The 72,089-nt window shown below is 41.0% G+C and overlaps 1 protein-coding gene across 1 annotated transcript; it reads left to right on the top strand.

Annotated features, from left to right (window-relative positions):
- The first annotated feature begins 48,541 nt into the window (after window positions 1–48,541).
- Window positions 48,542–51,526, top strand: LOC147885437 (L-ascorbate oxidase homolog). The gene is made up of 8 exons (XM_087396396.1): window positions 48,542–48,746; window positions 49,054–49,163; window positions 49,300–49,570; window positions 49,661–49,763; window positions 49,869–50,214; window positions 50,316–50,681; window positions 50,777–50,855; window positions 51,138–51,526. Exons 1-8 carry the CDS (start codon window positions 48,594–48,596, stop codon window positions 51,336–51,338), a joined length of 1,629 nt encoding a protein of 542 aa, XP_087252522.1. The 5' UTR covers window positions 48,542–48,593; the 3' UTR covers window positions 51,339–51,526.
- The last annotated feature ends 20,563 nt before the right edge of the window (window positions 51,527–72,089 follow it).

Here is a 72,089-nt window from a genome sequence, read left to right as displayed (position 1 = left end):
TATTTTTCAGTAATCTATTTTATTGTTATGTATATGTTTTATGTCAATAGTACTATTTTAATGATTTTCTAATAGAGATGGATGAGTGTTGGTAGGGAATACAACATTATGCACTCTTATGCTAATGATTTCATTCTCTTTTAGCATGAGCATGAGGATTCAATTAGCTATCTAGATAGTGGAGCTCTTTGTTATAGATATGACTTGCAATGGAAGAGCATCCCAGTAATAGTCTTCAAATGCTTTCCCACCATTGAGAGGACATAAAATACGTTGAAGTGTAAGTCCATAGTAGAATTAATGGCATGGCATGCTATAAATCATTCTACTATAGGGGTTCTCTCTATCTTCATGCATTGTATGTTGATTCCTTTTCATGGTACAATAATGTGTCAAAACATTATTGACTAGGTGATCAATTGTGTTGTTTCCATTCCAATCATTTTGCTATTGGTGCTAAGTTTTCTTACGTATTCAATATAGTTTTATACAAATTCATGACAAGCATTACAAAATTGTTTCATTTGCACATTATATGTACTCATGTTTCGTAGAAACATTCATTTTACTAAGAATAATAAAGTGAAATTACAAATGACTTATAGTTTTATACAAATTCATGACAAGCATTACAAATTGTTTCATTTGCACAGCATATGTGCTCGTGTTTCATAGAAACATTCATTTAAGTGAAATTACAAATGAATTATCTCCATTTGCCTTTGTGGTATGTTGTATGTGAATTGTTCTTTCAAGTTTTCATAGTGTGACAAAGAACCTGTATTATCTTTGTTAGGTGATTGATTGTGTATCTTGGTGCTAAGGTGGTACTTGACTCTTCAAATTTGGAAGTGTTTTCTCTTGTATTTAAGAACAATTCATCTTCTCTAACTTTGGATTGGTCCTAGACACGAGTGGCACTTCATAGCTATTAGCTTGCTTGTTCAGGGGTGGGGGTGCCTAGGCTCTTACACACAAAAAGACTCTACGCTTCTAGCTTGTCATAGTCAATCTTGTTTGGTGATCTGTCACTCATGGAGGCATCAAGATCCAAGATCCACGATCCATGCTACTGCCATGCAAGATCCAAATTGAACGTTACTCATTGCTCCATTCGCTACCAGCTTGTAGATCTAGGCTATCGTTGGCGCATTTCAGTACGCTTCGTGTGTCACTCCTTCTCAAAGCTGATGGACCTGACAGCCTCCCCTGGATCGTATCAAGGCCATCGCCAACAGCTTGCCACTAACGAGCCAGTTGTCTAGCAAGCACAAAAGTCAAGATGGCGAAGCATGCATCTTGCACGCCCTTTATCCATGATCATTGCAGCTAGTAAGCCTCTGGAGACTTTTTTCCTTTGGTTCAGAGTTCGCCCACTCACGGGCGTACAAGCATGCTCTTTCTATTTGGTGAGCACGGAACCTCATACACCAGCCAGGCACTTTTCGTTGCCTTTTCGTATTTCTGGACAGGCATACACTCCGTGATATGCTAGTTATCATGCTAGTGATGGGCCTTGATGGCCGCAAAATCTACAGTGGACTGGCGACGCCCTCGTACTCAAAGCAGAAATCCATAAATTGCACTCAGATTCCAGCGTCCAAACATTTTCCTGAGTTACCTATTCACCTACCAATCAATTTCGCATCAATGCACTTTAAACTGCTAAGACATCCATGATGCTTTGTGCCTGGAAACCGCTTTCGTTACTTTTTCTTGTCTTGTCGCTCTGGAAAGCTTGTCGGTCTGGAAAAGCCAGACTACATTCAGGATTCATGGAATTTGAAGGCCAGCTCATTTTGGACAAGTTCTCTTTCCTTTTGCCCCAGGGTGAATGCCGTGCCTTGGTAACTGTCTACAAAGTTGAACGAGGAGTCTAAAGCAATCAGCTTACTGAAATATGTACTCCTTAAGAATAATGTTTGCCAGACAGATTACTTAACATCTCCTGCTTGAGATTTGAAAATTTGGAGCCTTTGAATCCCCAATTCCAGTCCTTAAATTCAACACGGAAAGAATGTAAACTATCCCTATTGTGCCATCCACGTTGATGTGCTTTCTTAATATCAACTTGCAATCTACATTGATTTTCTTCTTGGTTTTTGGATCCCACATTTGATACACCATTGCAAGCTATGTTTTTCTTGATAACTCTCAACTTGCAATCTACATTGATTTTCTTCTTGGTTTTTGGATCCCACATTTGATACACCATTGCAAGCTATGTTTTTCTTGATAGCTCTCCCTAGAGAGTCACTACCATTCCCCTATTTTGTGTTTCTCCATGATTATCCTCAACATGATCAAATGTAAATCATCATTCACTTTGATGCTCTTTTTTAATATTGATTCAAACTTGTCCAATGTCATCCCTTTTCTATGTTTGCCTCACAACTACCCTCAAGATCATTGAAAATAGATCCCCATCCACTTTGGTGTGCTCTGTCATCTTCAATGTAAGATCTTTCAAAAATTGTAACCCATCAATGATTTACAGAATTGAAGTAATACAAGTATTGAGACAAATACAAAAATGAAAAGTCAACACTAGTTTTAAAAAGTATCAGCTTTATCTTTGAGCATCTTCTGAAAAAGTAGTAGCATTTATTGATAGAAAACTTGATGTACCACACAACCATCCATACCTAACTGTAGCTAACCCAAACCACAATGCCACTAGGGCATAGACAAGCACAAAATAGAGAGACATTTCTCTTGTCAAAGTTTAAACATAAAGAAGAAACTTGTGACATGATGATCGAACCTGTTGCTTAAGAATGGGATGGTGGAAAGTTGGATGATCTCTTGTCTCTTTGTTTGTAGTTGCTTTGCCTTATTTTCTTTTATATTATTCCACAACCCTTTTAATACTTGGCTATTCTTCACGTACATGAGTTCATCTTGCAACTCTTTTGGGAGCACAAGCATGCCAGTTCCAAACATTGCAAAAGCGTACAAATTTAGCATATGAAAGCCAGAATGTCCATAAACAACACGGGATGAGCAAGGGATACTTTTAAAACAACATGATGGTCCAATGTATAGAAGGACAAACAATGTACATAAATAGAAATAAATTTGTTAATAGGAAATCAAGCTAATTAGTCAACGTGAGGAGAGTTGTTTCCACAATATTAAAGTAGATTGAACTTGATCAAACATGTTAGAAGCATGTGTTATTTTACAAAGTAGGCATACAAAGCATGTGTTAATCAGGCAAATTAACTATGATTAGAAATAAGTGAACTGATTAAGGATTTACCTAATTCCCTACAAACTTACATTGACATCCTATCAAATTAATGATTTTTGCTATTGCTTTTTAATTTAAGGCCCTATTAGATTGCTACATTGAAAAGGTCCCATATGCGTGTATTAGCACGTTTCTTGATTTCTAATTTCTCTCAAGCTTTCTATATAATATATCTAGAAATTATCGACTGTCAAACTTTTTATTTCTTGTTAGAAATGTCACTTACAAAACCAAGTAAATGTCTTTGTTAAATATAAGCATGGACTACTTGAGGACTATGTTACAGAAGTAGTTCCCCTACCTCCTCCCGTTGCAAGGTGACAATAGCATCCTTTACCCTCTACATTTGAACTCTCATACCTCCTCTGTCACAAGAAATAACACTCAACTCCTCCCTCTCCGGTTGAGGGTTCTTACCTCCCCCTTCATTGTAAGAATCTCTATCTCTCTCTCTCTCTCTCTCTCTCTCTCTCTCTCTCTCTCTCTCTCTCTCTCTCTCTCATTCCTCTCCCTCCCTACTCCCCCCCCATCTCTCTCTCTCCCTCCTTCCCTCCCTCCCTCCCTCCCTCACTCCCGCCCGCCCCCCCCCCTCTCTCTCTCTCTCTCTCTTTCGCTCTCTCTCTCTCATTGTCATAGATACAATGGATGGAGTTTACAATCTGGGCATGCAAATAGATAGGACTACTAAGCAAGGCGGAGGATTGTGAGGCAAGATGAGGGAAGTCTGGAATGCAGAATGTGAGATGGACACATGCGAAAATGGAGCGATATTACTAGCTCACTCTTTCCTTCTAAATCATTTTCTTAGGGGGGGTCACTCATAACTATGTAGGCATAGCACGTGGGTTCCACAGAAGTGATTTAAAATCTTTTTTGCACATTTTTTACATACACAAGGGTACACCATTTAAAAGGGGTATACACGGATTAAATCTTAAAATTGTGCATTTTATTCCTTAAAATTCACAAATGAAGGACTTTTAAATTAGTCCTTGAATTCACATGGTATAGAGGATTTACGTAGTATTGAACCTTGTGAAATTATTTGAAAAGCAAGTTATAAGCTAGTGGGAAAGAAAGAGAGAACAAAAACAAAGGGAAAAGTTAAAAAAGAAGTTGAATATGGAGGAAGCAAAATCATAGGACATTAGGGAAAAGGGGAGCTCATTTTGGGGCCCTATAAGGCATTCACAATTTGTTCTTTTTTCTTTCCTCCAAAATGCACATAAATAATAGAATATTCAATAAAATATTTAAATATGTCAGAAGGTAAAGGAATAAAAATATTCTTCAACATTCAACATTCATATCTAATGAGTTTTGGCATTGAATTCTCCTATATGCCACTACTCTTTGTGAAAGAGTTCGCACCTACTTGGATGATGTGCTTAGCTCCTTTGTTAAGACCACATAACTAATCTCACCATATCTTTGTTTTCCATATTGATTTAGAAGAACAATCTGTGACTATGCAAAAATGACAAAATAATCCACATGTAGGTGCCATGCAAAGAGAGAATATGAGGAGAGAAGGATTATATATTGCAATTCTATCTTCACCAACAGTTCAGATTGCATTTGATACAAGCAATCTTTTGTAGTTGATTCAGACAATGATTTCACACACTTTGAGTACATTTCTTGCACCATGTCTATGACTAGCAACCTAATTTTGGAGGCATCTCCTAAGTTAGACAACTCCAATTTTGGCAAATGGAAATACCCGATGGAGACCATTCTTGTACTTCAAGACAAATGGGAGTATTTCAATGGGTCTACACCTAGACAATTGGATGATCCAGCCAAAAGTATCTCTACTCCACCTATTGCCGTAGCACCAACAATAGGATCTACAGTGGGATAGATAGTTGCACCAAGAGTGACCACACTTGTAGCAGATCCTGCTCAAGCATAGGCAGAATGGGACAAGAAAGACAAATATGCTTATCATCTGATCAAGCATAATTTTCTAGATGTCATGCTAGGATAGCCCAACATAGTGAGGACATCAAAAGAAGCATGGGATATTTTTGTAGGTCTTTACGAGTCCAAGAACACATCCAATATTCTCACACCAAGAATCCAAATCAACCAAATTTTCTGCAACAGCAGTGAAACCCATCATGTTTACGTACTCAGGATCGAGGATTACAACTATTAACTTGTAGTAGTAGGAGAGATCATGAATCTAGTAGAAATGATTCAAGTCATCTTGAATGGACTAGGAGAGGGATACGAGAATCTAGTTTAGAGTATTGCCATTCAATGGCAAATTCTGACACTTGAAGAGCTTTAGTCAATGCTACTTTGGTGAAGAATTCAAGATTCAAGCCATTCACACAGGATGCAAAGGCCATTCCGATGATCAAGCATTTACAACTTTAAATATAAATAGAGGTAGAGATAATCATTCTAGCAAAGTGGTCATCATCAACAACAAAGTCAGCATCAAAGTCAAAATCAACATCAACATTATCCTCAGCAACATCAGCATTAGTAAAGAGGATATCATTCCAATCAAGGAAGATTTCAAGGATGAGGGAATGCATCCACCAATGTGTCAAACATTCAGTGCAACTACTATCATAAGTTTGGACACTATGAAAGAGATTGCCATAAAAAGCAATACAACCAAGGCGGTCAATCCAGTAGTAATTGAGGGAATTTTCAAGGAAGAGTAAATCATCGCAGCGATGGACATTCAAGTCATAGTCATTATGCCAATGAACCTGAGAATATGTTCCTTGCAAGCAAGGATATGCAAAAGACTGAAATAGTCTATCTTGACATTGATTGAAATTCAAAAGGGGAATGCAATTATCAAGTTGATCAACCAAATCAGGATCATTGGTACATCAGTAGCAGTGCATCATCTCATATGACAAAGCATCAGGAATGTTTCACAGAGATGAAACCATTAGAAGGACAAAAGAATGTCATCTACATAGTAGATAATGCACGAAATCTAGCTCAAGGGAAAGGCATTGTCCCTATGAACAATTTCATTAGTATAAAAGGATTGGTGAAAGATCTCTGAAAGATGTACTCTACGGTCTGAAGCTCAGTAAGAACCTCTTGTCATTTGGGACATGGCAGAATATAGCTATCGAGTCATCTTTGATGGAGATGAATGCATGATCAGAGATAAATGTTAAGGATATCGGCTACTAGTAGGAAAGTAATCAAGGAAGGACGATTGTTCAGAATGAGCCTAGCTTCAGTACCAATTTTCATCCCATGCCATCTCAACCGCAACAGATGCCACTTTCTATAAAATGCACAATAGATATGGACATGTCAATTTCAAAGATTTATTGAGCTCAAAAATTAGAATATGGCAATGGGAATTCCAAAACATCAACAGTTTGTGAAGCATGCTACTTTGGTAAACAAAAGTGAACCAATTTCGGTAGAAGTACCTCTCGAGCATGAGGTATTCTTGATTTGATACACACTGATGGATGGGGTTATGCCTAGACCTACATCATCACTAGTTCACTTTACTACTTGACTTTCATTGATGACTATAGCAGATATTGCTGTGTCTACTTTCTAAAAGAGAAATCTGAAGTCTTTTCCAGATTTCAAGAATTCAAATCCATGGTAGAAGACCAGATACACAAAAATATCAAAGTCATGAGATCAGACAGAGGAGGTGAATACATGTCTTTAGCATTAATCATGAACTTTTACACAAGTAGCGACATTTGAAGACAATTCACTTGACATAGATACCGCTCAACAAAATGCAAGAGCTGAAAGGAAGAATGATACTTTCGTAGATAGTGCTGGAGAAATGCTTAGTGAGCATCTTTCAAAAGAGTATTGGGTAGAAGCAATTGACACTGTAAGCTACTTACTTAATTGGCTTATGACCAAACCGATTCAAGGTATGACACATTGTGAAGCATTCACTGGACACAAGCCATGCACTGGGCATCTCTGCATATTTGGTTGCATAGCTTATGCCCACATACATGATAATCATCACAAAAAATTGGATGCAAAGTTATGCAAATGCATCATGGTTGACTACATTAAACAAAGTAAAGCATACAAGCTATATGATCCCATCATCCAAAATGTCATTATGTCCATAGGTGTAATCTTTGATGAGGAATTGAAATGGAAAACCTCAAATACACAAGAGATAGACAAATTGATTACTCAGTCACCTACAAAAAAGGTTGATGAAGAAGAGCAAGAATTGCCAGAAGCACCCCAAGAAGAGCAGCGGCAACTTTGGTGGTCTACCAAGGAAAGATAACTACCAGTAGCTAGATTGACATATGCTTAGAAAGCCTAAGCAATTTAGGTTGAAACCACCAACTATGCTCTTATGACTACCATCATCGCTATAGGAGAGCCAGTGTAATTCGAAGATGCAGTTGACAAGCTAGAATGGCAAACTGCTATGAGTGAAGAAATGGAAGCTTTGTACAATTATGTTGAACGAGCATCTCAAGAAAAGTTTCTATGACTTAAAGCATGCACCCAGAAGTCGGTATAGTAGAATCAATAAGTATTTTGCTAATCTGGGATACATGAAATCCAATGCAGATCATATACTCTACTACAAAGTTCAAGGGGAAGACATCACTATTGCACTTTTGTACGTAGATGATCTGATTGTGATCAGAGGCAATGATAGCTTCATCAAAAGGTTGAAACAAGACTTATTTGTAGAGTTTGACATGAAAGATCTTGAAATTATCCACTATTGAGGCACTATTGTCTTGGTATTGAGTTCTGGAGAGATTAAGATGACACCTTTTTGAGCCAACTCAAATATGATGACAATCTCCTAAAGAATTTTCATATGGTAGATTGCAAGATTGTAGCCACTCCCATGGAACATAGTTTGAAACTTACAAAAGATTCAAAAAAGCCTACAATACATGATAGATACTATCATCGGATCTCTCATTTATTTGACTATCATAGGGCCATATATTTGTTATGCAGTAAGTTCACTAGCATAGTTTATGGCAAATCCAAAAAAGTCAATGTAGCCAAAAGAGCCTTGAGATATAGCAGAGTTACAAGATGATTTGGAATAGAATATAGAGGAAGTCGTCCAAGGTTCCATAGATATTGTGACAGCAACTATGCCGAAGATCATGAGACCAGGAGCTCGACTTAGGGATATGTATTTTTCCTTGGTCAAGGTGCTATATCATGGTTGTCAATCAAATAGCCAGTTGTTTCTTTGTCTTCAACTGAAGCAGAATACAGGGCACTCACAACAAGTGCATGTGAGGCTATATGGCTCAGAAGACTATTGTTAGAAACAGATAACTTTGATGAATCAAAGCCAACAACAATATACTGTGATAATCAAACAATCGGCTCAAGCATTGACCAAGAATCTAGTATATCACTCTAGGACCAAGCACATTGATGTCAGAGAGCACTTCATCAGAGAAAGAGTGTTACTTGGTGACATCATATTGTAGCATTGTGATAGCAAAGAAAATGTTGCAGACGTCTTTACCAAACCACTTGGCAAAGAGATTTTCAAGAAGCACCAACAAGCTCTTGGTGTGACTCAGAGAAGGACATTACCATTAAAGGGGTGTGATGGAATGTAATGCTCAATCCTTCTTCGATTCCCCAAAATCATCATCTTGAGGGAAAGCCTATTTCATGATGTTGATCTTGAGGGAAGGTGTTGAGAAACTGCCTATTGGTATTGCTGAGGCTAGTGTTGTGCAACCCTCATATTATAGAAGTAGGTGTTTACATCATGGCCTACAACATTGCAAATGGCACACCATAATATTGAGTATTTTGCCACTTCTAGTGGATTGGTTCAATTCCTTAAGTTTGGGCCCTCATCAGCCTCTTCTTGGGTACTGTGGTGGATAAGAGACTGAAATGTTTTTCTCAATGGCATGCATCATTTCCTCAACCCTTAAGGCCACTAGATCCTCAGTGGTGCAATCCTTTTTTGAATTTATTGTCTTCTTGGAAGATCCCTTGTCCGTGATGATGACTTGGTTTATAGTCATCACTATCGCTACTAAAATCAGTCATGTCATCCTTGATGTCAATTACAATTTCATGAGCATCATTGAAATGCACATAGTTGCTACGATTGCGGAGTTTTTTCATATCTTTGTGAATGTAATTCTTAAGTATAGAAATGAACCATGCAATGACGTACTTGTTGTTAGGATGGGAACACACTCAGCTATCAATCTCTTCATTCTTCCCAAGTACCTTTTGAATTTATTTTTTTTGCACATTTCCATATTTCCCAATTGGAGGGTGAGAACATCTTGTAGCCTCTTGGTTTGAAACCTTCTTCTAAATTTTTGGATAGTAGTTTCCATGTTTCTCTTGCCTCTACCAAAAGCTCTAGATACCACTCCGAGGCCTCATCAATTAAGGCCATGGGAAACCATACTATTTTACTTTCATTTTATCGGTCATTACTAGGACAATTTCTTGCATTGAAGTTGAAGGAATCTTACAAGATCCCCTTGTCCATTGTCCTTGGACATTTCCAATTTACCAAAATGACTTCTCACATTGTTGTTGTTCTTGTTGTAGTTGTTGTGTTGTTGATTGAAGAAATCTTCAAGACCCGCTATGTCATCTAGTACTTCTTCATCACACCGTTAGTCCTCCATGTTGCTTGTCGATAGGGAGAGGTCCAATTCTTAGAGAGCACCAAAGGTAGAAGAAAGTTCTCAGAAGTAGGTAGGTGCTAGATCTTGTTTCTTGATCATCACAGGTGTATACCCCGTGTATACACAATGCTTGATTGACACCTTCAAGTGGTTGCATATGATTGGAAAGTCTGCAATTGATTTTGACCTTCATAGCCCAAAAATGACAAAAAATATGTGATCAATGGGTCAAAGTCAGTGCCTATCTGGTGGTGAGCAACTATTGGTGCCCAAAAAATGGTAAAAAGATCCAAAAAAGTATTTTTAATGTAGATTAATGTAAATCTAGGCTTGCTCAAGGTGCGATTTGGCCTATAAGCGACCAAGATACGGGCCCTCCAAGAAGGGGAAAAAATGGGCAATTTTTTACTAAGGCCCTTCTTCACCTTCTTTTTTTGGGAGGAAGACCTAACCTAATGTAGTATAGTTATTTTCTATTAACCTAATGGTTAGTTTGTAAATTTTACCAAACTAAGACTAGTTAGTGCTATCCTAACTCTAAACTATGATTAACTCTCTCTCTCTCTCTCTCTCTCTCTCTCTCTCTCTATGTCCTATGTGGCAGTGCTCTAGGCCGTTTTATGGTAGGTGGCTTTCAGTGAGTGGCCCTCAAGTATTTATGTATGCTTGTGGGATTTCTTCATTTAGATTGCTACGTGTCAATGCACGAGGCTATTTTCCTTGATTTCTCTTGTGGGGATTTTCTTTGCTATTCCTTTTATTAGGGATCCTTGCAGATTAACCATGTTTTGTCTCTCGATCTTTTGCCTACAAGAGCAAAGCTACCAATTTCTTGAAGGTAAAGATCTACAAACATGGTCATTGCAAACACTTTATCACTTTGATGAAGCATGTCTAACATTAATCCAGAAATTTAGATTAGATTTAAATTTTCACCAGCTACTATTAGAAGTTGATATTTGACTACTTTCACCCATTGTGATATAGCCCTACATCAAATCTCCCTTGTTTCTCTTCGTATTATAGATTGTTCTGATCATTTTAGAGCTTAACACATATCACTACATGGGCAATTCTACCCTCCTTTGTGTAGTCTTTATGTTGCAACTTTGTGCATCAGACTATTCACAATCTACCCTATCATCTACCTGTAGCTCACTACTTGTCACTTGGGGGATGCACTATTGAGAAATCCTATGTATCACACACATTCAAGGCATATTTTAAAAACCACTCAACTAAAAAATTTTCCCCAATAAAAAAACTCCTCTTTACTTATCCAGTCTAAGTGATTTTTTTCTAGGATTGAATTAAAGAACTCCTCTTGTTATTGTAATCCTGTTAAATTTTCTCAAAAAGTTGAATTAAAATACCCCTCCTTTTGAATGCAAGTGGTACACTAATTTTCTTTTAGGTGAACCCCCCAAGACCTAGACGTGCACCCATGATTTGCCTTGTACTTGGACTATGTCTCACCTTGTACATATTTCACTACTACATGCCACCATTGTATATTTTGTTTTCCCTAGACATTTATATAGTGGCTTAAATTTTTCCCTTGAACTCCCTAAGGGTTTTTTCTTCATAGCTAGAGGTCTTGGTTTGATGATGGCTGTTAGAGCTATATATAGCTTGCCCACACTCAACCTTTGTCCCCAACTATATATATGCCTCTAGAACATGAGTAAAGTCACTTTATATTGTCTTGTCTCTTCTGGTTGAATAGTCCTTATGTGTAACACATGATTAGAGACCAAGTGATTAATGTATTGCCTTCCATGGAAAGATGTTCTATGAGCTACATAATAAGTAGCCGTGATTAGCACTCATCATTTGCAACATTGCTTTAATATTCTAGATTCCATTTCTCCTAGATTTCATGCTTCAATGAGCTTTATTTACCTCAATTTCTCACCTCCTCCCAAAGTCTCATTCTACTTTCACCCCTTAGCTCTTAATCAGTGGACCAATTCCATATATGGGACATTTCACACCCTTGGATAGGGCCACAAAGGAAAGGTCATATTTTAATTCAAGACACTATGTTTAGCTCCTATTCTTCTTTCATTGAGCATTTGACAAACTATTCTTTTTTTTTTGTTGTGAGAATCAGTATGCTAAAGGCTAGCCTTTAGCATTTGACAATCTCTTCTTTTTGTTGTTGTAAGAATTGGTATGCTAAAGGCTAGCCTTTAGCATTTGATAAACTCTTCTTTTTTGTTGTTGTGAGAATCAATACACTAAAGGCTAGCCTTTATTCTTGTAGCTGTAAACATCACTCTTAAACGAAGTGTTGTGCCACTCATTATGTATATTGGACATCTTGAGATCCTAGGAAACATTGTTTAAGACTAGTAAAGGTAGCCTGTATTCGGTAAGCTAAATCTCTAAACCTAGATTGTGAAACACCATCTACCATGCATCATAGAGAAATGATCATTGCTAAGTGGATGGAGTGATAAATAATGGAGAGACAAACGATGAGATTGACCATAGTTTGAGGAGTATTTTGATGACCTCATTTATTGTCTAAAGAGGGGAAGAACTTTGCATTTGTCTCACTAATTCTAGGGAGAATGAGGAAGGTGACCCATAATTTGTGTTGCATTATGCCAAACCCAAGAGAAAGGTTGAGGAAGAGTTTAAGCATCATTGGGAAACAACCTTTGAGAAGTGGGATGTACTAGTTAGAGCTATTTGGTACAAAAAAACATCCAAGAGAGGCCACAATTACATTCAATTACACAAGAGTCCCAAATATTTGTGTACTCTTTCCCTTGAAGGCCTTTTCTTTTTGCATATCTAGGCCAAATGGTGAATGCTCTTGCAACATCTAGTATCTCGCTATGGATAGCTACAACAACTAGGCACAATTGACGTTTCCATGATTTGGGCAGTGGAAGAATACAATATTTGCATCTTGAGCTTGCATCCACAAATGCCCCAAATCAAAACACATGCAGAGGGTGGATGTACTAGGGCCACCTATGTGGGGGTTAAAGGCCACTATAGCTTAACCCTAGTTATGTACAATACTCAAACACATATATGTATGGAAGCCATAGAAGATTAGGGTGTTTTGCATCCAGAAAAACTTATGTGGCTCTCTCTTTGGGCTCTCCCTCTCTCACCTTCTTCCATTCCTCTTTCGTTGTTGAGATGTCTCAACTGGTATCAGAGCGTGGGTGTTCTAGCTGAGCCCGAGTGTGTGCCTAGAGCCCAAAGTCTGTTGCTATGTTGTAGCTCTGTGGGAGGAAGGAGAAGCTCTATTAGGTGACTTTACCTGCATCCTGGTATGAAAAGACCTTGTAGAAACCTTTGGAAAGTTCTCTAAGTGGTTTTTTGCAAGCCAACAAGTGGTTTTGGAGGCAAAAGACAATCTACTTTAGACCCAATGGTCTTGTGATGAAGATATATTTCTCTAGAGCCTGATCTCACCCTGAGATCAAAGGCAAAGTTGTAGAAGAATTTGAGTACTTCATTTCTCGTTTTTACATCTATAGAGACCAAGTTTTCAGTGGAAAGTTATAGCTCCTACAAGAAGTGAAAAAGTTCAAGTTCCTCCATGGATTTTGTGTGTTGGATCTTACTCCATGCTTGGATGATATTTGGAGTTGTGGGAGAAGAGATATTTGTAGATTTTCTTGTTGAGCCTGATTATGCAGTGATGCCCATATTTTAAGGCATCCCAAGTTCTACTTTCACTAGAAATCATTGTTGTGGGGCTGTGATTTTTTTGATATACCTTATGCAAATCACTTTGGTTGCTATCTAAGCTTTGTGCTCTCATTCATGGTTTGCATAGCATAGGGTTGCAGTGGATACTTTATAGGCCATTTGCATGCATTGTGATCCTTGTTGGATGTGCTAATAGGCCCAGATTGCCTTATGGGATACTTTATTGATGGACATTTAGCACACAGATGTTATTTTAAGCTGAGGGATAGCTTCTACACATTGCAATTGATGCACTAATAGTGCTATGCTCTCTTGGATGAGACATTATTGACTCTTATGCCCATGGATTATATTTATGCTTGAGGCATTTTGGCATTTATTGGCATTGGGATTGCCATTGTTTTGCCATTGCAGTTGGCATTTTCTTTTTGGCGAGATTTGCCCATATGCATGTATAGTATATGCACATGAGTCAGATGCATTTTGATGCTTTGAACCTTTGAGGTTTGGTGACCCAAAACATAAAAAGAACCAAAGAAAAGAAATTATTTGTTGTTTTTTCATTGGTCGATGGCTGTTATAGATCTAGATCAGAGTAGACTAGATTGCCATAAAAGAGGTGCTTTGAATTTCTCCAAGTTAGCAATCTAATCCATGCCCGAAATTCCCAACTAGTTCCTACTTGGAATCAGTCCATATGCTCACATACGGTTTCACATCATCACATTACTTGAAACCTGACGTTCATCAATTCAGTGAGCAGACTTCAGAGTATTCAAAGGAATTGCCGATTGATCAGTGGGGGCAGATAGCACATGATTTGATTTCACACACACATGCCATCATTGTAAAGCCTATTTGGTTATTTCATGGCATTATGCACATCATTTTAGCCTTGTAAATCCTCTTGGCTATTCCCAGCATCATTTTCCATAGCCTTGTAATTCAGATCAAATTATATATTTCAGTTCTACCTTCACTGACAGTTCAGATTTCACTTTGCACAGTCAGTTTTTTGCAATTGATTCAAACTGTGGTTTTCATGACACTTTGAGTACATTTCGTGCACCATGTCTACATTTAGCAACCTCAATCTGAAGGCATCTGCTAAGCTAGACAACTCCAATTATGGCACATGCAAATACCAAATGGAGACCATTCTTGTACTTTAGGACAAATGGGAGTATGTCAATGGATCTACACCTACGCCATTGGACAATCCAGTCAATAGTAGCTCTACTCCACCTGTTGTTAGAGCACCAACAACAGGATCTACAGCGATATCCCAAGCTAAACAAATAGTTCTGCACTTGTAGTAGATCTTGCCATTGCCTGAGCACAAGCAGAATGGGATAAGAAAGATAAGTATGCATATCATCTGATCAATCTAAATGTACAAGATGTCATGCTAGGACAACCCAACACCGTCAAGACATCCAAAGAAGCATGCGATATGTTTGTGGCTCTCTATGATTCCAAGAACACTTCCAAGATTCTCACGTTGAGAAACCAAATCAACCAGAGTTTCCACAATAGCAGTAATGAAACTAGTTATGCTTACGTACTCATAATCAAAGACTACAACAATCAACTTGTAGCAGTAGGAGAGACCATGAATCTAGAGCAGAAATGGTTCAAGTCATCCTGAATGGACTAGGAGAGGGATACGACAATCTAGTCCAGAGTATTGCCATTCAATGGCAAATTCCAACATTGGAAGAGCTCTAGTCAATCTTACTTGGTGAATTCTCTTCGTGCTCTTTCGAAGTTCCAAATGAGGAAATAATTCAACGTATCTAAGTTCCTGTAATCTAATAGGTGGATTCCTAGGATAAGTCTCTATCTGTTACACTGGCAATCCTAGGTTCATACCTTCAGAACTCCGAAGAGAGACTGGTTGGCCTTTCAATTGTGTCGGCTTCTGAATCAAGATCCAAGGTTACCCTTGCATATATTTGTCGAATCTAGAAATTGAATGAAGCTGAGGCTATTTCATAGATCCCATATCTTAGGGATAATGCAAATATGTTTTGATGTTGATGAGTCCAATTGCAAGCCGCATTGGCTGCTTTGAAAATGGAATACCATGGTGCCTCCATATTCGACAAGACATGCGATGTATCAAAGGCTCAAGAGGTCATAGATGATTTGGCAACCTTCTTGGTAGACACACTCGAGATTATCAAAGTATGTCTCAACAATGTTGGTGAAATCACCTCGAAACGGCTCTTGATAGATATTGATGTAGAGGAGATCGTACGAGTTAGTAATACAAATGTACTTGGTTCACTCCTCTGCTACTAAGAAGCTATTAGGATCATGAGTCAACAACAACCTAGTGATGAGGAGCATCTGTGTGGGTGAGAAGTTGGGAAAGGAAAGGACCAGAGGAGGAATTGAGATGAAAACAATAATTTGTATGTTTCTACGTCCAAGCCATTTAAAGACTTGTGACTTTCGGGTTTGAATACAAGGTAGATAGAACACACATCTATATATGATTGGTAATGAAGGGCTTGCAAGGTGGAAAGAAACTTGTAATTACTCTTGTACACTGTGAACTTTCACTCATCAGGATGCAAGCCATTCATGCACGCAAAGGTCATTCTAATGATCAGGCATTCATAGCTTCATATAGAAGTAGAGGCAGAGGCAGAGGCAAAGATTGAGGTAGATCATTCCAAAGAAGTGGTCATCATCAGTAACAATAGAGTCATTAGCAAAGTCAGCATCAGCATCAACATCATCCTCAGCAACATCAGCATTAGCAAAGAGGAAATCATTCCAAACGAGGAAGATTCCAAGGATGAGGGAATGCATCCACCAACGTGTCAAACATCCAGTGCAACTACTGTCATAAGTTTGGACATTATGAAAGAGATTGCTACAAGAAGCAATACGACGAATGCGGTCAATCCAACACTAATCAAGGGAATTTCCACAGAAGAGGAAATCAACGTGGTGGACATTCTAGTCACAGTCATTTTGCAAATGAGCATGGGAATATGTTTCTTGCAAACGAGCAAATGTAGAAGATTGATACAGTGTACCTAGATACTGATTGCAATTCAAAAGAGGATTTCAACTATCAAGTCGACCAAGCAAAACAAGATCCGACGGTACATTGAGAAAGCGGTGCATCATCTCACATGACAAATCATCAAGAATGGTTCACAGAGATGAAATCATTAGAAGGTAAAAAAATGTCATCTACATAGCAGATAATACACTGAATCCAGTTCAAGGGACAGGCATTAATTTAACTGGTATGAAAGGATTAGTGAAAGATGTACTTTACATTTTAAATCTCAACAAGAACCTCTTGTCAGTAGGTCAAATGACAAAACACAACTATCAAGTCATCTTCAATGGAGATGAATGTACTATCAGAGACAAATCCAAAAGATTTTAGCCTAGTAAGAAAAGGAGTTAAGGAAGGACGATTATATAGAATGCTAGCTATAGTACCAGATATGCATGCCATGTCAGCTCAACCACATTAGATGCCACTATCCATAAGATGGCATAAGAGATATGGTCATGTTAACTTCAAGAGCTGCTAGATCTTAGGAATTAGAATATGGCAATCAGGATTCCAAAGCTACAATTTCTTGGAAAAGTTTGTGAAGCATGCTACTTTGGCAAACAAAAGTGAGCCAACTTTGGTAGAAGCACCTCTCAAGCATGAGGTATTCTTAATTTGATTCACATAGATGTATGGGGTTATGCCCAGACCCACAGCATCAATGGTTCACTTTACTACTTGACTTTCATCGATGATTATAGCAGTTATTGTTGGGTCTACTTTCTGAAAGAGAAATCTAAAGTGTTTCCAGATTTCAAACATTCAAAGCCATGGTAGAAAACTAGACAGGCAGAAAGATCAAAGTCATGAGATCAGACAGAGGAGGTATATACATGTCTTCAACATTCATGAAATTTTGCAGAAGTCATGGCATTCTAAGACAATTCACTTGTGTAGATACTCCTCAACAGAATTCAAGATCTGAAAGGAAGAATGGTGCTTTAGTAATTAGTGCTAGAGCAATTCTTAGTGAGAAGCATCTTCCGAATCAGTATTGGACAGAAACAATAGCCACTACAAAATACTTGCTTAATCGGCTTCCTACTGAACCGATTCAGGGTATGACACCTTATGAAGCATTCGCTGGACATAAGCCACACATTAGGCATCTCCGCATATTTGGTTGCATAGCATATGCCCACATACATGATGATCATCATAGGAATTTGGATGTGAAGTCACTCAAATGCATCATGGTTGGTTATAGTGAAGAAAGCAAAGCATACAAGTTGTATAATCCCATCAACCGTGAGGTCATTATCTCCAGAGATGTAATATTTGATGAGGAATTAGAATGGAAAACCTCAAACACATAGGAGATAGATGCACTGATTTCACAGTCATCTACAGAAATGGTTGATGAAGAAGAGCAAGAATTGCCAGAAACACCCCAAGCAGAGCCACAGTAGCTCAGAAGTCTACAAAGGAAAGTAGACCTCCAGCCAGATTGACATATTCTCACAAAGGCAAATCCATTCAAGTTGAAACCACTAACTATGCTCTTATGACTACCATCATGGCTACAAATGAGCCAATGTACTTCAAAGATACAATAGACAAGCCAAAATGGCAAACTACTATGAATGAAGAAATGGATGGAATTATGTGACCTTGCACCAAGAAAGAAGGCCATAGCAAACAAATGCGTATACAAAGTGAAGTACAATCCAAATGGTAGTATTCAAAGATACAAAGCCAGACTAGTTGCAAAAGGATTTGCATAGCAATATGGTCAGGACTATGATGAGACTTATGCTCTAGTAGCAAAGATGGATTCCATATGGTTCTTGATATCACTAGTGACACTTAACAGATGGAATGTGTACCAGTTAGATGTCAAGAATGCATTTCTCAATGGTTTTCTAGACAAGGAAATCGACATGCAACACAACCATTAGGGAAAAAGGAAACTCATTTTGGGGCCCTGTAGGAAATTCACTATTTTTTGATTTATTTCTCTCCTAAAAGACCTCAAAAATAGTAAAATACGAAAAGGTGGCTCAGAACTATCAATTCAGAAAGGAATAAGATAATCTTTTGTCTGACTAACACGATTTTGCATTAAATATCTCCTTAGATTTTTTTTTGTTTACTAAAGATTCCGCATCTCTTTTGCCGACGTGTGCAGGCCTTTCATAAAGAATCCATCACAGAACTTGGTGATTGCAAGTTTTCAAAATATTCACATGGATACTGCCACACTTCCACAATTCATGTTACAAAACGACTATGAGATTGACAAGCAAACTTCACAACCTCAAAAGCACAAAAAATGGCCAATACTAGCGAGTCACTATCTTAGAAGAAGCGATTACACCATCTTCACATCGACTTAGAAGAACAATATGCTCCAGCACAAAAAAGACGAAAGGATACGGTGTTGAATGCTCAACAGCGGGAAAATATGAGAAGAGAAGGGCTTCAACATATTGACTTATGATGCAATGGAAGCATATATCCAAAATTTCAAGTAAAAAACTCTACACCTCCATTTGTCAATCCCACCACATTACTGAGGTTTGCCGGCGATGGACAAAATGGACTTCTTGATTATATTTCAGTGCAGTCTGCATTTGCGGAAATGTATAAAATGATGTACCTATAAGAAAAGGGGGCCAAGATGTAGGAGATAGCCATTCGTGCAAAATTGGAGCAGCAGTTGTAGAATGAAATTTAGGAGCATTCAAAGAGTAAAAAAGAGTTGACAAGAGCAAGAAAGAAGAGAACCATGCTTGGAGATAGACTACATAGCAGGAAGATTAAAAACATTGCAAATTTGAAGGCTGGGACTGGTGGATGCAAGCGACAAATTCACGAAGCAAGGTTAGATTGAAATTTATCATTTTGTATACTCAAAAAAGCTCTCAAATGACTATATCTATTTCGTCCCTTACCGCAAAACAAGAATGGAGGTGCTAAATGATATAGGCATATTGTGTTGTTACTATAGGAAATTATTGGAGCCTGCAAAAGAAAATATGGATCCGAACCTTCTTCCTATTAAACAATGAAAGGATTGCTTTCTTGTGGTGTAGCAAAAGGTTTGATTGAGGAAAAAAAATACAAAACAATCAAACGCAATGTTGTAGAGGACTTTGTATCCAATAATCAAGTTGATGGCACTACAATCCAAGAGGCTCTTGATGTTAGTGGAGTTAGCAGGAAGAGATATAGTTCGATTTTCCATGCGATATCCTCAACTTTGAAAGATCAAAGGATTAAACGAGTTTTACTGCCAAATCCAGCAATCGTGTAGAGGATAAGAGATCATTTGAATGAAAGTATAGATGAATTTATTGGGAAATATATCCATATTGAAGAAATATTTCATGGTGGTAAAGGAGCCACTGTGTATGATCCTTGGAACAATATATTTGTAGATCTACAACAACTTCAAAGAAGAATGGTCGAGTTTTATGGAATAACATTTGAGGAGTGCAAGGCATTTTGAAATTTGTTATCAAACTGGATGAGTGTGAGGTTGTAAAGGAAAAGAAAATGGAAAGAGTTACTATTACATTGATGAATGGAGCAATTGATACATCATTGACTGAAGGGAGTTCGAAGTATTTTAGTGTGCAGTCGGCGGAGAAACACATATGGTGGTTAGGCTCATTCCAGGTATGATCATTTTTTGTTTTGTACTTGATTTTGGTCATTGTATTCAAATCTATTATAGTAAGACTTTTGTTTTCTATAATCTGGCAGGTGAAGACAGAAGACCATGAAATGTTCACATCTGCATATTGCATGGTCTATGTCGAATTATTGAGAAATTGGTATTTTTATATATTGGATTTTCTTGGAAACTCCATCCCAAAAAAAATAGAAAGGATGCTCTTCAAGCATTGGAAAAAGTGTTATCCGATATAGGTCTGTATGGAGGAGATGTTCAAATCACAAAGGATTTTAAAAAGTCTACCAATGGCAAGGAGGTACCAATCAAGCCCTCTATTGGTGGTGTTAAGGCAAGAAGATTCTTGTCTCAACCCAAACACAGTAAGCAAGTAAGGCAAGGTAGAACAGTTTCAAAGATTAATTATGGATTGTGGAAGCAAGTCCATAATGCTATGAAAGATCATGAGGTAGATGGGGAAGCACGAAATAGGAAGGCAGAGGTGTGGAGGTCTCTTGATCAACTCTTCATGTTCTGTGACAAAGTAACATGGACAAAGAGTGATTACAAGAACTTTGAGGAGGCAATTAAACATTTTGGGAAGTCAATGAAAGATGCATGGATAGCCTGCAATATAACTCACTACATGGTAAGGTTTTGTCTTCTTCTTTTACTTATGTGTGATCCTCTTTTTTTTATTACTTACTATGCATTCTTATGTCTTACAGCATATCATCTATAACCACCTTCCCTATTTTGTCAAAAAGTATGGATGCCCAGCAATTTGGTCTACCCAAGGCATGGAGAAGTCTCACTACAGGGCACGTAATGCATTTTTTAGACACATGCAACACTATGGAGGGAGTCAGAAGGCAAATAGTCTGAAGGAAGTCTTCCAATGGTTTTATCGAGGCATACTACAAAGGCTGCATGCTAAAAGAAAAGTTGCTAGCTCCAAAATCAAGCTTGCTTTTCTTCTAGCCCAAAAGCAAAGACGAAGACAAACTCTAGACAATTCAATGGCAGCAGAGAGACATAGACAATGGAGGGAATCGAAGATATTTAGAAACCATAAATGGACAAGTAGACATGAATAGGACTCATTCGTAACTTATTGGTGTTATGTCCACATGTTTTCAAACTCAATCAATAGAATTTTTTTTTGTGGAACAAGTGACTCTTGGTGTTATGCATCAACAGTATTTCTTTTGTGAAACATATGATCTAAACGTAATACAATTTGTTCACAATTTCAATATATTGTTTGTTTAATATTCAATGACACCACTCTATCTAAATGTACAAATCATTTCATCTTCAACTTATTGTTCATTTATACAAGATCATACCAGACATCAAAGACTTTGTACAAATCAGTTCAACTTCAATATAATGTTTGTGCTATATCTGATGACTAATTTATCCTATTTCTCCCAGGGCCTGCCGATTGAAACTCTCTTTTTGATCTTGATTGGAGTCTTTTTCTTTTCTATTGGCTTGATGTCGACTCTCTGTTTATCAATGCTTGCCTCTGTTGCTTGTCTGGGAGGGGTATCCTTTTCTTCAGCTGTCTCCACATGTTCTTCTTCTTGGATTGTGTGGCCTGATGCAATCATGGGTGGCTCTCGAAACCTTATGATCTTGTGTTTTCCATAGCCCTCCAGACATTTGGGCTCCTTAACACCACATGGTAATGCATAAGAAGTGTAAGAAAAAAAGTAAGTGGTCCTAGAGGCCTACTTATTCACATAATCTCCAAATATATCTATGGCAGACAACCTCTCTATCAAAATGATCTTTTCCTTTTGCCATGAAAGATCATGTCCATCCAAGACCCTGGACAAACATTTTAAGAAGTAAACAATGGCTTCTCCATTGTTGCTCAACTGCCTATGGTAAATCAAGATCTTAGCACTGCCTAGATCATGAATATAATGAGATAGGCCTGACAGTTTGTGAAACCCAACCGGCCTGCTTCCACTTGATCTCTGGAGGAATGTGTCATCCTCAATTTGTAGCTGCCACATATCAAAAGATTGGAGTGAGACAATACACAACCTATAAAACATTTAAGCAGAAGACAAAGTATTTGATTTGAAGTACCTTCTCATTTTCATCAGCAACAAGCAGTTCATCTTTCCAAAGATTTATTCCTCTCCCCTCCAGTCCAGCCTCTTCTTTAGGCTTTTCCGTGTATAGTGCTGAGAGATTCATAGCTTCCTGTGTGAGCTGGAAGGCAGCTTCATCTGGCTCTTGGAACTTTTCTACCTCTTTGAAACGAAAAGTAAGGGCCTCTGCAGGATCAAAAATTGTTTCCAAAGCCAGTAGTGAATGGTCATCCTCTATGCCAACCTCCTTGTTAAGCCTTGAAGCCTAGGCAATAAGGGAAATGGCATAGGGCCTCCCTTAAATTGAACATACACTCTATATCATGGAGGAAAACATAATCTTTTCCACCAATCAAGACACCTGGAACCATGGGCACTGCATAGTTGCTGCTCTGAACATCAAAATCTTCAACTGGCTCTACTCCCCTAAGAGTTTTTGTCCTCAGTTGAACAAGGTCAAGAGCAGCCACTTGCAGCCCCTCATCTTGAAGGTTGATATCTTCTTCTTGCTCTGCCATTTCTGTTACCAAAGAAACATCCTCTTTTTCCTCTGCTTCAGATGTGTCTTCTTCTTCAGTCTCCTACCCTTGTTCATCCAAAGACTCCTGACTGAAGACAATGTACATAAGGAATGCCATGGTTTCCTCAAGCACTCTGCACTTTCTGGTGTGCAAGTTACAGTTGAATTTATATTGATTAGGCAGGCTGTCAAATCTTCTATTCACATGGTACCTCAGCCTGTCAATGAAGACAATATGATTTATATGCACAAAAACCTTTTCACCTTCCACAATTCTTCCTGCCTCTATCAGATCTTTGAAGGTATCCCAATGGTCCGAAAGAAAATATTTGTGATGCTCCAGTACAGAGCTCATTGTGAACTCCATGTTGAAAATACTGTGGTATATGTGGAAGTTACTCTGAGCCTTGCATTTGTGAAGAAACTCAAATAGGAGCAAATCTGGAGACTTGTCCTCTTTTGGTTCCTTTTGTTTTGTGATGGAAGAATCAGCATTCTGCTCCAGTCTCTTCCTTTTGCCTGTTCCAAAATTTATATACATTGAATTCTATATGCTGACATATGCAATTAGTGAATGCATAGGATATCACTAGATAATTCCTTCATGAGCTCTCATGACTCACCTGGTGATTGCTGTGGTCTAATAATAGCAGCAGAAAAGTCCAGCTTCCTCTTAAAAGGTGGGGCCTGGGAGTCAACTGTTCCAAAGCAAAAACATTTCTCATCATCAAGGAAGAATTCCACAGAGCCAAAGATAGCAAAACAATGAGGTAGAAGTGAGAACCAAAAGAGACACACGAATTTGTAGGAAAACGCGATGGGGGACCATTTGGAAAATATAAAACACTCTCCTCACATTTTGTTGCAAATTCTCCAGTTCTGTTGATATCCATGTCAAATCAAACACTAGTTTCATCTCATTGATTCCTGGACAATATGATTTGATATGCAAGAGAAAGGCTGGAGCTGAGTGAAGCTTTTCATGAGGAATGTGTCAACAATAGGAATTTGCAGCAAAATGCGATATGGGCTACCTAGAGATGTATAAACCACTCTCCTCGCATTTTGTTGCAAATTTCTAGGTTCTATTCATATCCATCTCCAATCAAATTCCTAGGTGATTTACCACATTCTTGGACAATATCAATTGAATATGTAACAAGAAGGGTGGATTTGAGTGAAGACATTTGGACATCAAAAATCCAATGGGTGGAAGAAATATATGTCAAAAAACATTGAAAACTATCTAGAATTTTGACCTTTTTTTTCCTTTTCCATGCTGTTGGAGTTGCACTGGTGAATCTCCTGCTCTTTCACTAGCTTGAACTCTACACTCTAGGTAACCTGAAGATCTAGTAGTGGTAGTACTCTTCAGGCAGGTTGCAGTCTAGATGGAGTGTGCTGGGTAGGACAGGATCAAAGAGAGAAGGAAAAGGAAGATGCGAGGGTCCTGGCAGGGAAGAAAGATTGGGAGGCAGGGGAGGGAAGAGTGGTTGTGGAATTGATTATGAAATCATGAATGGCACAAGTTCCAAGGCATAAAGTGTACCTTTCACATGTGCCAAGTTTCAAACTCCAAGAGATCTGGGTCCCATCCACACGTGAAAAACGACTACATTCCACACGTGTGGGATTTAGTAGCTGCCTTATTTGTATTTTGCACTTATTTGTGGTATCCTGTCTCAGTCCTCTTGCCCTCCAGTCTTAGCTCTCTTGCCTCCCTACCTCCATACTCTACAACATCAGCATCCTGACCAGCAGCACAAGTTCATCCCCAGCACAGGGTACTCATCAGTAGCACAGCACACCCACGGATAGATTTCAGGTCAGTATTAATGGGTTCTTCCCTCAGTCTCTGCAATCTTCTTGCCTACCATAGAAACAATCCATCTTGCATGGAAATGCATAGACTCAGTCCATATTTTATTTAGTTGTAAAGACAAAGAAATCACTGTAGGAATGCAGATCTTCAAGTGTGATAATTGCATGTGAGGGTAAAACTGTACTTATGGGTTCTTCCTTCAGTCTGTGCACACTTCTTGCCTTCCATAGACCCAATCCATCCTGCATGGACATGTAAACACCTTCAAATGACTGAAGGCATATTCTAGCATGCTGCCTCATGAATTTGCAGGAAAACGTGAGGAGAAGTCCTTAGGAATTTCAAACAGCCGAAATCGCATTTTGTTGCAAATATTAAAATGTTGGTTCATCCACCCCTGTCATTCTGGTTTTGTGACTTCCATAGTTATCCATGGCTGTACTTTTCTTGCATAAACTCCATTCATACTGTATTTAGTTGTAAAGACAGAGAAATCACTCTAGGAATGCACCAGCATGTCACTTCAGGAATTTGCAGGAAAACGCGATTTGGACCTGTTAGGAATTTCAAACTCCTCGTATCGTGTTTTATTGCAAAATTTTCAATGTTGCTTCATCCACCCCTATGATTGCCTTTTTGTGTCATACCATGTTCTCCATGGCTGTAATCCCTTTCCATTGCTTTGTATGTAGTTTGTCAGAGTGATGGCAAGAACCAAGTCAACTGCAAGGAAAGCTGGCAAAGGGCCAGGGCTTGCAGCAACATCAGCTGGGGCAGGTACCAAGAAATTTAGTGTGCCTCCAAAGGGAAGAGCTGCACATGGCAGGAAGGGTAAGCCAATGAGCCTACTCAAGCAAAAGGCCAAGAGATTGAATCATGGTGCAGGTGTGCTAAGGGAGATTAGGAAGCAACAGAAAGCTATAGGCTTTGCAATCCCCAAGGCACCTTTTCAAAGACTGGTGAGAGAAATATGTGATAGTTGGCACCTTGGGTTCAGGTGGAATAAGACTGCCATTCTTTCCTTACAAGAAATGCAGAGGATTACTTGGAAAAATATTTTGAAGATGCAATGCTGGTAGTAGCCCATGCTCACAGGGTGACTTTGATGGCCAAAGACTTCAACACTTTGTGCAGAGTGAGATGGAGGTATGACAAGCTTGTTCATCCTGTGAAATGGCAAGACATAAAGATGAGAGACATATTATTAATTCCACCTACAAGGAAGTTGAAGGTAGATGAGGTTAAGGTTGTTGAAGTAACCCACTCAAAGAACACCAGAGGGAAGGCTGCTTATGAGGACTTACTGAAGCAGTAAATAAAAGAAACAAAATCTGTTATAGATGTGGAGACTGGAATGAGGGAGCTGCAGATACATAGAAGGTTGCAGGAGTTGGACCCTAATGTAGTTGTCCATATTGAGGATGAATTTTCAATGATGGACTTGACAAAACCATGCTTGGTAGCATTGGCTCATAAGAATGAGTATTGCTCAGACACTATCATTCTTGCAATGCTCTAGTAAGTGTCTATTATTTTACACTTTTTGCAAAACAATCCTCCTTGTACTTCCTTTATACCCTACCCTAATTATTTTTTGGTCCTATGCAGCATGATGAGAAGCTGGCTTCACCCCTCTATACAGCATATAGTCCATATTATTGATCCTGCCATTTCTTCTAAGTTAAGAGATGCAAAGGAAAGTCCCATCAGTATTTCCAACTAGTTCAAACACTGCAATTTTGAAGTAGTCGATGTTTTGCTACTTCCATACCATAACAGGTATGTGGGTGACTGCTTCTTTCAATATTCTTCTTTAAGATTGAGAGCTCTTGTAGCCTTTGATTTCCTAATGCTTTTTTCCTTATGCAGTGACCACTGGAGTTTTGTTCCTATTGACATCCAGCAGAAGCAATGCTTTATATTCAACTCTCTTAAAAACACACACAGAGAGCTGAAATTGTAAGTGCTGTGTGTGCTTTTTGAACTTAAAACTTCATTATTTTGAGATCATACTAACTAAATTATATGTATTGCAGTTGTATTGGAAGGCTTCCAGATGCATTGGATCACTGTCCTCCTAATGTCTCTCTTTTGGATTCAATAGAGCCAATAAATCTAGAGGTAAAAAGTTGTTCCCTCTACTGATGTCTATTTCATGCTATGCCTTTGAACTTATTGAATAATTTTGTTTTGTTCAGATGTTAATAGTTTCTAACATATCTTTCCAACTGTACAGACATCACAACAAGATGATTCAAGTAGCTATGGATGGAGAGTGCTGATCAGTGCCAAATATCTACTTTCAAGCTATTTTGAAAAAGAACAGCCAGACCTTGTAAGAAAAAATAATTTTCATTTAGCTTGAAGATAATTGATAATGATACAAAGTGTTCTAAATCATCATATGCCATTGCAGATGAAAGAGGATAGCTTCAGCTCAAACTATGTATATAATTTCAGAGCTCATACGATTTGGAGGTTTTTGAGCTATGCCTCCCCAAAACTTATTGTACTAGCTACTGCCGAGTTGGGTGAGAGCTCTAAAGTACAAGAAGGTGTCATACACCTTGATGCCACAGATGAAGCTGATGTGGTGCCACAGGAACAAGCACCTAGTGCTGAGGAGGAGAAGCCATAGGAGCAAGGACCTGCTGCTGATGTTGTTGAGGAGAAGATGGAGCAGCAGCAAACAGATGCTCTTGGGGTAGTAGAGGAGACAATGGAGCAGCACCAACATACTGTACAGGATAGGATGGAGCAGCAGAAAACAGATTCTCCAAAAAATGATGATAGGAAAAGCTTGGACCATGTAGAGCAACCTCTGGATCAAGTTGTACATAAATAGAAAATGGATGTCAAGAATATGTTCTACATGTACAACTAAACACTTCTGTACAAAATTTTACTTGATTGAATACAAAACCTTTGTTTATAGAGTCTGTGTTATCTCAATTTTCAAATTTTCAATGTCTTTGCATTTTATTGAGCTCTCTTCTTTTGAGCAACTGCAAAAAAGCAATATGAATCAATAACGTAAAGTAAACTAATAGCAGTGCTTAATGAGACTAGGATAAATCAGATGGTGTACCTTTTTATTGTTATAGATAAATAAAAAGTCATTTGAAATAGAACCTTCTGTCTCAAACAGAATGTCATTGCGCAATTGAGCTAGGGAGCAACATTCTCTTAATGAGATATTGACTAGCACATCACCATTCTCAACAACATTAATATCAAGAAGTTTATTTTCTGCACCAAAAAAATCTTCATCTTGATCCATTGGGACTAGTTTTGTGCCTAGCATTCGACTGCGCTTATAATAAAAAGAAAAAATAAAATTTTGTGATGCAACCATGTACTGTGGAAGCGGGAAGGCCCTTGTCAGATAAAATGTCAGACTAGATTCTATCTTCTTGTCCAAAGATTTTGTGAGAATAAAAAACCAATCTCCACATTAATGTAGCACGCTTGTACCTACATAAACTATTGTTTCTTTTTTCTATTTTCTCTTATTTTTGTGAATTTCCGATGTTACGTTGGCCCTCTATTGATTGGTTGAGAGCTTATTTTTCCAAACCGTAAAAGGCCCCAAAATGAGCTCCCTTTTTTCCTAATGCAGCAGGTTATGTTGAACCAAGAAAGGAGAATAAGGTTTGCCATCTCAAGAAGAGCCTCTATGGCTTAAAGCAAGCACCCAAATGTTGGTACAATAGAATTGACCAGTATTTTGCTGATCTGGGGTACATGAAGTCCAATGCAAATCATACACTCTACTACAAAGTTCAAGGGAAAGACATTACTATTACACTTTTGTACGTAGATGATTTGATTATGACAAGAAGCAAGGATAGCTTCATCAAAAATCTAAAACAAGACTAATATGGAGAGTTCCACATGAAAGATCTTAGACTTATGCACTATTGTCTTGGAATTGAGTTCTGGAGAGATTCAGATAGCACATTCATGAGTCAGGTCAAGTATTTTGACAGTCTCCTAAAGAAGTTTCATATGGCAGATTACAAGATTGCAACCACTCCCATGGAACAGAGTTTGAAACCTATTAAAGATTCAAAAAATCCTACAGTCAATGACTAACACTATTGGAAACTCATAGGATCTCTTATATCTCTGACTATCACATAGCTAGATATTTGTTATGTAGTAAGTTCACTAGCACAATTTATGGCAAATCCAAAACAGTCTCACTGGAATGCAAGAGTCTTGAGTACATCAGAGGTACAAGACAGTTTGGAATAGAATACATAGGAAGTCATCCAAGGTTGCATGGATACTATGACAATGACTATGCCGAAGATCATGAGACCAGGAGATCCATACAGGGATATGCATTTTTCCTTGGTCAAGTTGCTATATCATGGTTGTTAAACAAACAGCCAATTGTTTCTTTTTCTTCGACTGAAGCAGAATATAGAGCACTCACAACAGGTGCATGTGAGGCTATATGGCTCAGAAGACTATTGTAAAAAACAAATTAATTTGGTGAATCAAAGCCAACAACAATATACTCTGATAATCAATTGGCTCAAGCATTGGCCAAGAATCTAGTATATCACTCTAGGACAAAGCACATTGATGTCAGAGAGCACTTCATCAGAGAAAGAGTGTTACTTGGTGACATCACACTGTAACATTGTGATAGCAAAGAGAACATTGCAGACATCTTTACCAAACCACTCGGTAAAGAGCTTTTTGAAAAACACCAACAAGCTCTTGGTTTGACGTAGAGGAAGGACATTCCCATTAAAGAGGTGTGATGGAATGTAATGTTTAGTCCTTCTTTGATTCCCCAGAATCATTATCTTAAGGAAAGGCCTACTTCATGATGTTGATCTTGAGGGAAGGTGTCGAGAGATCACACTCAACATCCTGTGATCATATGTGAATAGCACTAACACTTATAGAGTGCTATAAAGTAAAGGGTTAGATGCCCTAACCCTAACCCTAAATGGATTTGTATATATTCTACATTTTCAGCTAAATCTAGTGTACATTTAGTCATTTGTGGTGTGCTCTCTAGCTGTGCCTTCTCTCCTCATCTCCACTCTCCTCCTCTCCCCTCTTCATATTTTGTCAAACATACAAGGAAGAAAACTACTGCCTACAATTAGAGATTCCAAAAAACAACAGGTTGGTTGTCACAACTTCGTACATGAGGGTATATCCCAAGCTTAAGTAATATACCACTCATTACATAAGGGTACAACCACACTTCTAATTTATAGGTTACAGTCTCTTGCAAACTCACGGCCTATGGGAAAATGCCACACGTTTTTTGTAGGCCTCACAACCTTTTGAGCATCACTCAAAGTTCTAAGCCTATTTTCCCTAGTGTTAGGTAGCTGTGCACTTGATGGACTGGCCTCCTCTTCGATGTTCTATGTATGATGGTTCTTTCTCGCTCCCTTTAACCACTATCCAATAGTCTATCCCTCTGTAGTATTCTCTTCGGTGGTTGCAGCATCTGCTACAAGACTCAGGGGATACACCACTAAGAATTCCTAGGTATCACGTGCGTTCAAGGGGTATTAAAAAAACCCCTCAACTAAAATGTTTCTCTCAATAAAGCCACCCCTCTTTACTTATGAACTAACATACATTTTTCTAAAGTTGAAGTAAAAACCCCCTCTTGCTATTGCAAGCCTACTAAAAAATTTCCAAAAGTGGAATTAAAATACCCCTTCTTTTCAATGCACATGGTACACTAAAATTTTGGAAGATGAAACCCCCAAGCTACAAGAGTGAGTCCATCTATGCTAGCTTCAAAAGATGGGTCACTAACCACTACCTTTGCCTCAACCATCTCTGCTTCATCTTCCACATGAATTAGCTTGATGGTCTCACCCTCTGGTGTGCTATCCAACATAGTTACAGGTTCATCAGTAAATGTATGTTCAGGTGCATATTACAAGCTTTTCTAATGACCTTTCCTACAAAATATTGTGGAAGATTGCATCTGACTTAAGAAGCCCATGCCATGGGCTTATTTCATCATTCTTCTAGTGCTCTATGCTACCTGGAGATGAAGGTTCAGCAATACACATGTGCATAGGTCCGTGCCTTCTAGGCTTGTGAGATAACCCAGCCTAGCGAATTATTGAAAAAGACTGCATCCAAAGAAACATGTAAATTTTTAAATGGAGATTTAAGCATCTACAAAAAACACATTCAAAGAAATGCCAAAACACATAAAACAATGCCTGAAAGAAATATAAAGCATTGGCAAATACACATATAAAGCAGTGCCAAAACACAAAGTATCAAAGAGTAGACACAAAGTAGATGCAAATGAGTCACAAAGCACATACAAAGCAGACAAAGCAATCACAATGCATTGGCATGCCACAAAGCAAGTAGAAAGAAGTGATAAAGTAGCCAAATTCAGAGCCATGCAGTAACAATCTAGTCACAAAGCACTGCCAAAACACATGCAAAGCACTCCCAAAGTAGTTACAAAGCACATCTAGAGAATTTTCAAAGCACAAATAAAGCATTAAAAAATATTCCCAAAAGCATTGTGAATGAAGTGCCAAATCATTTTTGCATGAAGTGCCAAAGCATTGACAAAGTAGTTGCCAAATCATTTTGAATATAGTACCAAAGCATTAGCAAAGCAATGCCAAAGAGTTGATAAAGGTTTAACAAAGCAGTGCCAATGCACATGCAAAGCACAAGCAAAGCCGTCACAAATAGAAAGAAGTGCCACAGCACATGCAAAGAACAAGAAAAGTTGTCACAACAGTGCCAAAACACATGCAAAGAACAAACAAAGAAATCATAAATAGAAAGTAGTGCCAAAGCATTAACAAAGCAGCCACATGCCACACTAGGGAATCACAAAGCACATACAAAGCAAGCACAATGTAGTGGCATTTCACAAAGTAGGTAGAAAGTAGTGCTATAGTAGTCTCATGAAGAGTCAATTGATCATTAAGTGGTCATGCAGTGACAAATGCAATCCCATAGAGACATGCAAAGTTATCTGTGAAAGCTTGTTGTATAATTCTTTACAGTAGAGTAAAACAAGGAGTGCGGCATACATACCAATTGATGACCTTAATACTATAGATTTTGCTACAACGGGGATTTTTTTCGAGTAGCCAGTCGACCTGTAATATGATTCTTCTAAACACAGGTTTGCAAAATAGAACTGGTGGTATGGATGTCAATACACACACCATAGTAATGAATTCTTCCATGTCAATACCAAAGCCACATGCAACACAACCTTGCACAATAATTAGACTAGTAGGTGAGATTTGCATTTTTGTGTGCTAAAAAGCTTGTTTTTCCACCTCCTTAGGATTGGGGAGTGAACAAAAAGTCTTCGTCATCTTGAGTCAAAAGTGTAGGTGGGGCTAGGAAAATGGAAAACAAGCTAATTGGACTGGACTCTTTCCAGCATCCTATTCACAAAAGCATATTACTGCTGCCTCCTCACAAATACAATGAATTTTGATGTAGCTCTTCCTATAATTGATAATAGCACAAAAGATTGTCTTGAAGGATCAAGATGAAGTGAAAATAGTGTATCAAACTATTTTTTTCAAATTTAAAAAAAAAACTATTTTAAGGTTTCTAATGTTTGCAATCTTAAGCCATGCGTTTCGATCCAACCATGCTCACCTCTAGTTTAGGTATGTTGTCCTCAAAATTTGGATCTCCGAGACTGAAGCCAATGATTTGAAATGTAGAGGCAAATATCCCAATATCTACCTGTAGCTTTCTATACAGCTTTGAGTCTGCTGTCAAAACCACAAGGGATAATTTGATTTGAACTGCTTGTAGCTTTCTCCATAATGTCTTGACAGCTACTCTTGGCATGTTTTCCTAGAACAACTTGTCCTTCTTAGCCTAATCTAGTACATTGATGGCCATGCCAACATCCAGACTCACCTTATCGAGTCTCAACTTTGCAGTATGCAACATTTTACAAGAGTTTTCCACCTCGACCATTGTGTATGTTACAGATGGTGTGCCAGGGCACTTGAGAACTGGGTTGATGATGGAAACTTCCAAATCTTGGCACTTTGCATATCTTCAACATTGCTATGGCTTTGGAGGGGTCATTAGAAAGACTCATTTCTTTCTAAAATCGATCAATTATACGCTAAAGCTGCCCAGCTACTCAATGGTGTAGACAACACTTTTTGCAAATTCAGCCCAATTGACAATGTAAGCATCCTTCTTGGGGGTGTTCCTTACAGCCTTGCAATGCTCAAGGGAAAACCCCCTCACAAATGCAACCCCGAATTGATTATTGGAGGGCGCCTCTTGTTTTACCTAAAAATACAAATCATTAGCTTCTTGTAGAAGGTCGGGGTCACGAATGCTTTTGGACTTTATTTTGTAAACCTTTCTTGGTTCATTGAACACAGTAGACACTCTCGTTCAAGAAGGTCCACATCTGTTAGCTTTTTTGGGTTTTTACCAAGTAATACCAAGGCCATAAACCTTGTGAAAGTCTTGTGCAGTACGATAAAACCTCCTGGGTAGAACCCTCATAGATGACTCTATGACTCTAAGAGACAAGGCTTGCGAGAGCTATGAGATATGAGAGCTTGAGCTCCTTCTCTCCGTCCCTATCCTTTTTTGTGTCGTGACTTTGTAAGAGATGAGACCTTGAGCTTGCTAGAGTAGCATGGGACAAGACCTATAAGAGGAGCTACACAAAAAGAGCTAGAGCTGAGTGGAGCTACACAAAAAGACCTAGAGCTGTGAGAGAGGCTAGAGTTGTGCAAGATGAGAGGCACTATAAACAAGAGATGAGAGATGAGAGCTGTGATTTTCCAATGAGAAGTGAGTAGGTAGTTGCAACTGAAGGATTAGTTTCATCATGTGTTGAAAGTGTCAGTCCAACTAGACATTTGAAACAACCAAGGTATCCAATCCGTTATGTTATGTAAATCCCACCTCCAAGCACTCTTGCAAATGTGCTAAGAGAGTCCTTATTTAGCACATGCTTTCAAGCATAAAAAGCATACCAGCCAAACATGGATACACCCTTGGATGGTTGCTTTGTCTCAAGGTCTAGCACACTTACATTGTTTTTTAATGACATATTAATGACATGGTCTTGAGTTGCTGAAAAAATATTAATGATCTGAGATGGTTTATCTCTTTCACATGGACGGCAATCATAGTGTAAAGAGAAGATAGGATAGGACAACATCAACCATAGAATGAGGCTCATGGACGAGGGAAAAATGTTGCAAAACCAGTGGATTTTGTTACAATGTTAGGTCATCAAAAGTGGATGTGCACCTTTTGCAATAAAGTCTTCCTAGGATCTGTCTTGAGGATAAGAAAACATTTGATTGGTGATGTGAATAAGAACAAATAAAGAGATGTGAGGGACCTAGTGTCAAATCTGTTACTGCCATCCTATGAGGCATTAACCATGCAAAAAGTAGAGTATCCCACACATAGGTTGAAGATGTAAATGAGTGAATGTTTAATGTATGCCACTATGCCAATATAATATGACATTGATTTGGACCCTCGAGGGGGTCACTATGTACAAACCCTCTATATCACGTGCGTTCAAGACCTATTTCTAAAATCCTTTATCTTTAAATTTTTCATTAATAAAATGTACCCTTTTTCTATACAAATCTGTAAATTTTTCCCAAAATTGTTTTAAATACTCCCTTATCTAAATTAACTTTTGTAAAATTTAGATATTAAAAATGTCCTTCTATTGAACTCACGTGATAGGTTTACATATGATGAGTGACCCCCCCCGAGTTTGGACCATGGGAATTGCAAATCAATCAATCGTTAGTTTCATATGTATCTTGTTTGATAACACATAAGACAAGTCTAGATATTTAATATTGTTTGTAACGTGATCAAATGCTTTTGAATCTTTGAAATAGATGTGTCATATTGTCAGAAAGTAGTCAATGTGAATGAAAGAACTATCATGTAGATGTAAGCATTGCTAGCTCTACTACACTAGTATGTGTGAAATACCAAGATTCACATACAGAGCATGATGTCACGAATGATCATAGTGCAAATAGATGCTTACTAGAGAGAGAGAGAGAGAGAGAGAGAGAGAGAAAGAGCGAGAGAGAGAGAGAGAGAGAGTGGAATGTGGGATGTGGGAAAAGGCAATTTCCCATCCCACGCCTATGTCCATAGGCATATTACCACATCTATAACCATGAAAACATGTCGGGAGGGGGCAAGATGATTGGATGGTTGCTCTAGTGCAAGGTCTAGCACACTTACAGAGCATTGGCATAATAAGGCTAAATGAAATGACTATTTTAATGCAAGACATATTGTCAAATACATTTGATCAAGATAGGACTAATAAATTTAAAATGAATTGAGAAAAACAATATGTGCTTATGAAACCTTTGCACATTATTGATCCGTTGGTATATGTATATAGATGTAAACATGGCTCCAGAGAGACAAGGGTGAAACCCTGCAAAAGCACATGATTATGTTATGCTCCTAATTGCCACAAAGTGGAGATGTAACATCTACCACAAAGAGTACACAGGTTTAGGTGCCCAAATGTGCAAAGACTTCCTAGGCGATCCTCAAAGACAGATCAAAAAGTGTAGAGGGCTAGGATGGCAGCCGTTTTGGGTGGTGAAACATCTGCAACACTACAAGGCATAGGCCATTTTCCGACGGAAATACCGACGCTTTTTACATTAAAAAATTTTTTTTTCACGGGCGCAAAGGTCGCTATAAAAGTCGTTAAAATCGTCGGAAAAGGAGCGTCGCTATAAACCGTCGCTATATAGCGACGCTGTTAATCGTCGCTATATAGCGACGATGTAAACGTCGCTATATAGCGACGATAAAAACGTCGCTATATAGCGACTCTGTTAATCGTCGCTATATAGCGACACTGGTAAACGTCGCTATATAGCGACGATTAACAGAAGGTTAAAAAAATGGTTAGTGGGGCTAAACAGGGCCAAAAGGAAGCCCTGTTTAGCCCCACTAACCATTTTTTTTTTTTTGTAATTACAAAAGAAATTTTTTTATAACAAAATTTCCCTTGCTTGCAGGGTGATACAAAATTGTTCTTGTGAACGATGAGGAAGAAATGCATATACATATACAACTGTGTTTGAAACAAAATTACCCTGTGAAAGGGTGATACAAAATGGCTCTAACGAGCGGATATGAAAAATGCTACTACCACTACTAATCCGAATCCGAATCCGAATCGTCTTGTTGGGCTGTTCCCTGGTCCTCGGCACCTGCATCTTCTCCCTCGTCCCCGACACCTGCGTCTTCTCCTTCGTCATCGGCACCTGCGTCCGATCCTTGCCCCTGTTGATCGCTCGTCTCTGATGATGGGACGCTTGAGCTTTGACCCTGAGACTGAACCATATAAATCGAAAATTAGATTGGAACTTAAATTAAAAAGTGAGATTACAAGCAGGAGTAAACTTATACCGTGCGAGCAGCCACCTCAGCCCAATCGACTGTCGCTCCCATTGCCTCTTGCTCAATGAACCACGGCTTGGTTCCTATCCGAAATGCGCGTCGCGTCTCTGCATCCGTAGGAAGACGACCCATCGCAGCTTGCTGTGGATCCAATTTACGAGAGTTAGAGTTAGCTAAAGTGCATGTAATATGTAAGTAAAACAAATAGAACAATACATTAAATGGAAAGAAGTAAACTTACCACGGTTGCCTCGAACGCATACCGTCCACCTGCACCAAAGTGCGAAGTACCTACGACATCCAGCCGTCTCTTCGCAGCCCTCCTCTGACCCTCGAACATTTCAGGATGGTCCCTATTCTGCTTCTTCAAGAACTTCCAATCAGCTTTGTCTGCCCAGCTGGGTTTAGACAACCCCTTTGTAATGGAAGTACGCATGGTTGATCTGCGATGCTTTAGGACCAAACCCATGCGCTCGAGCATATAACTGTTATTAAACTCCACATTTGGCGGATTAGGAAATCTGAGTTTTAACTCATCGATCACCGCCTGTTTCTTTTGGCCATCTTGATACCGCCAATCGATATTTATTCCGCTCTTGAAGTGATGACTCATCAACCGCCTCATGGCGGCCATCACTGCTTTGCCCTTTTTGTCTTCTATTATCTCTCCGGCAGATGTGATTTGATAGGAGAGATCCCCTGATGAGTAAGGGGGACTGACGGTAGCAGAGTCTGAAGGAGTGGAAGCTGCGCGACCGCTTCCGGATCGAGGAGTAGCTGTGGGAGTAGGAGAGGGAAAGGGACCTGACTGATACTGTGTCTCCGGACCAAGTGGAGACCTAAAGGAGCGTGAGTGTGCTGACTCGTCTACATCTCCTGAGTCAGCACAACATGAGCCGCCCATCCTACTCTTCCTTCCCTTGCGGGAGGCATGCGCAGGTGATGATCCCGCGGTCGAAGGGGCGCGAGGGGATGGCTGGGCTGTACGTCCACCCGTCGGTGTAGGGGAAGGAATTGCGGAGGTCCTCTGAGAGAGCAGAGAGAAGAATCTCGCTGCCTCCTCATCGCTCATCTGCGCTACAAACTCGTCGGGAGTCCCAACAAAGCCATGCGCGGCTAGCAAAGGAGTCCCCTGAGGGGTAGTCGCAGTGCTACGTGGAAGAGGGGTCGGACCAGGGGTAGTCACAGTGCTAGGACCGAGAGGAGTCGGAACAGGGGTAGTCCTCGGGGTAGTCGCCTGAGAGGAATCAAAGTCCTCTGGAGCATATAGATCGTGAGCTCTCCTCCTGCGAGGCTGTCCGTACTCGTCCGATGAGCGACGTGATCCCATGTCTAACATCACGAAAACAGAAAACAAATAAACAAACATGAGCATTCTCATAGGCATAGGCATAGGCAAGAAGAAAGAAGAGGGAAAGGAAAGAAGAGGGAAAGGAAAGAGGGAAAGGAAAGAGGGAAAGATAAGAGGGAAAGAAGATGTAAAGGAAAGAAAAGAATGAGAACGAGGAAATAGAGAATGAGAGAAAGGGAAAGAGAAGGAGAAGGAGCTTATGCTCATGCGGAAATAGAGAAGGAGCTTATGCGGAATGAGAGAAGGAGCTTATGCGGAATAAGAGAAGGAGCTCATGCGGAAACTTGCGAAAACTTGCATGCGGAATAAGAGAAGGAGCTTATGCGGAAAAAGAGAATGAGAGAAGCATATGCTTCTCTCATTCTCTTTTTCCGCATAAGCTCTTGCGGAAACTTACGCATAAGCTCATGCTCATGAATGAGCATAAGCATGAGCTTATGCTTAAGCATGAGCTTATGCTTATGCTTGCGGATGAATGAGCATATGCTTATGCTTATGCTTGCGGATGAATGAGCATAAGCATGAGCTTATGCTTATGCTTATGCATAAGCATAAGCATAAGCTCATGCTTATGCTCATGCGGAAATAGAGAAGGAGCTTAAGCGGAATGAGAGAAGGAGCTTATGCGGAAAAAGAGAATGAGAGAAGCATATGCTTCTTTCATTCTCTATTTCCGTATAAGCTCTTGCAGAAACTTACGCATAAGCTCATGCGAAGAATGAGCATAAGCATGAGCTTATGCTTATGCTTATGCATAAGCATAAGCATAAGCATAAGCATAAGCTCATGCTTATGCTCATGCGAAAATAGAGAATGAGCTTAAGCGGAATGAGAGAAGGAGCGTATGCGGAAAAAGAGAATGAGAGAAGCATATGCTTCTCTTATTCTCTATTTCCGTATAAGCTCTTGCGGAAACTTACGCATAAGAGAAGGAGAAGAATGAGCATAAGCATGAGCTTATGCTTATGCTTATGCATAAGCATAAGCATAAGCTCATGCTTATGCTCATGCGGAAATAGAGAATGAGCTTATGCGGAATGAGAGAAGGAGCTTATGCGGAATAAGAGAAGGAGCTCATGCGGAAACTTGCGAAAACTTGCATGCGAAATAAGAGAAGGAGCTTATGCGGAAAAAGAGAATGAGAGAAGCATATGCTTCTCTCATTCTCTATTTCCGCATAAGCTCTTGCGGAAACTTACGCATAAGCTCATGCGAAGAATGAGCATAAGCATGAGCTTATGCTTATGCTTATGCATAAGCATAAGCATAAGCTCATGCTTATGCTCATGCGGAAATAGAGAATGAGCTTATGCGGAATGAGAGAAGGAGCTTATGCGGAATAAGAGAAGGAGCTCATGCGGAAACTTGCGAAAACTTGCATGCGAAATAAGAGAAGGAGCTTATGCGGAAAAAGAGAATGAGAGAAGCATATGCTTCTCTCATTCTCTATTTCCGCATAAGCTCTTGCGGAAACTTACGCATAAGCTCATGCTCATGAATGAGCATAAGCATGAGCTTATGCTTATGCTTATGCATAAGCATAAGCATAAGCTCATGCTTATGCTCATGCGGAAATAGAAAATGAGCTTATGCGGAATGAGAGAAGGAGCTTATGCGGAATAAGAGAAGGAGCTCATGCGGAAACTTGCGAAAACTTGCATGCGGAATAAGAGAAGGAGCTTATGCGGAAAAAGAGAATGAGAGAAGCATATGCTTCTCTCATTCTCTTTTTCCGCATAAGCTCTTGCGGAAACTTACGCATAAGCTCATGCTCATGAATGAGCATAAGCATGAGCTTATGCTTAAGCATGAGCTTATGCTCATGCGGAAAAAGAGAGGGAGCTTATGCGGAAAAAGAATGAGAACGAGGAAATAGAGAATGAGAGAAAGGGAAAGAGAAGGAGAAGGAGCTTATGCTCATGCGGAAATAGAGAAGGAGCTTATGCGGAATGAGAGAAGGAGCTTATGCGGAATAAGAGAAGGAGCTCATGCGGAAACTTGCGGAAACTTGCATGCGGAATAAGAGAAGGAGCTTATGCGGAAAAAGAAAATGAGAGAAGCATATGCTTCTCTCATTCTCTATTTCCGCATAAGCTCTTGCGGAAACTTACGCATAAGCTCATGCTCATGAATGAGCATAAGCATGAAGAATGAGCATAAGCATGAGCTTATGCTTATGCTTATGCTTATGCTTATGCCGCATAAGCTCCTTCTCTCATTCCGCATAAGCTCCTTCTCTATTTCCGCATGAGCATACGCATGAGCTTATGCTTATGCTTATGCATAAGCATAAGCATAAGCTCATGCGTATGCTCATGCGGAAATAGAGAAGGAGCTTATGCGGAATGAGAGAAGGAGCTTATGCGGAAAAAAGAGAATGAGAGAAGCGTATGCTTCTCTCATTCTCTATTTCCGCATAAGCTCTTGCGGAAACTTACGCATAAGCTCATGCTCATGAATGAGCATAAGCATGAGCTTATGCTCATGCGGAAATAGAGGAGGAGCTTATGCGGAATGAGAGAAGCATAAGCATAAGAGAATAAGAGGGATGCGGAAATAGAGAATAAGGGGGAAAGGAAAGAGAGAAGGGAAAAGAGAGAGGGGGAAAGAGAGAATAAGAGAAGAGGGAAAAAAGAGAAGGGGGAAAATGAGAAAAAGAGAAGGGGGAGGAGAGGGTTCCTACGCCCATCACTACAGCTAGCGCTTAAGGCGCTAGCTGCAGGCAAATGCAAATAACAAAAAGCTTAAATGGAAAGAAGAGAAAGCACTTACCTGTAAAAGTATGTCCCGCTCGGTGTAGTGGACTGGGCCCACGAAAGAGAGACTATGTCCCGCTCGGTGTAGTGGACTGGCACTACAAAAGAGAGAAAACAATCCATTTTTTCAAATAAGATGTTAGTGGAAAGAGGAGATCACAAAAGCAAATTCTTGAAAGGAGACAAGGAAAGAGAAGATTGAGGAGACAAGGAAAGGAGGAGATTGAGGAGAAGAGAAGGAAGAGAAGGAAGAGAAATACAGAAATAAGAGGTGAGTTTCTTTCTTTCTTTCTTGAAATTTTCTTTCTTTCTTGAAATTTCGTTTTTTGTTTGAATCCTTTCTAATCAAGCATGAAAACTAGTTTAAAACTTTAGCAATACAAGTAGAAACACTCACAAAACCAAAGCTAACAAACAAACAACCTACATTGTTGAAAAAAACTCACCTTTTGAAGAACTTTCTTTCTGGAAACCAAAGAGGGAAAAAGGAGAGAGAGGGTGCACAAGAGGTAGGAGGAGGGTGAGGAGTGGGAAATAGGGTAGGAGGTTGCTTGGAATAGATGGGAGGTCAGTGAAAATAGGTGGGAGGAGATTTTGGAGAGCTTAGTTTAGAGATTAGGAAAGCTTTGAGCAAAACGCCGCGGGTTTCGGCGTTTCGGGTTTTAACCCACAGCGTCGCTATATAGCGACGCTTATTCGTCGCTATATAGCAACGTTTTTAATTGAAAACGTCGCTATATAGCGACGCTTTCAATTAAAATCGTCGCTATATAGCGACGGAACAGAGCGTCGCTATATAGCGACGCTTACTGTTTGTTTTTTTAATGAGGCCTCTTGTGACTCAAACATGCTATGCCTATAATTGTCAATATCTCCTCTTACTACACAGCCTTACTATATAGGATTTTTTGTTTCAATCCTTACTATATAGCGATGTCATTCTTTTTATATAGCCTCAAGAGAAGCTCAAATTAAACATGCTATGCTCATAATTGTGTACATCTCCTCTTCATGCTTATGTTATGGTTTTATAAGTGTAGATGGAAGGGACGAGTGGAAGCTCATCCGATGATGCGCCAACGCCCGGGAGCACGAAGTGGCTTACGGAGAGGTTATATTGTCATTGCACTCATTGCAAGCGAGAAGTACGACATCAACGTCGTATTATCATGCGCCACTTGCGGATGTATGGGGAGGAGCCGGAACCAGTACCCCCCGTTGGTGTTGCACATGTTGATGGATCATCGGTAAGTCAAAGCTATTTAAGTTCGCAATCTTATTGTATACCCGGAATTAGAAGATCTTCTATTTACACGAATGAGCTTATGACAGGATGACGAGGGTGACGAGGGTACACATATACCTTCTCACTTTCAACAAGACTATAGTCTCCCAGATGACGACGAGGGTATGGTCGACATGATGGATTCCATTTTTAGGGGCACTACATCCCACGTACACGTGATGTCAGAGTCTGAGGTGAAAATGCGAGAGTTGCAATCAACACAATTGTACGAGGGTGCCAGGATGTCTCTCGGGGGGGTCACTATGTATAAACCCTCTATATCACGTGCGTTCAAGGCCTATATTTAAAATCCCTTATCTGTAAATTTTTTCATTAATAAAATGTACCCCTTTTCTATACAAATCTGTAAATTTTTTCCAAAACTATTTTAAATAGTCCCTTATGTATATTTATTTCTGTAAATTTTAGGACTAAAAAATATCCTTCTGTTGAACTCACGTGATAGGGTTACATATGATGAGTGACCCCCCCGAGGGATGTCTAAACTACGTGCTTGTCTCTCAATCTTGAATCTACAAGTACAGTATGGATGGTCGGATACAAGTGTCTCGGCCTTAATGAGGTTAGCCCTTGCATTAATTTGATTGACTCATTATTTGGATATTGTTTGTTTTGAGAATCATCATTTGGATAGTGTCTTTGTCATAGGTTGCTCCAAAAGATGTTGCCTGCACCAAATACCATGCCCGCATCAAGAGATGAAGCGAAAAAGATGCTAACAATGGTGGGTATGGATTATGATACCATCCATGCTTGCCGTAATGATTGTATTCTCTTTCGTCGTGAGCATGGAGATTTGGCTAGTTGTCCAAAGTGTGGGGAACAACGATATAGAGATGACTTGCAGGGTGAGAGGATACCGGTAAAGGTCTTAAGACACTTTCCCATCATTGCAAGAATACAACACATGTTTCGATGCAAATCCATAGCGGAGTTGATGACATGGCATGCATCTCATCGGTCCACTGATCACACATTGAGGATTCCCGCAGATTGTGCGGCTTGGAAGCACATAGATAATCAGTGGCCGGACTTTGCGAGAGAGCCACGCAACTTACATCTTGGGCTAGCCATGGACGGCGTGAATCCTTTCGGGTTACGCTCGACATCTTGGTCGACATGGCCCATAGTCGTGGTGAATTACAATATCCCACCATGGCTAACAATAAAAAAGGGACACCTCATGCTTGCACTACTTGTGCCAGGAAAGTACAAGGCAAGAAACATGGACGTGTACATGGCACCTTTGATAGAGGAGTTACAGATATTATGGAGAGGAGTGCAGGTCTTTGATATTTCCAGAGCTCCTAGGCATACCAATGATATTTCCGTCAGGGGTATCTTGATGTGGACCATGCATGACTACCCAGGATATGGAGAGTGCGCAGGTACGTGGTTATGTCTTTACATGTACAATGAGGGATTATGCTTTTTTTACTCTCTTTTGCACGCATGTCTTGTACTAACATATTCATGCACGCGTGCAGGGCTTGTTACAAGTGGGTACCATGCTTGTCCTGTTTGTGGACCCGCTCTGAAATCGCTTGCACGCTACTCCAAACACATGAGGAAAAATGTTTATGAAGGTCATGCTCGATACCTTCCGCTCGACCATCTCGCACGTGGAGGTCAGCTTGATCCACCACCATCATATTTGAAAGCAAGTGATTGGATTCAAGCTTGGAGGGAGAATGGAGAGGAACCTCCTCCTGGTATGAAGAGGCTATCGATCTTTCACGAGCTTCCTTATTGGGGTCAGTTACAAATCAATCATCTCTTGGATCCCATGCATATCTTTAAGAATGTGGGGGCTACCATTTGGGCACACTTGGTTGGTTCCAAGGACTCGAGAGGAGTGCGAGAAGACTTGCGTGCTATGAATAGGATGTCTCGTTTGTGGCCCCAAGTGCATGCTTCAGGAAAAGTTGTCCTCCCGAAAGCAACGTGGATCCTCTCTACGAGGGAGGAGGCAGCGATCAAGGCAGACATTGCCTCTTTTCAAACACCGACAGGGTACATGCGTTGCTTGAAAGGAGCATTTTCAAAGGACAATAAGCTTAGTGGCCTCAAGTCCCATGATTGGCACAAGGTCTTACAGGTATTCTAAGTAGAATTAGTGTACCGATAATAGTACAAGGGATTAGCGTAATTATTATTATGTTATATTGTTGACATGATTTCATTGTTGCTTTGATAGTTCATCCTTCCAATTACAATAAAAGGGTGCTTACAAGAAGATGTTAGAAATGCTATATTCAAGATCTGTGGTATTGTGAGGTATGCTTACTATCAATTCGCATTATGTATTTTCTTCATGTCCATGTGAAATAGGTGGATATCTCAAATATCTTACATATGCATGGACATGTGAAATAGGTGGATATCTCAAAAAGAGATCTCTATATCGAGCATCGAGAAGGCTAGGGTGGAATCCATCGAAGCCGTATGCTTGCTTGAGAAGCACTTTCCCTCAAGCATTATGACAACTCAAGTCCACTTGCTTGTGCACATAGTTGATGAGGTGGCTATAGCAGGTACCGTTCATAATCGATGGATGTTTTTTCTCGAGCGGTTTATGAAAACTCTAAAGGGGTTTGTAAGACAAAGAGCAAGACCAGAAGCAAGCATGGCAGAGGGATGGCTTGTGCAAGAGTCATTAGTATATATCACAGAGTTTCTTGCATCCACGGATCCTGATATGCCGCAAGCTTGGCACAACAAGGATGATGATCGCATCATTGGCGAGGTCCCCCAAGGAAAAGGGATTGAAAGAAAGATGAGCGAAGAGCAAATGGAGAAATTCAATAAGTTTTGTATCCTCAATAGCCCTGAGATGCAGAAGTGGATTGAGAGATATGAAGTGGCCAAAGCAGAAAGAATAAATGCAAGGACGAGATTCAGAGTAATGTACAGGCGATCACAACCATATCCACGAGATCTGGCTCTTCTCCCTACTCACATGTCACTTGATTGGCTACAACTGGCTATACGTAAAGCCGAACGTGATGGAGAGACAATAAACGAGCGCGAGCGGGAGTTATCATCTGGATGTATGGTGCATGTAAGTTTCTTATCTCTTGATGTAATTAAGTAATTATTTGTGGCAATATATGCTATAAAATAGGTGCATCTTCATTGTTTTAATGATGCTCTTTTACAGTACAAAAAGTACAGTGCATTATGGTCATATGGACGACATTTTCGCATAGAACGCATCGATTCAAAGAGAGTCACGTATGATTGTGGAGTCATGGCTAACTTCACACAAGATAGCCGAGCAAGTGCTTCGGATACCAATCTTCTCTCCTCACAGTTGGATTATTGTGGAACCATACGCGACATCTATGAAATTGATTTCAGACGATTTACTATTTTCATTCTTGATGTAAAATGGTTTAGAACTACTTACAACGGTCCCCATGCAACTGTGAGAAAAGATGGTAGCGGTCTCTTTGCAATAGACTCCACCAAACATTGGACCGATGAAAGTGATACTTTTGTTCTTCCCGAGCACTGTGAGCAGGTGCATACTAATGATTCAATTAGTCGAAGCTTTCGTTTTTTAAGTCCATTGATATATATATAATTGACGACATTTGGCACGTGATTTTTCATCTTCAATATAGGTGGTTTTTCATCCGGATCGTTCTGATCCAAGATGGTGGTACGTGATCCAAGTTGCACCACGAAGAAAGCAGATTTTTGAAGATCGAGATGTGGATATGGAGATGCCACTACCAAATCCGGATCCAATTGATGAATCTAGCGAAGAAGATGTAGATCACCATATGAGGCAAGAGGAAGATGCGCATAATGACATCGCACGGGAGGAGGATGGAGATCACGATATTGACGAGGAAGACAACAATCGTCAAGATCGATCACCACACTTAAGCTTAATTGAAGAAGATGATCAAATACTTTTAGGTGAACGTACGATGCTAGAGTACGATGATGATATAGGAGATCAACTCGGTATAGAGTTGGAGATAGACTTGCTTGGCGCCTTAGACTTGGCTCAAGATGAAACAGTTGATGTAAATGCTCTTATTTAATTTGATTTTTCTCATCTCCAACTTGGACATGAATATATGAGCTTCAAAGGCTTGATGTACATGCTCTCATTTTTTATTTCTCTATGAGCTCAAACATGTATGAAAATTTAAAAAAAAATTTCATTGGAAGAAAATAAATTTCAAGGCTTAAAAAAAAAAAAAAACCTCTCTGGAAAACGTCGCTATAATATAGTCTCAGTGTCGCTATATAGCGACTTTTAAAAGTCGTTATATAGCGACTTTCGTAAAAGTCGCTATATAACGACTTTTAAAAGTCGCTATATAGCGACCATTACTAACGTCGCTATATAGCGACTTTTATTAAGAGTCGCTATATAGCGACGATTTACGACACCCGATTTTTATACCGACGATTAACGCTAGGCGGGCGCTAATCGTCGGTACGTAAACGTCGCAATAGGATGCGTGTGTAGTAGTGCAAGTGCAAACACGATTGTGGATGGCATAGTCGCATGCCACCAATCTCAACTTGTAATTGAGGAAAGACTCATGGGTCTTAGATCCCCTAATGAGCAATTATTGACTATCAACTGCACATTGTAGTGGCTCAGGGTCCCTTGCACAATTGGCAAGTTCCTCAAATGTGCATATGGAAACTCAAGTATGGAAAGAAGACAATGTAGTAATGTGCCTCGTTCAAATGTGCATGCACGTGTGCAACAACAATCCTTGGAAGCTTCCTTTAAAGCACAACACATTGAGAAGGCACAAGAAGATGTGTTTGAAACTATCTATTTCATAAGATATTTATTGAACATGGAGCAAACCCCACATTGGAAAAATCCATGGCCTCTGTTGCTAAATCTGGCCCTGGTTTCACAATGCCTATTTATGATGCCATCTATAATAGCATGTTGGATGCATACTACAATAGGATGAAAGAGATGCAGCAAGTGGTTTAAAATGGCATTGAGAAAACAGCTTGCACCATCATAACAGATGGATGGAAGAATGTTAGCAGCATGCCCCTAATCAACGTCATGGTTGTGATGTTCAAAGGCGAGGCTTTCCAACAATTGACTCGTGCCACTTCCTAGACCTTGTCTTGGAGGATTGGTACAAAACACCTAAGACCCAATGCTTCAAATTTGTTATGGATGAGGCTCAAAGAATCATGTTATACTTTCTCAATCACGAGCGATTACTTGGTATATTCAAGAATCATCAGCCTACGAATTACCCACTAGAGCTTTTGACGCCATATGAGACGCATTTTGGCACAAACTATATAATGTGGAGCGGTTGTTGAAGCAGTAGGGACTTGTACCCGAGATGTTATTCAATGAGTAGTTGTTGAAGTAGTAGGGGCTTGTAACTGAGATGTTATAATGCACCTGGCTTTGAAGCCAAGTGAAACACATTTTGGCATAAACTATATAATGATGCAGTGGTTGTTGAAGCAGTAGGGGCTTGTAACCGAGATGTTATTCAGTGCAGACATTGCAAAGTGGATAGACGAGCCACGCTCAAGCGGCATCCATGCTGGATTCACCGAGTTAAAGATGCTTTATAATAATCTTGCATTTTGGAAGAGAGTATCTGATGCGGATGGAAGTGATGAAGCCAATCTAGTTTGCAATCTATAGGTTGGATGTGAAAGGGATGAGCATGGGAAGTGCTTATATGGCTTGGTGGACTACTAATGAAACTTTAAAACTAAAGTAACTTTATAACCTATATATACCCAAATGTTCTAAATATATGTTGGCTCTTTCCCACGGCTTCCACGAGAAGAGCAAGGTATTCTCAGTATGCAAGGTTTCGAGGCTTTTTGTCACCTACAGATATATAAGGGTTGTCATTTGTAGTATACGTGTAGCTTAGGACCTCGAGTCATGTTCCGGTGAGAGACATAGGCTTAAGTGTGGTAAGCAAACATTGTCCATGCATGTGTAAAAGGAACGTGTATCATCATGGTTGAGGTAATGAAGGCTCTCACCTTCATTGGGGGTTGCAGGGTCTAGGAGGACTTTAAGGGTTAGAAGGAGGTTCCAGGGTTTAGAAGGAGTTTCCAAGGTTAGAAGGAGTTCCAAGGTTTAGAAGGAGGTCCAAGGTTTAGAAGGAGGTTCCAAGGTTTAGAGAGAGGTTCCAGAGTTTAGAAGGAGGTTCTAGAGTTTAAGAAGAGGTTCCATGGTTTAGAGGAGAGTACATGGTGGAGAGCTCGTCTCCCTTGTAGATCATGGAGATTAAGGGTTGAGGAACTAAGGGTTTAGGGGGAGCATAGGAGTGGGCGAGGAAGGTGTAAGAGCATCCATTCCCTTAGATTATGACTCTTTAGAGAAGGAAGCACACCGTCTCCCCACCCGCACTATGTTAATAATATTGAGTTTGACAAACATAATATTGAAAAAAGATGTCGAATCCTCAGGCAATCCAGGTTCCGAGGTCGGGGTCCACTTACCTGCCACCATCGAAACAAACTAGGTGTTAGAACATCATAGTTACGTTTGGGTAGACAGATAATGCCTGTTTGCCCCGGCTTGTTATCTCTTTACCAAGGAATATAAAAAACCATATGGATTCTTAGATAATAAAAAAACTAATTTAACCTCGAGTTAGTAGTTACGTGCTCAAAGACAGAAAGGCTTCCTACCACAAATCTAGTTAATTGAATTAAAGGGAGAACTGGATTTAGGCCTCCACGTTGGGGAAACGTGGTTAGAGAGTGTTGGATCGAATTAATTTGTGATTTAGTGCTAAGAAGGTGCTCCGCAATAGGTGGAAATGTGCACCAGGGAGGGAGGTGAGTAGTGAGGAGAAAGGGGACAAAGTACTTGGAGGAGCCATGTGAGCGAGTGCTGCAAAGAGGCAGGCAGGTCACATGCGACATGGCAACGAAGGAGGCCCTGCCGCCACCGCTACCTTTTCGCCCTTCACTGCATGTTCTAGTGTCCTTGAGTCACCACCCCAGGTAGTTTCCTGTCTTTCCCATTTTCTCCTCCGTCCTCATGGACACACCTCGCCTCCCTAATTGCCTCTTCCTCCTCCTCTTCATCATCGTCGCCATCCCCCCCCCAGCTTCCTCGGAGGACGCCTCCGACTTCATCACCTGGAACGTCACATATCGTACTCTCGCCATCCTTGGCAAGATCCCCAAGCAGGTTTGTCATCTCCTCTCCGTTGAAGCTCCCAGCTGCATCGTGCGGCCTGTCGCTGGAATAGTTTTGATCTTGCTGCAGCTGCGGTCTGTGGTTTGTCATCTCCTCTCCGTTGAAGCTCCCAGCTGCATCGTGCGGCCTGTCGCTGGAATAGTTTTGATCTTGCTGCAGCTGCCGACGGACCGCAGCTGCATTATAAGCTAATTCCCACTGGTTGTGCTCGACAGAGCTGCAAAATAATGCCTCCCCATAGCGATTAATTACGTCCTCCCCATAGCGATTAATTACGTTTCATCTGCCTTTTCGTCAGGTCATCACAATCAATGGCCAATTTCCCGGCCCTGAAATCGACGCTGTCACCAACGATAACCTCGTGATCAACGTCTACAACAGCCTCGACGAGCCTTTGTTGATCACATGGTCAGTACGAGCTGCCTTGCGAGCTATCGGTTAATGTCTTATCCCTCTGCAAGATCCGATCACTCCAGGAGATGAGACATGTTGCCGTCCGTTTAATATTGTAGAGAAACTTGCACTAATCTTTACGTTCGCACAGGAACGGAATTTGGCAGAGACGAACTTCCTGGCAAGACGGCATGATGGGCACGAATTGCCCGATATCGCCAGGTGGGAACTTCACTTACATATTCCAATTGAAGGATCAGATCGGCAGCTACTTCTACTTTCCGAGCACAGGTTTTCAAAAGGCTGCTGGAGGCTACGGTGGACTCAAAATCGACAATAGGATCATCATACCGCTCCCCTACAAATCCCCCGACGGCGATATGTTTGTCTTGATCGGCGACTGGTACAATGCTAATCACACGGTACGCCTCCTTCTTGACCCAAAGTGTGTGGAGCGTGCTGTTGCTAATTTGCTGTCGAACTCGTCACTAAGAATATGACCTTGTTCTCAGACTCTTCGTGCCACACTTGATGCCGGAGGCAAGTTGGGCTTGCCGGACGGAGTTCTGATCAATGGAAGGGGCCCCTATGGAACTACATTAACACTCCAACCTGGTCCGACTCTGGTTACTTTCCCTTCACAATAGATTTTCCACAACAAAACTTTGCAAATGTAACATGTGCATGATCCACCTCATGACTTTGATTCCTTCCTTGCAGGAAAGACTTACCGGTTGAGGATCTCGAACGTGGGCGTCTCCACATCTTTAAACTTTCGAATCCAGGGGCACCAGATGCTCCTCGTGGAAACGGAGGGCTCCCACACGGCACAAAATCTATATGAAAACCTTGATATTCATGTAGGCCAATCTTATACCGTGCTTGTCACCACAGATCAAATTCCCGGCGACTACTACATGGTTGCCAGCACAAGGTTCACGAACCCTGTCCTCACTGGGATAGGCATTGTACATTATGTAAATTCACCCTCGCAGATTTCCGGCGCTGTTCCGGGAGGCCCAACAATAGAAATTGGTTATTCTTTGAATCAAGCTCGAACAATAAGGTCCATTACTCTGGACTTTAGCAAAATTACAAATGCATTGCCGCTTCTGATTGCATGATAGTAGGAGACCAGTAAGCTGATGTTTTCGTTGGATTTCATAGGTGGAACCTGACTGCAAACGCAGCCCGCCCCAACCCACAAGGATCGTTCCATTACGGCATGATCAATGTATCACGAACAGTCTTGGCGTATGGCTCTGCACCCATCATCAATAATAAGCAGCGGTACGCTGTGAACGACGTTTCATTCCTCACGCCAGATACTCCACTGAAGCTCGCCGATTACTACCATATCCCCGGCGTCTTTTTCCTGGGCTCTCTGCCAGATTCTCCCAGAGGCAGTTCTCCAACCCTTGGCACGGGCGTCCTTGCGACCGACTTTCGCGCATTTCTGGAGGTTGTCTTCCAGAACAATGAGAATGTAGTGAATAGCTGGCATATCGACGGCTACTCCTTCTTCGTGGTCGGGTACGTATCCCTTAGATTTTGGTACTCGTCCAGTCCAACGCAACAAGAGGTTGCTCATGATACTAAGATCAGCTGGAGGTGTACTGCTCAATCAGGATGGACGGAGGTGTATGGACCCCAAACAACAGGCTCCAGTATAATCTGTTTGATGCAGTGTCCCGATCTACGACCCAAGTGCGTATGCCTTTCTAATTTGCCTCTTTGAGCTAGCAGGACCGCTCCAATACTGCTTCAGTAATCCTCGGCAGGGACAACCGGTTTGCACAGGATTAATGACATTTTGAGAGCGCTAGATCATGCCTTTCTAATTTGCCTCTTTCAGCTAGCAGGACCGCTCCAGTAGTGCTTTAGTAATCCTCGGCAGGGACAACCGGTTTGCACAGGATTAATGACATTTTGAGAGCGCTAGATCATAGCTAAACTGATGTGTTAAACTGATGGCATTGCACATGGCAGGTGTATCCTCAGTCCTGGACGGCCGTTCTGTTGGAGCTGGATAACGTGGGCATGTGGAACGTAAGATCACAGCTCTGGGAAAGACAGTATTTGGGCCAACAATTCTACATGCGTGTTTACAGTCCCGAAATGTCATTCAGGAACGAAGCTCCTATCCCAACCAATGTGCTCCTGTGTGGACGAGCCGGGCGCCGCCGCTAGCTTCTCAGCAGCGCTTGTATCACGTAAACAACATTCCGTCGTATTGCACAAAATCTCTCGTATAATTCGTGGCTGAATGATCAGTCCTTAGTGTAGCAGTCGGGTCCTACATGTCCTACGTGCCTTTGAGCACGGTTGTGATGCAAGGAGTAATACAAGGTGACGCACGGCTGAGGCGAAGGGGCCGATTACCAGTTATGCAACTGATCTCTCTGGGTTTTCACATTTGTGGAGAGTCGAGACGCCATGTCGATCCCGCTGCAAGAGATCTACCAGCAGCAACAAGGACAGCACATGCCTGATCAAGAGAACACACACCATGCTCAAATGGGCAGTGAACATTTCTTAGCTTTGATGAATTTCTCACACCAATGAGGCGTTGATGTCATTCCTCACTTCCTATCACAATTCCTCCGTCACTCACACACATACAGATCATCCGCGGGCACGCCCCAAATCTTTCCAGAGGCTTTTGTCACAAGATGTCATGGTGTGCATTGATCATTTTGAGAATATAGCAGACTACCCTGGGTGCATAGAAGATCATAAGAGCGCTTCCGCACGCATGCTAGTGTGGTTGTCTCAGCCCCAGTAGCAGACAAGTCTCACAACCCCATGGAGGGCTAGGGCTAGGTGAGAATGCTAGGCTGGCATTGTAGCTCTAGCTCAGCCTTGCAATGCCCAAAGCTTCTCATTGTCCAAAAAGTCCACTGGCTATGGGATTGGCTATGACAGCCTGCAACCTACATTAAGCTGCATTAAAGAAGACCTCCAAACCTTCACGAGACTGCATTTCTAGAAATGTTGGTTGGGCAACAACGAGAGGTTCTCTAAGGCCCTAGAAGCTTGCATGATGTTAAAGGGGATTGCTGCAACTTGGTTTGTGCAACAACATGACTCTTTGATGCCACAATGGCCGAGTCTTCACCACCAATTGATGCAAAATTTCACCCATGTAAATGTGACACAAGCTGCCCTTCAACAATTGCAAGACCTAGATCAAAAGCTCGACGCACCTGTGGTGCAATTTGGTTCGTTAAAGTTGAATCAATTATTGCTCTGAGCCTACCCACAGATGTCCAAAGAAATTAAATTGTTTTTCTTATGGCCAAGGCTATAGGAAATATTAGTGCTAAATATTTCCTATAATTCAAATATTGTAAATAACTATGAACAGTTGTGATCCAAGAGACACACTGATTCGTATCAATAACTATGTATTCAATCATTCATGCAATATGACATAACAGAGATTAACACTCTATAATTTCTATATGGTATCCAATGCCTGACGCGGAACCAACACCACACCTTGATATCACTCTTGAAGCCCACACAATTGCGACCTTGTGACACCTAATCCGGACCCCAAATCCACAAATGGCTAATGCCTCTTCTTCTCGAATCTTTAAAGTTGACAAACTATCCGACACGAACCACCAGCCATGGCAAATGACGATGGAGTTGCTCTTGTAAAAGAAGGACCTCCTCACTATTGTTGATGGAACCTCCATCATCCCTGGTCCAAATGACCTTGCAAATGCATAAGCGGTCAAATGCTAGACAACCAAAGACCTCAACGCAAGACTTGAAATTCTGAGTCCATATGGACGATGAAAGAAAAAAAATTGGGAAGAGCACTACAAACCACGCATGAAATTTGGGAACAATTAAAAGAAACCTATGAACGAAAAGGTGGATCATCCCAAATCTCGTACCTTTAGAGGTAGTATAAGACTCTCACTAATAGAGATGGACAAGATTCTCAAATTCCTATGTACAACACTTATTTCATTAATTTTTGACTTTTCAAGGTAAAATTCATTTTTACATATACTTTTGGATGGGTGAAAGCATGCTACAATGTATGTACTATTGGCAAGAATGTGGTAGTACTATGTAGTGTGCTATATGGAGAGATTTCTCGAATCGATGTGCACTAATATATTTATTGATTATAGATTCTCATGCACAAGATATTTCACGTACGCATTCTCATGCTCATACACACATTTTTATGCACTGCGTCTCCTCTCAGGTGTTTCACTTTCGAACTTCAATATTCAGACCTGCATGCGATTGTCTTTTGCCATTCCTTCTGTCGACATGCAAACTTTCTGCTTTTGTTGTTGCTCTCTCTCTCTCTCTCTCTCTCTCTCTTTGTTATTTTACTCCGTTTCATCTTAGTGTGAGTCCTATTTGCAGAGTATAACTAAAGACCGCCATGTCTCCAAGAAAGCCCAAAGGCATCACATCTCACACCTCCAAGAAGCCCGATGTCCTTTCTCCAAGAAGAAACACTCCATCCAAGAAGTGTGCAACCAAAGAGAAGGCAAAGGCTATGGACAGCAAAGCGGCTTCTATTCTGGCTCCAACCAAAGAGAAGCCAAAGACTAAGGACAGCAAACCAATAGCAATTCTGATTGGAGTCAGTCTTGGATGGAGATTTTTCCTGAAAGTAAAGCCAGACTCAAATCTAGAGTTGTACACCTGGATCCGAGAAATATGGGAAAACAATGACAAAGAGAGCCAGCGTGGCTTTCATATAAGTTAGCTAAAGAAATCATTGTTGAATAATTTTATGAAGATTTACTATAGAATTTACAATTCGAAAATAGTCACAAACAATGAAGTTGGTCTAGTGTTGGCGTGGGCATTCACTGCATCTACTCATGGAGTAGATGTGGATTGGGATGACTTTGCCCAACATAGAGACGTGAATCTGCACTTGGCTAGCTTGGACAGCACGTGTATCAAGCATGAATGTGATGTAGGCACGTCTACAGCAAAACAGGAGCTTGTAAGTTTACAGGATCAATGGAAGTTCAACGTGGAGCAAGAAGGTATATTGCATGAGTGGAAGGGTACAGTGTCAAAGGAGAATGCAAGATTGCATGTAGATTTTGAGGCTACTACGTCTACAACTAAGGGCAAAGCCTCACAAAAGTTGAATCAATTATACATACACTTAGTTGGGTTCGTAGTAAAGTAGATAATTTATTACATGGTAGTGTATTGCAGGACGAGTTCATTAGGGGTGAATTGGGGTCTCAAAAGGGCCTCATAAGGAATGGATTAGGGAATGCTTAGTGGGCTAATGCAAGGGGCTTGAAGGGTCCCAAAGAGGCCTAACCAACCCAACCTAGGTGGGTTAAGCCCACATTTGAGCCCACCTCTCCCCCCATCAATGAGGGGAGGCGGCCACTTTTTGAAATTTGAATTTCAAATTTCGAATCTCCCTCCCTCCCTCCCTCCCTCTCTCCCTCCCTCCCTCCCTTCCTCCCTCCCTCCTCCTCCCTCTCCCTCTCCCTCTCCCTCCCTCCCCCTCCCTCCTCCTCTCCCCTCCTCCGTCTTGCTCCTCCTCCTCCCTCCTCCCTCTCCCCTCCTTCTCCTTCTAGCTCCTCCTCCCTCCTTCCTCTCCCCTCCTTCTCCAGCCGCCCAGGATCCCTCTCCTTTGCTCCTCCCTCCTACAGAATCTCTCCCCTCCTCCTCCCTCCTGTAGCATCTCTCCCCTCCTCCTTCCTTCTACAGTAACTCTTTCCCTCCCTTCTACACATGTCACCCTACTCTTCTCCTCCTCTTCCTCTTGCCCTCATCTGCTTCTCCTCCTCCCTCTCCCTTGCTACTTTCTCCCTCTCACTGCTCCATCTTTGCCAGCTCTCCCCTACATTTTAGCCTACATCACTGATACCTCTCTTTAAGTACTTATGGCTCCATTCGAGGAGATGTCCAACAAGTACCATGTGAACCTATAACTAGAGGCAGAATATGCAAGCACACGTCCTTTGGGATATAGTGAAACTCCTCAAAGTGTGCTCCACAGTCTTCGATTGCAGGGAAGAAGCATCTTGACCTTTGGGTGGATGGAAAGTTGTATCCTTTAGACCCTACCACCCAAAAGAATCCTCCTTTTCATATAGTGCATGATGTTGTTCGGTTTGTTGGCAAGGGACATGCTGGATTGCTTGGTTATTGCAATCGATTGAACCATTCTCAGACATTGGCTATGCAAGCAAGCGAGGTGTAGAGAGCCCAAGCAGAAGAACTTGCACGTTTATTACTATTGTGGCAATGCATAATAGTATGCAGGATCTCCAATTGCCAAACAAAGAACTCAGTGACAAAGCACATGCATTGGACTTGGAGCAACATGAATTGGAAGAATCAATCTAGAAGCTTGCTGAAAGCAAACAAGATTTGGAAAGGTCTATCTATGGCCAAGTTCAATGTGCTATGGAGAAGGAACGAGAGAAGTTGATAGAACGAGTACAAAAGTCGAAGGGAACACCTTTGGGACTGAAGGAGAGGAAAAGACAATTGCAATCTATGGATGCATTGTCAACCAATAGTGGTGCCCAAAAGAGGAGAATACGGGCTGCAAGGTTAGTTCCCCAAATTTTTAATGAAATTTCTTATCCCAAAATATTTGTGGTGTTGCATTCTTTCCACTAAGACTCATTTGTACTCTACTTTAGGAATTTCATGGAGGATGTGATGGGAACAATGGAAATGGATAATAGTGATCCTTCATATGTTCTAAGAATTTTAATAAAGCCAAGTGATGTCATGGAAGTGTTGAAGGACCCTAGACAAAAAGGGCTACGTAAACAAGTTGCTAGAGAGGTAATGAAGGATTTCAAGGGCCTCGTCCAAGCAAAGGAGGTGCTTGGAGCTTGTGATGCTACTGGTGTAAGTCGTGAAGCTTACAACTCTATTTTTAAAATTTTCAAGTCTGCTATGGAGGAAAAGTATAAGATATCTACAATGCCATTGCCAACACAGTGGTCTGTAAGGCTTGGACATCAAGAAACAAACCAATGTGCTAGAGAAAAGCTTGGAGGATACCATTGTGTAAGTGGCACAATGGTATCCTCCAAACGTTTGAGATGAATGCTTTCAATAATGTTTACGTGGATGTAGAGAAATTTGCAGAGAGCCATGGTCAAATTCTATGGGATGAGAGAAGAAGGTAAGAGAAATTCCCTCTTCACATTCAACTTTATTTCTTCTTATTTCTATATCCTTACTGAATTTCTCTTTCATTGTACAGATGGCAAGCTAGTATTTGTTATAAAAATGGATGAAGCTCAGTTGGTAAAAGAGCACAAGCTAGAGAGGGTGAGCATTTGTATTATGAACGACGCCTTGAATTTTGATCAAGGGGATGAGGAAGTTGAGCAGGGTTTCTCAGTCCACAATCTGAGAAAGACATATGGTGGCTTACAGCCTTTAAGACCCAAAAGGAGTGCCACGAGACATTGAATTAGTGGGTTTTGGAGAGAACTGGCATCCTGTCGATTATTCGAAGACAAGAGGTAGGACAAACATTAATTGTGGATGGGCATGGAATGTTTCAAGTTGAATGGCATCTAGCTGGTGATTTGAAGACCCTCAAGTGCTTGTATGGTTGTGATACAGGTGCAGATGCAAAATAGACATGCTTGTATTGCACCCACTCTCAGAAGATGCAAAAGGGAAGCCTACAGTGGGAAAATGGCATCCTTTCTTGCAACCAAAGTGCAGCCCCTGATTGTCATAAAAAGGATCCTAAGTGGGACCCCATTCTACCAATTCCATTGGAGTGGGTACACATGTGTACTTTGCATGCTGGACTGCGTATACTTGATAAGTTTCTCTATCTCCATCTAGTTTATGCTTGGAATTTGAGGCCACAATAAGTATCTGCACAATGCATTGCAAAAGCAAAAGAACTACTCTCACTAATGGGACTTCATAGAGGCAATGTGAAGCTTAAGCAAAACAAGAAACAATCAAGAAAGACACAAAATCTTCCTACTAAAGTATCCATGGGTGTGTTGAGATATCGAGCTCCACTCGCGATATGCCAGGGTGACCGTTGTGTATTTATGACACCGACTTGTTAGCTGGAGATGCGGTTGGTACACCGCCCACGAATAATAGCTGGATGACAGCTATCCTTATCTACTCTAGTTTGTGGCTCAGTTAGTATGCCACCTTAGTTAGTTGAGTTTGGTTTGAGACCCACATATAGGGTTCTTCTATTTCTTTGTACTAGAGTTCTTTTGGCTTTCACAACTAAGAAGAGGAAAACTGTTTTCAGCCTCCACCTTTGTGTGTATTCCCCCATTGTGCATGTGAGAAAGCCGCAAGTGAGACTCCTTCCCTCTCTCCCACAATCTTCACATGGTATCAGAGCCTTGTTTGTGGTAAGGAGCTCAAGAAAGCAAGCCAAGTTCGTGGTGTCTTGGTAAGAGGACAAGTGTTGCTTTCCTATTTCGAGCTTGGGAGCAAATCTCTGCAGGTAGCACAGCTAGAAGTGCAGGAGTGCATTGTTTCAGATTGAGACGCCCTTCGCGGTGTGGCGAGAGCGCAGTATATTTTTCTGATTAGAGGCCGTTTCGGGGCCCGTTTTGAAGGCGGAAGTTCTTCGCAGGCACTCAGAAAAAGGCCCTGTTTTTTGCTGTGCGACCACTGCGCGGCTAGTCGGTGGAAAGGTGTCGCAGAAATTGCATTGTAAGCCTGTGTGCAGAGATATTGGGAGTTGCAGATTCATGCCTGTTGCATGTTGATGCAAAATCGTCACTAGGAAGTGACTGTGTGGTGAAATACCAATTTCGTCAGTTTTGCAGATCTGCCCGTGTGAGGCAAAAGCTGTGTTTTTTGCAGTGACAGAATATTTTGCAGTGTTTTGTAATGGCATCTGATTCTCTTTCACAGATTGTCACTGAAAAGCTTGACAAGAATAACTTCCAGGCATGGAAGTTTAGAATGACGAATTTCTTGATGGGAAAAGGCTATTGGGAATTCATTACAGGAAATGAAGAAGAACCTGTTCTTCCTAATGTTCCCAGTCAACAGGAAATGCAGGAATTCAAAGGATGGCATGAGAGAGCCAAGAAAGTTATGTACTGGCTGTCTATCAGTATTTCGGACTCCATGATTGTGCATATTCAGGATGCAAATACGCCAAAGGAGGCATGGGATACTTGTTGGAACACTGAAAGGAAAGAGTAGAGTTGACACAAAATCAGAATACTTGCTTATAGAATGAAGAAGAAAGAGGTCCTTAAGTAGGCATCTCATACAAGGTCACTGACATCACTGATGACCTCAAAGCTCCTCAATCATCTCCTCAATCTGCTCCTAGATTCACTCAATCATCCTATGTGGCTTTTCCACCACCTAACTGTGCTTGTGGGCACCTAACTGTGCCTCTAGCACTTACACATAGAAACATAAGGTGTGCCTGAGGCATACACCTTGAGATATCCCAACAAACCCCCCCTCAAGGAAATGCCTCAGGCTATGTCAAGGATACATCTAGTCTCATAGTTTCTCATGCCATCTCATGGTGGTCAAGGATAAATCTATGGCTAGGTTCTCATGCTAGCAAGGGTTCCCTTGGGTGTAAGGTAAACAGAAAGGGATACAAATAGACCTTCCAATGGTTATCTCCCCTACATGTACATGCACACAATGTCTGTAGGAGGTACTATGGAATAAAAACATACACATGGCCTACATCATAAGGTGACCAGAGGTGTTTACAAAACACACAACACACAATAGTTTATTTTCATTCATTTTGGAGGACTATCCAAGCTGAGTACCTTGACATAAAAAGAGAGATCTGGAGCATACATAGAGATGATTTAAAATGCATAATCTTCATGGGATGCCTCATCTTGTGGAGGCAAAATATCCATGTCAAGGCAAGGTCTTACCACATGGGCAGTGTCTAGTGCCTTATAAGATGGTACTATGATAAAACAAGTGGGTCTGAAAGTCATATCCTTCATGAGAACAATTATCTTGTCATCTCCATAGTTGTGTAGAGAAGCATATCTTAGGTGTCTGACCTTCATCTTTTTCTTGTACTTGGAGTCAAATAAAAGTGCCATGAGAGTGTAGATCTCTGTATTTACTTCCTTTTTGGCAACCATTGTTTTGGCAATCTTCAACAAGGAAGTCAGATTGGCATTTTCATCCTTTGTAGCATAACAAGACATTGCTTTATGTTTTGGCTTTTCACATATTTTGCATAAGCAAGCCATGAGAGGCTCTAACCCAAGTATTGGGTAGTGTCTTCTCTCTTACAGGTGAAATATGAGCAATAAAAGGTAATCTTTTCAAAGAATAACAATCTTGAAATGCAAGATGTCTAAGCAAGAAATGACCAAGTAGATGTTAGAAAAATGAGCATAGCAGACTGAAAATAAATCTTGGTCAAACTATCAATCAAACTTTGACTGTCCAAGGTCAAACTTAGACTTGCATAGTCAAGCTTTCATGGCCAAAGAGGCAACTCAGAAATCTGCTCCAAATCGTTATGCAAAGATCAGAATTCAGAGGGCTTTTGTACTGAAGAGAAAGGTAAATAGGTAGAGCTTCTCCCTCAGGAAGGAATTGCGCAGAAAACAGCCATGTCGCCCAGCATTGTAGAGGATATTTGGACTGGTTTTTCGTCGAAATCCGCCCGAATACTACTCCAAAAGAGCTCAAACTTGATGAGCAGGGAGGTCGTGCTGTCGCCCAGCTCCCTCTGAGAGGAAATCGACAATGTGGCTCTCTACAATGAGAACCAGGAAAAAGATCGTCGTGGCTTCCTGAGATAATGCCGCCCAGAAGATGGCGAGATACGACGTGTAGCTTGTTCTGCAGGTTCGCCCTGCCCTTGGGAAGACTCTCCTGAAGGATGAGATGCTGAGAATGCAGGTTTGAAGAGAACTTGCACTTCCAAAATCGACTTTGGAAGGGAAGGTGGAAGATGAAGGTGAAGAAGAAGATGATGATGTGGCACCTAACTAGGGCTCAAGGAGGATCAAATGGCTCTGATGCCATGTTGGAACACTGAAAGGAAAGAGTAGAGTTGACACAAAATCAGAATACTTGCTTATAGAATGAAGAAGAAAGAGGTCCTTAAGTAGGCACCTCATACAAGGTCACTGACATCACTGATGACCTCAAAGCTCCTCAATCATCTCCTCAATCTACTCCTAGATTCACTCAATCATCCTATGTGCTTTCCCACCACCTAACTGTGCTTGTGGGCACCTAACTGTGCCTCTAGCACTCACACATAGAAACATAAGGTGTGCCTGAGGCATACACCTTGAGATATCCCAACAATACTTTGGCAAAAATGTATAGCACAAATACGCAAGCCAGGAAAATGCAACTCAAACAGGAGTTGCACAATGTGCAGAGAGAAAATTTGAGCATAAATGACTACCACATGAAAGTGAAGAAAATTGCAGATGCACTTGCTTCCATTGGGTTGCCAGTGGATGATGACGATTTGGTTTCTGTGACCTTGAATGGTCTAGGAAAGGATTATGCACAGTTCCGGACATCCATTGCCGTCCGTGAAAACTTTCCTGATTTTGAGGAGTTGATTGCTCTTCTAATTTCTGAAGAGCAGAGAAATGGGGGTGCATTTTCTTCAGCAGGAACTTCAAAAGAAACTGTCTTCTACTCAAATGCTGGCAGAGGTAGAGGCAGAGGTAGAGGAGGCCGATCTGCAGGCCCTGGTAGAAATCAGAATATGCAGCAAACGCAAGAAAACCAGTCCTATGCAGGAGGACGTGGGAACTCTAGAGGCAGGGGGAGCCAAAGAGGCCGTGGTGGATGGTAGAGAGGCCGAAATGCAAACAGCAATATTGAATGCTACTATTGTGGCAAAATGGGTCATATGGCTAAGGACTGCTGTAAAAAGCAGAATGACATTATGAATGGAAAATTGCAGTAAGGCAATTATGCATCCTCTAGTAGACAGGGTGATGACAGAAATGACCATTTGTTTATGGTGCAGCATATGACAAATTCTGTAACAAGTGCAGAAGAAAGCAATGATGTGTGGTATGTTGACTCGGGTGCGTCAAACCACATGACAGGTCACGCTGAATGGATGCAGGATGCAAGAAAAATGGAAAAACCAGGATTTGTGGAGACTGGTGATGATACTGCACATCCTATTGTGCAGATTGGCAAAATTCCTTTGTCTATGCAGGATGGGAAAAAGAAATACTTGTCTGATGTATTTCATGTCCCGAACATCACCAAGAACCTGGTTTTTGTTGGTCAGATGGTTGAGCAGGGCTTGCAGGTCAGATTTAGTCCTCATGGATGCTTTGTTGAGGATATGAAAAATAATGGTCGCTTGATAGCAAAAGGAAAGAAGAAGGGCAGGATGTTTACGTTGGATGCAGACATGCCTGAATTGAGTGCAGCAATGTTTGCATATGGGACCGGTGTAGTTGCAGATATTGATATCTGGCACAAACGCATTGGTCATGTTAATATACAGCGACTTAAATCAATGCAAGCCCAAAATATTGTTGCAGGATTGCCAAAATTCAAGGTTGCAGAAATGCACAAGATTTGTGAAGCCTGTCAATTTGGGAAACAGGCAAGGAAACCTTTTCCTAGGCATGTTCAAGAGAGTAAAAAACCATTGGAATTAATCCACTCTGATGTGTGGACTACAAAAGCTGCATCTATTGGAGGGTGTCACTATTTTGTCACATTTATTGATGACTTCAGCAGAAAACTATGGGTGTATTTTATGAAAAAGAAAAGTGAAGTGTTTGGGCACTTCAAAGCTTTCAAAGCTATGGTTGAAAAAGAAACAGGCCTGCAAATAAAATGCCTAAGGTCAGATGGAGGGGGAGAGTACCTCTCAAATGAGTTTGCAAGGTTCTTGCAGGAGCATGGTATAAAGCAGCAATATTCATGCAGTCATACCCACAGCAAAATGGAATTGCAGAAAGAAAAAATAGGCATATTGGAGAGGTGTCTCGGGCTATGCTAAATGAAAAAGATCTACCAGATTATTATTGGGCTGAAGCAGTTGCTACAGCAGTCTATATAATGAACAGGACTCCCACTGCAGCAATACATGGCATGACGCCAGAGGAGATGTATACTGGTAGGAAACCAGATATTTCTCATTTGAAGATTTTTGGTTGCATTGCTTATGTCCATGTGCCAGATGAGTTGAGGTCCAAGTTGGATCCAAAAGCTGAGAAGTGCATCTTTATTGGTTATTTTCTACAGCAGAAAGGGTATAGATGCTATAACCCTTCTACACGTAAGTTCACAGTGAGCAGAGATGATGTTTTTGATGAGATGAGCAGCTGGTATAAACCAGTAAATGTGATGATTGATGTAGATGCACAAAATGGTATTGCTGCACAGAATTCACAGCAGCAATCACAAAATATCAGTGGACCTGGAGTGTCCTCTAGCAGTGGTTCACATACTTCACCATGGACAGGTAGATTGAGATCAGGAGAATCTCCTCAAAGCAATGCAGATAGTGGTACGCAGGTATCATGAAAAGGAAAAGAGAAGGTAGATCAGCCCATGTTTGATGTGAATGTAGGTCACTCTTATGTGGATGGTGAATCCAGTGGCTCAGAACAGAGCATTGATGATGAGTTGGGTATTCCTTCTGTTGTTACACCTAGAGTAAGGAAGACCAGGGATGTTTTGAGAGCACCTGGAAGTGAGCCTATTTTGCGCAGGTCTACCAGGGTTAGGTATCCTGTGGATAGGCTGAAATATGATGGATTTACAGCCATTCACTATGCCTATATGGTCAAAGTGATACAGGAACCAGAACCCACTTCTTTTGAGCAAGCCACGGGAAATGAAAAATGGGAGAAAGCCATGGATGAAGAAATGGATGCCTTGGATGCTAATGCTACATGGGAATTGGTGCCTTTGCCTAAAGGCAAGAATGCAATTGGTTGTAAGTGGGTTTATAAGATCAAGCACAATGCAGATGGTTCTGTGAATAGATACAAGGCAAGATTAGTTGTCAAGGGGTATGCACAGACATATGGCATTGATTATGAAGAAACTTTCAGCCCGGTTGCAAGGATGGCAACCGTAAGAGCAGCCATTGCTATGGCTGCATCAAAGGGATGGTCTTTACATCAGATGGATGTAAAGAATGCCTTCTTGCATGGTGATTTGCAAGAAGAGGTCTTTATGGAGCAGCCAGCAGGTTATGTTCATGCTACTCATCCTGAGTTTGTTTGCAGGTTGAAGAAAGCCTTGTATGGCTTGAAGCAAGCACCTAGAGCATGGTCTGACAAGATAGGACAGTATCTTGTTACTATTGGCTTTCAGATTTCCAAGGCAGATTTCTCACTCTATGTGAGAAAAACAGAGAAAGGGATTATGCTGCTGGTCATTTATGTTATGATTTGATCATCACAGGTGATAGTGATGAAGATATCCTTCATGTGAAAATGCTATTGAGGCAGAAGTTTGAGATGAAGGATTTGGGAGAGCTGCGTTATTTCCTGGGCATTGAGGTGATTAGATCACCAAGTGGGATACAGCTCTTGCAGAGCCAGTATGGATTGGACATGCTGTCCAAATATGGGATGACAGGCTGTAAGCCTATTTCAGTTCCTTTGGAGCAGAATGTGAAGCTGAGCGCAGATGTAGGTGAGCTTCTGGAAGACCCTACTATGTATAGACGCATAGCAGGAAGTTTGATTTACATGACTATTACCAGGCCAGATTTGAGCTATGCTGTTGGGTTGGTAAGTAAGTTTATGCAGGCTCCAAGGAAACCGCATTTGGATGTGGCTAGACGCATACTCAAGTATGTGAAGTCCACATTGCAGTATGGACTATTTTATGAGGCTGGGGTTCAGATACAGTTGCATGGATACACTGATGCTGATTGGGCTGGTAGTATTTCTGATAGACGATCTACCAGTGGATATGTGTTCTCTTTTGGGAGTGCTGCAGTCACTTGGAGCAGCAAGAAACAGCCTACAGTTGCCTTGTCGAGCACAGAGGCTGAGTACAGGGGTGCAGCAATGGCTGCATGTGAGGTAGCATGGTTGCATAAGCTACTCTATGATATGCATCAGTCTATAGATGGGCCGGTTGTCATTTATTGTGACAACATGAGTAGTATACACTTGGCAAAGAACCCAGTCTTTCATGCTAGAACAAAGCACATTGAGGTGCATTATCACTATGTGCGGGAGAAGGTTTTACTAGGTCTTATTGATCTAGTTTATGTCAGCACAGAGGATCAGGTAGCTGACATATTCACGAAAGCATTGGGCACAGAGAAGCTGTGCAAGTTCAGAGACCTGCTTGGTGTGCAGGAATTGGGATTGAGCTCGAGGGGGAGTGTTGAGATATCGAGCTCCACTCGCGATATGCCAGGGTGACCGTTGTGTATTTATGTCACCGACTTGTTAGCTGAGGATGCGGTTGGTACACCGCCCACGAATAATAGCTGGATGACAGCTATCCTTATCTACCCTAGTTTGTGGCTCAGTTAGTATGCCACCTTAGTTAGTTGAGTTTGGTTTGAGACCCACATATAGGATTCTTCTATTTCTTTGTACTAGAGTTCTTTTGGCTTTCACAACTAAGAAGAGGAAAACTGTTTTCAGCCTCCACCTTTGTGTGTATTCCCCCATTGTGCATGTGAGAAAGCCGCAAGTGAGACTCCTTCCCTCTCTCCCACAATCTTCACATGGTGGAGGAAAGGCAAGGAGGTTCTTGTCCAACCACAATGCTGATAAAGAAAAACATACATTGGCTCAAAGCACCCTAGGTTGGGAGTATTGGAAAGATTTGTGTGAGTGCACCACAAATCAAGCTTCACATCTACGAATTGCTACTTCAAGAGCAAAACTGTGGACAAAGCTTGATGCATTTATAAAGTTGCTCAAACAAGGTCAAACAGATGAGCTTTATTATGAGAGATTCAGGACAGCATTGGGAGAATTCATATCATTGATGGTAGAAGCATGGGGCGAGTCACATATTACACATTACATGGTAATCCTCCTTAGGTTGAAATTTTGAGCTTTAAACTTGAGTCAGTTTATGTTTCTAATATAATGTTTTTCTTTATAGCATATTCTTTACGCACATGCACCATGGTTTGTGGAGCAATGGGGCCCTCTATCCATTTGGAATACTCAAGGAATGGAGAAATCAAACTACAAAGCAAAGGCAGCATACTTCAAGAATACAAGGCATGGGGGTGGTATCGCGCAAAGCAATGCACTACACGAAATGTTCGATTGGTTTTATAGATGTCTAGAGGCCAAGACTCTGAAGCGTGATAAGGTAGAGGCCTCAAGTCTCGCAAAAGCGGTTCAACATGTCAAGAAGACAAGGAGATATGCTGCTTGGAAGTCCTCAACAGTGAGCCAAGGGGTTGCGCTTTGGTTGCAATGTAGAGTCAGACAGAGGAGGCATTGGGTCCTAAGAGAACCCCAAATGTAAAATGTTTGATGAATAAAGTTAACACTATTTTGAGTCAATTATAGATTCCAAAATTCACAAATTTGTTTGGAAATTGCAGAATTGCATGTGGGACATGGCAAGGCGGAGGGATGAGTGGGTTGGGAAGTGAAGATTAAGTATAACCGAACTAGCAACAAAAGACTGGGGGGGAGGAGGTGCACTCAAGAAACCCTAATTTAAAAGAAAAACCCTAAAGTGCTTTAAAAAAGACTATATAAAGCACTTCAAAATCCTAAAATCCCTCATTTCTATGGCACGAGTTAAACAAACTGCTAGACCCACTGGACACCGTTTAGATGCTACCTGTTGCTGTCCTCACAATGCCATGGCCTTCGAACACACTGCAAGCCCCAGTGGCCAAGAGGGCAATGATCACGATGGATCTGAAGGCGATTCTCATCATTAAGAGTCCAAGCAACGTGAGTCCCCACCATCCGACTCTCATGGGGGATCCCAGGGATCTTAGCACCATGAGGAATCCCAGCATGATGAAGGATCCAAGCACGATGAGGGGTCCTCTCAGTCCTTCCACACAACTAACTGTGGAAGTAGAGAGGTCTACGGAGAGGGGCAAAATAGTCCAGTCAATCCTGATCAACTGTCCCTCCCTCCTCTGTGGGGTCCTGGCGTGGAGCATCTAGACCAATAAGGGGAGCAAGAAAGGCAAAGAGAGGAGATGGAGAGATTACAAGGGCCACAACAAGAGGAAGTATTTGGCGGGATCGTAGATATAATAAACTTTGGCCCCAATCCTCCAACCAAGCATACTTCACAGAAGAGCACCATCAACCCTCTGTGCCTCGAGATTATCATATATGAGGAGCCTCTAGTACGAGCAGAGCAAGAGCCTTAGCCTACTGTCTCACAGCCTCATGAAAAGGAAAAGAGACCAAGGACAAAGCAGACCCCTAGGCGCGAGAGGCCACCTCGAATGACCCAACAGACACAGGAAGAGGAGTCTGAAGAGGTGGTTGCAAGGGAGGAGAGGCGAAAGAAGTTTAAAGGGGACAAGCGGCCATGGAGCCATGTCTGAAGCCTAGTGCAAGGTCTCCCAAAGATTAAGAGGCACAAAAAATCAAGAGTGAAGGCACTTCAGGAGATCCGAAAGTTCCAAACCATTGTGGACAATCTCATTCCCCATGCACCCTTCCAGCATGTTGTACATGAAATAGCACAGCATTACAAGAGTGATGTGCATTTCACTTCAGGCGCTATGGGAGCAATTTAGGAGGCAACGAAGCAGAAGACAGTAGATCTTTTTAAAGATGCAAACTTATGTGTTATCCATGCCAAAGAGTAATAGTGATGGACAAGGACCTTGCACTCACACCAAGCGCATCCGGTCCGATCCCTCCCTTAGGCCCTAGATGTTGTTTAGGTTCATTTGGTGTAACCTAAATCATTTTGTAAATCTCTGCCTTTTGAGGCCAATGAATAAAAGATATTTTTATGTTCTATTACTGTTCCCATGTTATTATACATGTTACTGATGCTTTCCATCAGTTTATGCAAGTTCAATGTGAATTGGAGTGGTCAAATGATGTTTTTTCACCGTGGTGCAGAAGGCAAATGTGTTCGGCATCGCATGGGGAGCCCAAAAATGTCAAACAGGCCCCATATGCGCCATAGTGGATTTTGTTTTTTTTGGGCTCCTCGTGCGATGCCGAACACATTTGCCTTCTATTGTGTGGTGAGATTCTTACTGGATTGCTCAGAAATGACCATTATAGTGCAAATATTTATCTAATTGCATGCTTTTGAACAGAATAGTGAATGAAAATATTAATGCCAACAATAATTAAAGTTACAAAATACAATGAGTATAAAATAAATTTTGTAAAAGAACACAAAATGGGGCATTGTATAAAAATTATAGCTATATTCATATAAATTAAAATTTCTATACAATAAGGCTTTAGAATCTTACTCTCTTTTCTAAAACATTGAGAGCATCTGGCTTTGAATTCCCAAATACACTCCTAGCTCTAAACCTAGTCAATAGAGAGTCAATGCTATTGTCATTGCTGGCCAGAGACATGGGTGCTGCCGTCAATGCCATACCTTAAAAATTGGTTCCAAAGGCATTGAGGGTAGCCATGCAGTTCACCAAAATGTCCTTGTCAGCATTGCGATTGATGTCAGCATGACCAATCACTCTTGACAAGGCCTTGCACTTCAGGAGGTCATCAGTGCCATGTGGAGAAAACTTTTTCAGGATAACCACAAAGCGCCCTTTTGCTTGGCCAAAGTAATGTGCTAGTGAGTGATCTCGGCCGAAGCTACTGCGAATAAGGCATTGCCGAAATGAGAATAGGTCGACCTCAAATGCCTCCTGCAATAGTTCAACAATACATTAGACTTCCATTAAAGCAAAAGTATACCAAGAGAGAAGAAATTCAAAGCTCATAGTTTCTTACCACTATGGATTCATCATGCTCAATCCCTTTCTCTTTGTTAATGAGGATGGATCCAGAGGCCTCCTACTGTCTGGAGTGAGATGTGGAGGCTTCTTCTGGAACATTAGGTAGGTCAGAGTAGATTGATGTCTCTGCATCTTTGATTTGGACCAGTGTTAAAGCAAGAACCTCTTCTATTGAATCATCTTCTCCCAAAAACCTAGGTTCTTGCATAGTCATGTCCACCTTGTATCCAAACAGGATACCAAGAGCTTCATCCTCCCGAAGACCATGTGGGGGTTAAAGGTCACTATGCCTTCACCCCGGTTATGTACAATACTCAAACACATATATAAATGAATGAAAAAGAAGATTAGGGTGGTTCTGCACCCACCAAAACTTGTGTGGCTCTCTATCTCTCTCTCTCCTTCTTCTGTTCTTGCTTCCATTGAGAGCACTCTCAACTAGTATCAGAGCTCGGGTGATCTAGCTAAGCGTGCGTGAATGCTTGAAGCTTAGTAGCTCTGTGGGAGGAAGGAGAAGCTTTGTGGGAAGCTTTGTGGGTGACTTTACTTGCATCCGAGTGTGCAGAGACCTTGGAGGAACCTTTGGAAAAGTCACTTTGGCTTTGTGAAGTGGTTTTGAGAGCCTGTTAAGTGTTTTCAAAGAAAAAGTCGTTTTTTGAGATTTTCTCTGTTCCGTGCGACGACAGAGACTCCATATTGACTTGTAGAGGCAACTATTACTTGCTTTTGGTGTCCACTTCACTTCAGGAGCTTGGAAACACCTTCATTCTTGAATCTGGGATTATTTCATTGGATTTCTGACTCACTGTGTCAGTTCCTACGTTTTTTGCTCGGGTGTTGGAACTCAAGTTTGGAGCAACCATTTGCAGATCTGTCAGTTTCGGTGGACTCAGGAGGTCCTAAAACTTCTATGTTGCTCATCATTCACACTCTGGTGGAGTTTACAAATAGCTCTGTTTCCAAAAACGTTTTTCAATCCGTGTGTTGGACCCAATGATTGAGACCACAGTTTCCAAAACCGTCTATCCCATTGCATTCCGGACGCCCAAAAACCCCTACCTGTCAGTTCTTGCACGATTCGGTGGAGGATTTTCAGAGTTATAGATCTCTGTGTATTCGATTTCGTCTCTCTGTTATGCATTTTTCATTCTAAGGTTTTAAAACCTTAGATTTATGCCACATGGCAGTGGATAAGTGTTGACTCCCATTTCTCACTCATCGGTTGGGATTTTGGAGTTCTGGCAGAAGAGAGATATTTGTAGATTTTCTTGCTGATTCTGATTATGCAATGGCGCCCATGTTTTGAGGCATCTCAGGTTCTATTTTCAGTAGCGCTCATTACCGTGGGACTATGATTTCTTGAGCATACCTTATGCAGATCACTCTGGTTGCAGTTTGAGCAGTGTGCGCTCATTCGTGGTGTGCATTGGGTTGCAGTGGATGATTTATAGGCCATTTGAATGCATTGCGGTCCTTATTGGATGTGCTGATAGGCCCAAATTGCCTTGTGGGATGCTATTTTTATGGACGCTTTGCACATGGATGCTATTTTATGCCGAGGGACAGCTTTGAAACATTGCAGGTGATGCACTGATAGTGCTATGCTCTCTTAGATGAGACATTATTGATGCATATGCCAGTGGATAGTGTTTATGCTTGAGTCATTTGGCACTTATTGGCATTTTCTTTTGGGCCAGATTTGCTCATATGGATGCATACTATATGCACATGAGTCAGATGCATCTTTTGATGCTTTGAGCTTTGAGCTTTTGGTGATATTTCAGTCTATTGTGGCATACACATTTGGATGCACCTGGTATTTGGTGTGATTCTCTCTTGTATGCACTAGCATTTGGGATTTTGTTTCATTTGCATCATGGCATCCTCTTCCATGTCTGAAAAGGAGTTTTTCAACATTAAAAAGTTTGATGGGACAAACTTTTCTTTGTGGAAAGAACAAATAAGGGATGTGCTTATTCAAAAGAAGCAGATTAAACCCTTGGCAGGGATTGAAGCTAAGCCTGCAAATATGTCTGAGGATGATTGGAACGAGTTGGATGCATTAGCAAAGTCTACTATTAGACTTCATCTTGCAGAGTCAGTTTATTTCACAGTAGTAAATGAGCAGACTACGGAATATTTGTGGAAGAAACTGTGTGCCACTTATGAGAAGGAAACTGCCTCTAATAAAGTTTACCTCATGAAGAGGTTGTTTGAGCTACAGATGAAGGAAGGGGTCTCCATTGCTTCTCACTTGAATGAATTCAATATTATTTTCAGCCAGCTTCAGGCTCAGAAAATGAATTTTTATGCGGAGACTAAGGCAATATTTCTCTTATGTTCATTGCCATCCTCATGGGATACCTTCCGTACAGCTGTCAGTAACTCTGCACCTGGTGGAGTGTTGAAATCTGATGATGTTGTGGGTAGCTTGTTGGCCGAGGAGATTAGACGGAAGTCTATGGATGGCAACAAGCAGGATGCAGCCTTAAATGTGCAAAGGGGCAGATCACAGTTCAGAAGGAAGTCCCAAGAAAGAGGGAAGTCTCGTAGCAAATCCAAGGCACGGAACATTGAGTGTTACCATTGTGGCAAGAAGGGCCATATGAAAAAGGATTGCTACAAGCTGAAAAGAGAGCAAAAGGATAAGAAAAAGAATGCAAATTGGGGTGCAAATCAAAAGGAAGAGAGTCCAAGGGAGGACAAAGGAAAAGTGAAGATCGAGGAGATCAATGCAATCACACATGATAGTGACAATGATGTTCTCTTCATGTCTAGTTTATCTGCAGAGTTGCTTACCACTTCAGATGATGCATATTCCCAAGATTGGATTTTGGATTCTGGTGCTTCATTCCATGTTACTCCCCATAGGGAATGGTTCTCCACTTATGATAGTGGAAAGACAGGTTGTGTGCATCTTGGAAATGACTATGCATGTGACATAGTGGGAGCAGGTGACATAAAGTTTTCTTTTGCAAATGGGTCTGCATTTGTTTTGAAACATGTGAGACATGTGCCTAAGCTGACCAAGAGTCTTATTTCAAAGGGTCAGCTAGATGATGCTGGTTTTCACACAACTTTTGGCTTTCAGAGTTGGAAAATTCAGAAGGGCTCTATGCTTTTGGCCAGGGGTGCCAAGTGTGGGACTTTGTATCCCTTACATGTATCAGGGGTATTTGATCATGTTGTTGCAATAGCCGAGCAGCCAAGCACTTCTTTGTGGCATTGCAGGTTGGGGCACATGAGCCAGATTGGAATGAAACTCTTATGCCGTTTGGGTTATGTACCGCATTTGAGTTTCTCTGATTTTGAATTTTGTGAGCATTGTCTCTATGGGAAGCAAACTAAATCAACCCATAAAAGAAGGGAAAAGAAAGAGTTTGAAATGCTTGATTTGGTGCATTCAGACGTATGTGGTCCCATGCCTACACGGTCATTAGGCGGGGCTGAATACTATGTGACATTCATTGATGATGCAACTAGGAAAGTGTGGGCTTATGCTATAGCTCGGAAGAGTGATGTGTTCTAGGTATTTCAGAAATGGCTGGCCTTGGTTGAGAATCAGTCAGGTAGAATGCTTAAATGCCTATGGACTGATAATGGTGGAGAGTATCTCTCTCATGACTTTCAGCATTTCTGTGATACACGTGGGATTAAGAGGGAGCTCACATCCCCTCGTACTCCAGAGCAAAATCCAGTTGCAGAAAAGATGAACCGTACCATTCAAGAAAGGTTGCAATGCATGCTTTCCAATGCAAGTCTTTCTGGTGGTTTTTGGGCTGAGGCAATGAAGACTGCAGTGCATGTGATCAATAGATCACCTAGTAAGAGTTTGGATGGTGGTATTCCTGAAGAGGCATGGAGTGGAAAGAAGCCCTCTTACTCTCATTTGCGTATATTTGGGTGTGAGGCATATGCACATGTGCCAAAAGAGCTTCGAAAGAAGCTAGATCCTAAGTCTAGGAAATGCATCTTTCTAGGTTATGGTGAAAGTGGAGAGATGGGCTATCGTCTCTGGGATCCAGAAGCAAAGAAGATCATACGTAGCCATG

The sequence above is a fragment of the Dipteris shenzhenensis genome, chromosome 25, assembly GCF_047967505.1.
Source record: "Dipteris shenzhenensis isolate YYH24624 ecotype China chromosome 25, Dip_SZ_1.0, whole genome shotgun sequence".
NCBI classification, from domain to species: Eukaryota; Viridiplantae; Streptophyta; class Polypodiopsida; order Gleicheniales; family Dipteridaceae; genus Dipteris; species Dipteris shenzhenensis.
This window is presented reverse-complemented; position numbering and strand designations above follow the sequence as displayed.

What these genes read in the sequence shown, in the direction of transcription:
- LOC147885437 (XM_087396396.1), top strand. Translation starts at nt 48,594, where the DNA reads ATGGACACACCTCGCCTCCCTAATTGCCTCTTCCTCCTCCTCTTCATC. An exon ending in TACATTAACACTCCAACCTG is followed by an intron (nt 49,764 to 49,868) that starts GTCCGACTCTGG and finishes CCTTCCTTGCAG; the next exon opens with GAAAGACTTACCGGTTGAGG. An exon ending in TACTCCTTCTTCGTGGTCGG is followed by an intron (nt 50,682 to 50,776) that starts GTACGTATCCCT and finishes CTGCTCAATCAG; the next exon opens with GATGGACGGAGGTGTATGGA.